Here is a 72,089-nt window from a genome sequence, read left to right on the forward strand (position 1 = left end):
TTGAACTTGAAGTGAGCCGGATCTCTGGGATCCGTTCGTTTCAAAGAGCCGTTCAAAAGACTAATTACTTGTCACTTTGCAGATTTTGATTATAATCACAAATCACTTCAACCCTATACATTTCAGCCATACATTTCAGCCTTTTGAAAATAGCTGATCTACAGTACAAGCTCACAATGCATTTTTTTTGCTTGTAGATCTGCTATTTTCAAATGTTTTCTTTTTCTTTTTCTTTTTTTTCGACATTTTATTCAATGGAAAACTTGTGAAATGGGACATTTTGCATAATGAGTACTTTTTGCTATTGGTACATTAAGTGCATTTTGATACCAATACTTTTGTACTTTTAAAAGTACATTTTATTTCCAAACTTCTACTTGTGGCAGAGTATTTCTACGTTGCAGTATTGATAATTTTACATAAGTAAAGAATGTTTGTCCTTTTTCCACATGCTGCTGCTGTTCATTCAGAAAGGAACAGCTCCCTACTGCGAACCGGATCCCATCGTTCATTTCAAAGAGCCGTTCAAAAGACTTGATTCGTTCGTGAACATCCCATCTCTAGAGAGAAACTGGGAGGGATAGAGCGTTCCATTACGTCCTCCCAGTGAAACTGCTTATTGTCAAGTGAAAGGATTTTTGGGGGCTTTTATTTTCTTGCACGGTGTTGTTTGTGTTGTTGGTTTCGTTTCATGTTATATGTGAAAAAAGGAATGTTTGAATGCACACTTGTTATGTTGCCGAAACAAATTCCTATGTGTTCTACACAATGGTAAATAAAGGAATCTGAATCTGAATCTGAATCTGCCTTAAAGGTGATACACAATGAAATTTCACTTTTCCTATTTTAAAACCTTTTTTTGGGGTCCCACTAGCACCTTCTATCCTCACAAAGTCCCATTTCTGACCGTTGTGTCTTTCTCTGGTTTTGGGAAGGCGGAAGTTAAAAGCATCCTACGGGTTCTCAAAACAGGCTGTCCAGATTTGCTGCCGTCGCTGATGTCATCGATGGCCGTTTTTGAAGAAAAACATCTTTTTTTTGACATGCAGTAAAGATTGTCGGGAACAGGACTCGAACCCCGCAATCCATTGCCAGGCTTCTTTAGAGACTAATTGACCGCTAGGCCAGCGTCTGGCGACTTTAAGTGTGTGGGAGTAAACATGATTGACTAATACACACCACTGGTTCTGTGTTCAAATATGGAACCCTTATGGATATGAAACTCTGACACTCTCAGAGAGTTGTACACAGTCAATTAAAGCCATACTGTGTAAGATGCCCAACTAGTGGTCATTAGCCCTATAGCAAACCGCGGTCGCGTCCGCGTCTTTCGGACGTTTTTCGTACCTTCAGACCCCCGCGTCTGCCTCCACCTCGCTGAGATCTATCTTTTAAGGGGTCCCTTGTTCCTGTGCGTTCAGTAATTCCAGAGATACGGACTCCTTCACCCTGCCTGGTAGGCGAAATTACCTAGAGAAGGGATGGTACAAACGGGCGACAACAAATATGGCTGCCATAGCGACCCCACTTCAAGATGCGCTGTGATTGGCCGGCAGTTGTATAACCCTCGCTGTGATTGGCCGGTAGTGTGATGACGCAATTTTGGCGCGAGATCCGGTCCACGGCAAGGATCTCAGTTTACATACAGAGAAGGCTTTACAGGCTGAAATTCACGGCGCGGATCTTCTAAAACTTTTGTGATTTAATAGTTAGGAGAATTTTAAGATTTGTTTTATAAAAAAAGTTACATAGTACAACTTTAACATTGACAGCGTCAATTAGGGTACCAGAGATTTTAAAAAAGAAGAAAAAAAAGAAAAGAAAAATAGAGAAAGTGGTATCAAATGAAATGGGGCTCCATGGCCAAATGCACATCAAACTTGGGGTCCTTGGAAATCTAAACGGTTCAGAATCATTGATCTACATCCTCCCAAGTGACAAAAGGCTATAATACACATAATTTGGTCTTGACCTTCACAGAACATGACATTGTGTCTCTGACATTATAAACATGCGTGGGCAAAGTGTCGAAGACCTGCACCTGTTCTCATAAAAGTCACCGGCAAGAGCAACGATCACTTTTCCTGATGATGGCTTGTGAAAGTATAGTGAAAACTCGTGTAGCAGGTCTCTCAACCACTTCCACCTGGGTGGGTGACGATAACCACAGAAACCATTTTCTCAGCACCGTCAGCTGGAGGCGTTTACAGTTTGCGGAGCCCATTTCACTTAAAACCCATTTAGGCATAGAATTGTTGAATGCTTTAACCAGTGAAAAATAGCAGATATACAAGCTCACAGCGCGGCACCGAGTGCCGCGCTGCGAGCTTGTAGATCTGCTATTTTTGAAAAAGTCGTGAAAATGTGTGCAAATCTTTGAATATATGTATTTTCAAAGCGAACGATTGTAACTCAATTTTTTTGCTTCTGGGTGGTCCCTGGAACTAAATATTTTGAGATGGGGGTCCGTGGCCAAATACATATCATTTTGGGGGTCCTTCACATGAAAAGGTTTGAGAACCACTCAAGAACAGACTAACTGAGCTCCAGTTAAGTGAAAAGGACCTTTTCTTTGACGATGGCTAGCCAGATTGCTGACATAGAAACATCGTTTTTTTCCCAAAAACCTTAAGAAGGATTCAAAAGACACTTATAGAATCGGGTCAAAATTCAAATTTCCATGATTTTTCAAAAATAGCAGATCTACAAGCTCGCAGCCCGGCACTCGGTGCACGCACGCACGCACGCACGCACGCACGCACGCACGCACGCACGCACGCACGCACGCACACACACACACACACACACACACACACACACACACACACACACACACACACACACACACACACACACACACACACACACACACACACACACACACATCCTTGATGAATGTGTGTTTCAATAGGCATAGATCACTGACCTCTTTTCTGTCTCTATTAGCAACTGTGTGGTAATGCTGTGCATGGCTGCTTGGGTGACTCCGGGGGATTAGCAGAGGAAAATCATTGATTTGTACATGATTGTCTCATTAATGGTTTCTAAAGCCAGGTTCATCTGTGCGGCTCATAATTATGTTGAACAAATCTCAGTCACGCTAAATGAAAATCCTGTCGGCAGCTTGGGGGATCAGATCTCTATGACCTTTGCCAAGGAGATAGAGAGTGTTTTTGCTGTAATTGCACAGGCCTTAAAATAACTTGATTATAGTGAATCATATGTCATGCTTATACTGTAGGTTTTCAAAGTTTTTCAGGACATTTCTTTATTCAGTGCAGAAGATTATTGTGCCAGTTTAACTACTTTCAACCTTCTGTCACTCGTCATAATAAAAATTCTAAAATAATTCAAAACAAAAAAATAGACGATCTACAATTAGGCTCACAATGCATCACATTCTGATGAATCGAGAGCTTGTAAAATACCGTGGCTATTTTCACAAGTTCCAGTTTTTTTTTAAGACATTTTACAATAGGGAGGCTGCAGACAAGAGACTATTTTGGGTTCCTGGTGTGTAAAGGTTTGGGAACACCTGGTATACAGTATGTCACGGTGTGTCAAGGGAAACCGGAGTGACCAAGGAGGAAGAGAGCAAGAATCCAGACAGAGAATGTAAGGAAACTAGAGGTTCGGCCCGCTCACATCTAGAGTCCACGCCCGCTAAAAAAAAAAAAAAAAAAAGTTAAAAAAAAAAAAAAAAAAAATGGGGGGGGGGGGGGGGGGGGGGGGGGGGACTATTGTGGCGGAACTATTGTGCCGCAGCGCACGTTTCCGGTTGGACATATTTGACCGCCGGACGCACTGGAGAGAAGTGACTGTTAAGCCTCTGCTATTTCTCTGCAGCAGGCACATGCAAACACAGTGGTGTCAAATTTCACTCTCTCTCTCTCTCGCTTGCCCGCACCCCCTCCCCTGTTGCCTCCTCTCTCTCGTGCTTAGCGAATGAGCGGACGGCATAGGGTTAGGGGCGGTACTCCTTACGTCCTAGACGACTACCTATGTGTTGAAGTCGATGTAAAGGGGGCGTGAAGTGGGATGCGGCTCTTAGAGGAATGTATATATAAGATGCCAAACGGACAGCAAGGCTTACAGGATGGTGGAACAGGCGGAGGCCATAACTGAAAAGAGAGAGAGAGAAAAAAAAAGGGGGGCCACAGAGAAAACAAATCCAAAAGGGGAGCAGGCGAGTCTGTCCAGGGACACTGGGAAAGGTACACACGGTCAACAAAGGGGTAAACAGGGACGTGCTGGCCATTGGGAAAAGCCGGGCACAACTCCCGAACGGCCGGTTCATTCCTGGCCGGACGAAAAAAGAAGAAAAAATGTTCCATTTTGGGGGCTGGACGGCCAACAAAGTAAATCGTCACTGTCGGGCAGAAACCTCGTATCTCCAAGTTTCAAATGTATAAATCTTTTCGCAAAGCAAAGCCCTGCTTCATCATACAAGGCTGTTGCACAAAAGTAGTGAAAACAGCAGATCTACAAGCACACAACGCCTCGCGGTGCGAGGCGTTGTGTGCTTGTAGATCGGCTGTTTTCACTAGTTTAAATCATTTTTAAAATGATGAATACAAAACAAACGGTTTTGGACATACAAGGTTTCCAGCCGACAACGACGAAATATAACTCATGTATTTTGTCACTTTGTCACAAATCTTTGAGTAGCAGCAGCGCTATCTCTCTCTATAGCGCGCAATGAGGGCCTCTTCAACTCTTTTTCCCGGGCTGAATCAGGGGCCCAGCACGTCCCTGGGGGTAAAGCAGAAGAGAGCCTCAGGTGGGACTCAGTCAGTTTAAGACCTTTCTAAAGAACAAACTATACATTGGCCAAATTTTCAGATAATATAAGAAAGAGGGGACAATTGTGGAAATAGCTAATCTATTTTCACAATATTTAACTGTGGAAACGAGTCAAATTAAATATACGAGCCTCAACTCCTACAATTCCAAGTGCTTGTCAGGGTGGCTGGTCCCCAGTTCACATAATGATTATTCTGGGGGGTCATGGCCTGAAAGGGTTGGGAACTTCAACCACAACCACTGATATACGGTATAGATAGCTATATTTTAGGCCTCTTGCCTCAGATGAATAATGGTAACAAGGTTTAGGATATTGATTCAGGTTTATAATCTACTCTGAAGTTGAAATTCATTCTGATACAGCAGCTTGCCCAACCGTATGCTCCCTCTAGGCACTACATACAATTTATTCAGCTATGAGTGGAAAGAGAATGGTCAACACCATCACCATCTAACAACAAGAATAACAACTCAGCCACACAGGTCTGACTCCAAGTGAACGTTGTATTCTTTGTAAAAGTTAAATGGGTGTCCCCATTTACTAGGAAACATCATTACAACAATAATAACCTTTTCTGTAGTACATCATTGCACATACCGTGCACAGAGCTTTCAAAGTGCTTTACAGAGACAGACACAAAAAGCCTTGCAGGTAATGGAAGGCAGACCCTTTAAACAACAATACGTTAAATAGATATTGATCAGCAGCAATCTAAAATGGGTTTTCTTTTTCTATAATGTAGACCTTGAGATTACTGTCTGGCACCGGTATGCTTTGTAAGAATTTTTTCACAGCTCATCTATCTTCTACGATCATCAGATTTGGCCCGAAGCCGTATAAAGTATGTTGCCGTGTGATGATATTTTTCTCGCTATGAGACTCAGAGAGATTCGCACCACTGTATCTGCTTGCTGATCATCAAATACAATCAGGCCTTACAGGTCGTCACTTCTCAAGTCTCGGGAGAACGATGCAATGTAATTCGTTTTCTCAAAACACCGCAACACCTTTCGTAGCTCATGAAATAACGGGAAAAGAGAGGATTTCGATGAAATACCCAATGTTTATCCGCAAATCAGCAACTAGCTGTAAGTATTTTATAGATGTAAACCATCTTACTTTACAGGCCACATTACCTAGAATTACGCAGCCTTGATTTTATTGCACAGAGCTAGAGTTTGATGTGAAAGTGAACTTGACGATTTGCAACCACACGAAGACGTGTACCATGCATTGCACAAATGACTGCTGAGAGCCAGAGTTAAAACATTTATTGCTTCCCAGCGCAGCCTTGCATGGTCCTGTTACAGGTCCACTTGCAGCTGGGAACGGCCATCAAGCCAGCGATCCATGAAAGTAAACAGCTGTTCTGTGCCCTCAGACAGCATGTTGGCCCATCCAGAGAGCACTGTGGAAGGTCACTGAACAGAACGGGCAGCAGATGCTATACTGCTAGCATACCTATCTCTCTCCTTGAGCTAAAGTGAGAAGATGCATGGACGGAATGGCGTCAAACCATGTGGCAATCAGGTGAATTAACCACGTGAACGCTTAGCAGGTCTACAAGCTCTCATGAGCGGAAAAGGGTGCAGACATAGAGCCCTGTGGAGTAAACAATTATTTTGTTTACTCCACAGTGCCCTACAGATCTCGTCAATATTACCATTGACCATTATCTGTAGAGGGCACTGTGGAGTAACCAAAACAATTTATGTCTGGCGGACACATTTTATCTTCTGCCCAAAAAGTGTATTTTACAGAGAAGGTGGGGTGCTGAGAGGCTTCCCACCCGGGAGAATAGACTTTCATCAACGCGAAACTACCTTTGTTTAGGTGAGTAGCGAAGTAGCTTTGTTTATTTTTTACTGAAGTCAAGCCCTCGCAGGGCAGCGGAATTCCTTGTCCTGTATCAGAGCTGAGCGCCTGGCAGAGAACTCGCCTACACTCTGGACCAGGGCTATGGTGGACCCTAATAAACTATTAGGCGTTAAGCAAACCTAGAATAGTTCAATCTTTGTCATGTGACCCCAAATGTATGTACTTTCATTACCGTGGACTCTCATTTCACATGATTAAGTAGTTATCCTAATATGGTTTAAATTAAATTGATATATGGTACATCATGAAAAAGTGATTTCTAAACCTATAACCCGAACATATTGAAACATGCTGTCCCTCACTGCATTTAATCTGTAACGGGCAAAGTACTCAACCCCAGAGACTTGAGTCACAGTAATCAATCAATCAATCAATCAATCAATCAATCAATCAATCAATCAATCAATCAATAGTGACATCACAATTATGTGTAAAAGTGGGTGAAATTCTTGTTTGTGTAGGCTTTCAGTGTTGCAGTTAAATGAAAAAAAGAAAAGTAGGGTGAAGCTTATACTGTAACCAATTTTCTATGTATAACTACAGTAGCCCACTAAAGTGGGCTATAATTAGCTACCTCATAATTACCTTGAACGAGATGGGAACAAGCACTAATTCATCTTGCAGCCTGCATACCTGGTGCTAACCCCATAGGGAACAGGTGGGGTATAAGCATCCATCTATATTGTTGCCAATGAAAAGGAAATTAGCTGGTCAGGTACTAAATGCACTAATCCCCACATTGCTGTAGCCTATCTGCAATTATTTTATGAGTGTTCCATAGTAAAATAAAAGGCACCGTAATTAATTTATAAGTCTCTCATGAGTACCAAATTGTTAGCCCTTTATTCCCAGACATATTGTTTTGATCCCCTGTAACTACATTATCGTAAGCCAATAATTAATAATACCCACCGTCACTTATAAAATAATTGGTGAGCTATAATTGAGAACATTACCACTAGACAAACAGAAAGGATAACATAATGACTAGCTAGGCATAGGCCTACAGTATATAGCACTGGTGGCTCCACAGGATGGCATTGGGGGGGCAATGCCCACACAAATTAGACTTTCAAGTTTAAAACGATACTAAATATTTTTTTAAGTGTCCAAATAAATTCCAAATATTATCAAATGATCTTGCGGCACCCCTGGACTGCCATCACGGCACCCCAGGGTGCCCCGTTACCCACTTTGAAAACCTCTGCCCTATCCCACCATTATTTTAAGATGTTTTTACAGGTGTTAATTATACGGTATGTTCTTTTTATCTTTGTGATTATTATTATTATTCGTTTAATGAAAATTCAATAATAAAAGATAGCCTACACTGGCGCTGCACCGAGTTGGTTTTGTTTCGACACGGGAAATTCAAATCGTTTCAGTGAGAAAACTTGTAATAACGTTAGTTTCGCTCAAAATGCAGCAAAAAAATAACAAAAACAGCTTGCTATATATAGGGGTGTGTTGACAAATGAAATGCCCCCTTTGGAAAATTGAAGGCCCCCCTGCTTATTATTCCCTGGGGCCGCCACTGGTATACTGTATAGGCCTACAGTACAGTAGCCACAAAAGGAGAAGCGAGGAGAGATGAAAGACAGACGATAGTCAGATGTCAGACATTCAGACAGACTCACAGAATGTGAACATCATTTTGAAGTGAAAGTGAGATGTCCTAGACTATAGCGTAGAAGGAACCGAGGCTCCACAAGCAAGTGAGCGATATTTGCGTGGCTGACAGTCATGTGCGCTCTGAGAATGAAGACTTCATGAATCACACGCTGTCAGTGGCTGCGACGGAAGCAACATGAGCACTGGGGTCCCTCCCTGGGATGGGTCTTTGATTAAAGTGTTATCATTGTTAAATCATTGACACGCTAATCCATTTCGAAGCCCCGCGTGGAGCCCCCAGCTGACTTGCTGCCGGTGTTCAACTCAATGAAATATGTGTCAATTCTATGAGGGGAGGGGGGGCTACCGCTTTTGTGCTCCCCGGAACTGTCATGTGGTATGGGGAAAACCAAACCATTTTTAAACACGCACTGACACGATCCCTCGCGTCTTTCCCTGCGATGTACAGTGCAATCCACAGAGCTAATTTGACTCACTGACAGCGTTGGCCGTGCAGTGGGGATACTTCTTCTCTCTGAGCTTGCGTGTCCAAACCCTCCCGAGGAAGTGAGCTAACAGCCTCGTGTCTCCCTTATCCTGTGCAGACCGATCGCTACAGTAGTGTGCAGTGTGTGTCATTCTATCGCAGGCACTGTCAGCTCGGGTAATTGACTCTTACAGTCTCCTCCGCGCATTCCGGCTGCAACGCTTCCCGGGCTCCACATGCAATTATGGGGCTGGAACTCCCCTGTGGGCACAGGTGTGGGGCCAAGGGGGGACAGGAGGAGGGCTGGACTGCGAAGTCTCAATGTCAGTTATTAAGAGTTTGACGGGGGGTGCAGATAAGGACTCATATTTTCTAGTTGAGTAAAAGTAGCAATACCACAATGTAGAAATACTTACAAGGCCTGTATTCAAAATGTATGAGTATTTATTACGTCAAAGTAAAATAGTATAGAATGGTATAGAATGTCCCATGTTTTGTATTTATTCAGTCAAAAGTGGAGTATACGTGTAGATGTAATTGTAGCACCTTTAAAGGACAACTTTAGTTTTTTACAACAAGGGTTCATATTTTAGATTGTAATTAAAGAATATAAAATAGAGTGTTAAAAGAGTGTTAAAATTATTTCATTTACTTCTTTCTATTGTTTTAGAGATTCTTATTTCAGTGGTTGGGGGCATGCGTACAAGTGGCTAAATATGTCATTTTACACATAAGCCCATTCCCAAGATACAACGCCTTTCATGGTTGGATGTGACTTATGGGGCTAGAAGTGTTACTGTAAATAGCAATGAAGAAACTGCTGGCTTATTGTGTCTAAAAATACATATTTAGCCACTTGTACACATGCCCCCATGCGTACGCATGCCCCACATTTTAGCACGGTAAACGCGATAAAACAATAGAACGAAGCAAATGAAAACATTTTAACACTCACTTTTTCTTTTCTCTAATTACAATCTAAAATATGAACCCTTGTTGTAAAAAAACAAAGTTGTCCTTTAAGCAGGTGGTGTTGAGCGGGAACAATAGGACGTCCTCCCGGTGGGGTTTCCTCATTAGCAGGTGAGCCAATGGGATGCAACAGCAGTCAGCAGTGACAACACAGAAATAGAGACACACGGGCGCCTACAAATATGGCCGCCCTATTGTGATAGCGACCCCACTTCGGGTAAGGATGAACGGTGAACTGCAGCTGCCAATGCAATCCCAATGAGAGGCATTGTGAAATATCATAATTTCAGTGGTTGACTACTGAGTCCATAGCGTTTTTTTTTGTGTTCTAATAAAGTGTCCCATGAGTTTAATGTTGCCTTTTTAAAGTGGCATATCTGTCATCTTGATACACTACCTACAATATACTTTAATATACTTCATCTGTGAGTCAAAAGTGCTAGCATTGGAAATCTTAAGTTTAGGTGGTCGCATGGTACATACGTCATGAACGCATCCCTTGAGGGTTTCAATACACAGATATGCTTGTCTCTCATGTATAATTAGGCTGTATATTTTTGGAAAATGATCGCATCTCGCTTCTTCCAAACGGAGTCTTGCAGGTTATTTTTGGATTAATACTAACCTGGAGAATCCACTCTGTAGTTGAAAAGGTCGGGATCTTCAAAGTCGGCGCTCTTAAACGCACAGCAGTAAAGACAGTGATGTCACTGAAAAGCGACAGGTTTTCTCTCTGCCGTTTCTCCTCTTCTCTGTTAACATTATGGATAACCCATTCAAGTGGCAAATTAAACGTGACTCACATCATGTATTTAGCAAACAAGAAGATATGTTATCAGGGTCAGGCCATACATTTGAAAACACATTTTTATTTAAATCAATATAGTCTTCAGTTTGTGTATGATTATTTTAATATTAGGCTAACCAAGGGTGAATTGCAATGACTTTCTATGGGCTGGCTTGCAGTGCACCTTCTCCCTTACCCGAAGCGGGGCCGCTGTTTCAATTGTGGGTGTGAATTTGTAGGAGCCCGTCTGTCTCTATGCCCGTGGGGAGAAATTCATTCATTAGCATAACGACTTAATTGGGGAGGAAAAGGCACGCAGGCGCTAGGGCATTAACGATTTGTGCAAGTCGATTCGACTCTGTAAAAAGTTGAGTTGAAGTCGACTTTATCGTTTGATGACGTCATCACATCACACACGACCCCCGAATTATTTTGGGGGGTCCCCAGATGATTAACTTTATGTGCAACATTGTTTTCTCTCTCAACTGTAAACAAACCAACATAAAGTTTAAGTGTATAGAGGGTATCTGCACATTTCTAAAGTGACAATTTAAGGACTTTTTAATACCTCTAAAATGACAAATTAAACATTGTCCAAATTGTCAAATATATAGAGGCAGAAATTGTGAAAATAGCCGATCTACATGCTCACAACGCCTCGCGACGCGAGGCGTTGTGAGCATGTAGATCTGCTATTTTCACAAGAGAAAGTTTTTTTCTCTGGTGGGAGTCGACATGTGTGATGAAGTCGTCTGAGTCGACTTGTCGACTTTTTTGTTAATGCCCTAGCAGGCGTGCACAAACGCTTGCGCTCACGCAACCTAAACACCCCTCAGTGAAGTTGCTCGCTCATTGCCGTGTTATTTGGAATCGCACATCAGTTCTAGGCAAACCCGGCCTGCGGAAGCTTCTGATTGGCTGAACTGGAGCTAGGGAGCGCTCCTTTGTGTTCCCCTGACCGCGCAGAGCTGCCAAAAGTCAGGGGGGATGAAGATGTACTATTCTGGCCCCCTGGTTTACAACTACTAACTTAAAGGAGTAGTTCACCCCCAAAATGACTTTTTTTCTATATCGATTACTCACACCATGGAGACTTGAGTTCAATAATATTACTTTGTTTTTGTTGCATTCCTAAGCCAATAATTTGATTATAATAAATGTACCCCCATTGATTCCGGATGGAGACCCAAATGCATTTGGGTCCCCATCCGGAAACAATGGGCCTACAAGGATCGGGCCTCAAATGATTGGCTTAAGAATTTGACAAAAACTAAACAATATCATTGAACTCAAGTCTCCGTGTGGTGAGTAATCAATAGAGAAAAAGTCATTTTGGGGGTGAACTACTCCTTTAAGTTAGTAGTTCGCAACGCTCGACACGGCGACTCGCTCGCTGCCGCTCGCTCGCGTCGGCGGTGTCTCACGTGGATCAAGGTCGCCTGAGACCGCGTGCCTCCATCATGGTCAACAGAAAACGAGCGGGTGTGCCTAGAACCGATCTGCGATTCCAAATCAAGCCTCATTGACGGCACCTGGACATCTAGGCCTGCAGGATCTGACACATTCCATCGTTAAAGCCAGGAATCGATGTTGACATTCAGTCAGTCGAGTCAATTAGTCGACCGCATGTCGTACAAGTGCCAAACATGAACAAGGTGACACCATCTGACCCTTTCTCATTTTTTCCACACTGTAGCGTAGCCAGTCATGCTGCAAGTGGGACTGCTCACTCACTCACTCACTGTACGTGCCTCGAGTGAAGCACAATTCAGACTTTGCAGAGCGGAGATAATCGCAGAGAACTGCCGATTTACAAGCTCTTTTTTCACATTAATATCACCATTAAATCCTATTGTTTAGTATTACAATGTCATTGGCCAGGATATTTGCATATAAATACCCCCCACAGAGACTGACATTCACACCTCCCAGAGAAGTTGAAATTCCTGCGTCTGGACGAACAACATCTCACTTTTTAACTGAAGCTATTCCTCACTACTTTTTTTCGTGATCATTAGAATGTCTAGAACACGTGCATATGTTAATATTGTGAAAAGTAAATTTACTTAGTTACTTTACACCACTGCTTGAGGGTCAATGTTCTCTGGCACCAGTGTTCTGCTGACACTAAAGGTTAGCTTAGTTTACTAACTGTGTGTGTGCGTGCGTGCGTGCGTGCGTGCGTGCGTGCGTGCGTGCGTGCGTGCTTGTGTGTTTCGCTTGGCCACTTCCAATAAACCCACTGCAGTCTTGAGGCCGTGCAACGCCTAGCTTGGCTTTACTTCACGTCACCCCCCCCCCCCCCCCCCCCCCCAATCGCCTCTTCATCCACCTCCAATCACCACCCGCCGACACAGGAAATAAAAAGAAAACACTCCAGAGTATTTGGACCATAAGATTAAACAGCCAGTCATTTCTCTCTCCCGGCCGGCGTGTGAGAGAGCGCAGATTGAACCGGGCCTTATTGCATTGGCTTGGATATATCTGACCATCCATCGGCCACCCGGGGAGAGACAAAGAGAGCGAGGGAAGAAGGGTGGAAAAGCCAAAAGAGATTGAGAGGATGACGGGGATGGAGGGAGTGACAGAGACAGGGAAAGAAATGAAGACAGAGGGGAGAAATAGCCTCTCTCTGTGCACTAGTGTCGCGAGGCCTAATGATCCGTCACAGGCGAGCACAAACCAATTAGCCTGGCTGACCCCCACGCTGGCACGCTGTCATTCTGTAAGGGGTCGGGGGTCCCGATGGGGGCTGGCGTGAGGCCTCGGACGAAGGTCCTTATCTTTGCCTGCCTGTCAGGGTGGGGGCGGCCACCTTTGGGCATCGACCGGAGGGAAGGGGTTTGGAAGAGGCGGAAGATCAGAGGGAGACAGAATGATGGGGGGGACGATGCTATCTGGCAGGCCGAGGGCAGAGAGGTGGGGTCACCACTGACAGCGCGTCCCCCCTGTGACAGCGCCAGCAGAGTTGATGCCTGCCTAGTAAAGGAAATCACTATCCTTCCTTTGTTTCTGTCACGCTGTGGCTCAGTGGGAGACGTTTCAAGAAAGAAATCTCTATACTTACTCGCATTTGCTCAGTCGTGCTTTCTACACTCCTGTATGCGTGTCCATCCGTATGTATGGCCAAGCTTCACGGGTCGTGTTGAGTCTATTGTTAGCTGTGCCGTAGTCATAACTTTATGTATATATTCTTTTTTATCTATCTATCTATCTATCTATCTATCTATCTATCTATCTATCTATCTATCTATCTATCTATTCTGTTTTTGCTTGCTCCAGGCTTCTGTAGTTGAATTAGAGCAAATACACCTATTGTGTCAATGAAGAAGGGGTTTATCGTGCTCTGACTGTAGGTAACTCCAGTGCTCCTAGAGTAGATCAATCTGGACTTGAGTAGATACTTATGTGTGTTTTTATTAGTGTGGCATAGTCCTGGGGAAACTTTATGTTGGTGTCCTCTCTTGTTTAAGCCCGTAGCCCAATCAGGGACCAGCATCTCTGGTACCGTGGATTAAAGTATTGCCTGGGCCAATCAGATTCTCTAATGGGTCCCCAGTGAAACCGGTTTTGCGGACCTGCGAATGGGGTAGAGCCCACCTGATCGAATGGGGTAGAGCCCACCTGATGGAGCGGTGCTGACCACTCCTACGTCTGGCTTTGTGTGTAGGTCACATGCAAAACTAGAGGTGAAAACACTCTTGATCTACTGTATGCTAATGTCAGGAATGCATACAGCTGTGTCCCCCTCCCCCCTGTTGAGGGCTCTGATCATTCCATGGTGAAACTGGTCCCGTCCTAGCAGAGCGGGCGACACTGCCAACCTCAACAAACTGGCGAGGAAGGCAGGCTCTGTCATTGGGTCCTCCTTACAGGAGGTGGAGGAAGTAGCCAGGGTGCGTACAGCTAGGAAGCTGGTCGCCCCTCTACCCTGAGATCTTTGGTTACTGGAGTAAGAGAGGAAACAGCCGTTTCCGCTACCCAGGACGGAGGTGCGAGAGACTTGGAAAGTCCTTTGTGCCGGTTGCTCTCAAGCAATACAACAAGACTCATAACGGTCGCTTGCCAAGGCCTAACAGGATAACCTATGAGAACTGTTACCTTGCACTACTGGAAAAGTTGTACTGACTCTGACCTCTAAAGTACATTTCCCTGAGAGGGTTGCTGTGGCGTCTTGCTGTGGCTCCCTTTATTGCTTAAAAGAATTCGGTATTGATATGGCGGTGTGATACTTGTGTTGCATTGACTAGCATTGACTGTTATGTACACTTTTAGTTTGGCACTGTTTGTTAAAGGGCCAGTTCACCTCTGGGACAACCAGATCTTATTTTATTGTTGTTTGGGACAAGATCAACACAATCCTGAGTTATTTTTTGTGTTCAATCTGTGTTTTGAGATATTTTAGTATTTCAGCATGAATGATGATGCATTTTGCATCATATTAGATGCTGCATCATATGATGCAAAATGCATCATCATTCATGCTGAAATACTAAAATATCTCAAAACACAGATTGAACACAAAAAATAACTCAGGATTGTGTTGATCGTGTCCCAAACAACAATAAAATAAGATCTGGTTGCCCCAGAGGTGAACTGGCCCTTTAAGTTGTGCTTTGAGTATAGCTTTTTTTGTGTGTGACGTGTCACTTATAGCGCTGAATGTTTCGTGGTCACTTTATGTATATATTCTTATTTTTTTTGCAATAGCTTTTCGACATTTTATGTTTATATTCTTATTTTTTTTGTGCCTTGCTCTTTGGACTGTACACTCCAGTACTCTTTTTCTTTTTCTTACTTTTTTGTAACTTTCTTTCTTTGTAACCTCTGGGCAACTGATTTCCCCCCGTGGGATAATAAAGTTATCTATCTAGGTCCCTATGTCTGTATGAGTGTCAGTATGAGCACGAGACTAACGTCATAGAAAGTACGCAGAGACCGACATCACCACAGCTGATGTCACGGACAGAACGACCCATACAAGGAGATCTGCACATGTGACCTGTTTTTATTTTGTTTATAATTATCTGCTCTAGGTCCCGTATAGAAAGCCCATTCATTCAGCCCATAGAGATTTCCGAAAATATAAATATTCATTATTTTAAGCCTGGAAACAAGCCATCCAAGTCTCCTGGTGAATCCTCACCATAAAACCTTTGATTCTGTGGCAAAACATGAAATCTACAACAAAAAACAAAAATCACACCCAATGTGAAGTGAGCGGTGGTTGTGATTGCATAACGTCTTCAAAAGGCTGGGATGTACAGGCTATGCTACACACACACGTTTTGCTATGGCAAAACGCTGAGGAAAAAGGCTTCAGACATACGACATATGACATCACTAGACAAACATGATGCTACGTACACAGATTTTGCTATGGCAAAATGCTGAGGAAAAAGGCTACAGACACACGCACAGCCACGTATAGGAGCGGTCTACCACCCCTCAAAAAAGAAATCTGGCGGGTGAGCCAACCTTGTCACACTGTTTACAGTGTAAAGGTTATTCTCCTGTGTGGAGACGACGCCAGTGTGCCTTAAAGCTACCCAACTGACTGAAACTTGTGTCACACAGTTTACAACGGTAAGGTTTCTCTCCAGTGTGGACACGCAGGTGTATTGTTAGATCGCTTATCTGATTGAAACCCTTGTCGCATTCCTTACAGCGGAAAGGCTTTAACCCGGTGCAGTGGTGGATACGCTCATGTGTCTTCAAGCTATACCTGACGAACAGAAACTCTTGTCACACTTTGTACAATAGAAAGGTTTCTCTCCTGTGTGGATGCGCTGGTGTGTCTTTAGATTACTTATCTGATGGAAACTCTTTCCACACTGTTTACAGAGGTAAGGTTTCTCTCCAGTGTGGAGACGCTGGTGTCTTTTTAGATCACCTAGCTGACTGAAACTCTTGCCACACTCTTTACAGTGGTAAGGTCTTTCTCCTGTGTGGACGCGCTGGTGGATCTTCAGGTTATCTAACTGACTGAATCCCCTGGAACACTGGTCACAGATGAAAGGTCTTTCCAAGGTGTGGACGTTCCTCTGGTGTATCTTTAAGTTACCTAACTGACTGAAGCCCTTGTCACACTGGTCACAGATGAAAGGTCTTTCCAAGGTGTGGACGTTCCTCTGGTGTATTTTTAAGTTACCTAACTGACTGAAACCCTTGTCACACTGGTCACAGAAGAAAGGCTTTTCCCCAGTGTGGACAAGCAGGTGCCTCTTCAAATCAACCGATTGAATGAAACTCTTGCCACATTGTTTACAGAGGAAGGTTTTTCCTTCAGAGTGGACACGCTGGTGTCTCCTCATGTTGCGCAAATTGTATTCCCAAATGTCCTAGGATTGTTGAGATTTTATGAGTAACAGATAATTCTCACATTTGTATATTTTGATTTACAATGTGCATCAATGTATGAGATGCCTAAGATGGAGCCTGTCTGCCTCAGAACTTGTCTTTCTAGACTTCGGCCCAGGCCTATTTTTAGATGTCTGATTCTGCAGTAGTTCTGCTCCTGTGTTTTCATTCTCACTGCTGTTGCTATGGCACAACACACCTGAATCAATCAATACGCTTGATCTAATTTTATCTTAAATTGTTTTATGTTGTGCTGTCTCCCTTCCACCAGTCAAAGGAAGTTTCTTTTAACCATAGCAATAAGATGTTATCTGATTCAGAATGTTCTCATCTGGACCATATGGCACAATGTGATGCACAGAGCTTATATGGCGGCACAGTGAGACAAGAACAAATGATGCTACTAGCCTGTGTGTTTACATAATGTCAGTCTTGACTATAGTTGAAGAGACGGCGCGATGGTGGACCGTGGATCTGAGATCTAAGACCCATCACTTAATGTGAAGAATATTCACCATGGCAGCGTGCACAAGAAGTCTGGCACTGATGATGGATGACTTTGGTAAAGGATAGACTAATCATTGAGAAGTCCCTCTGTGCCCATCTTTGGAAATGGTTGCAATGGGAGCACATTCAGACAGAATAATGAACAGAAATGAAGTGTGTCAGTTCAGGTGTCAGTAAATGTGCAATATCAATGTCCAGACCAGACCCATATAGAGTTACGCCGACTCCCATTGTAAGCGTGGAAAGCGGACGTGACGTCACTATCTAGCATACTGGAGTCTGGTTTTATTTTTAAAAAGCATCTGCTGCTCCTCTTCAGCCTCGTCCACCTCCATTGTAACCGAGGCATTTTCACTCGCTGGTAAATAGACTAAATCTGCTATTTTTCCCCCTTTTAACGCATTCACAGGCCTCTCCAAGTTAGCCAACATTATTATTTCACGTAATTGGCTGTAGTTAATGTTTCTCGTAAGAATATTGACTTCATGGACTTTAAAATTGACTTAAATTTACTTGGAGAGGCCCATGAATGCGTTAAAAGGGGGGGAAAATACCTGATTTAGTCTACTTATCAGCGAGTGAAAACGCCTCGCTTACAATGGAGGCGGGCGGGGCTGAAGTGGAGCAGAGGCTTGTTAAGAATAAAACCAGACTCCAGCGACGCCGGTATGCGGCGAGATCAAAGCGTGACGCTACTCTCCTCTTGAAATACTCTGTCAATACCAATGCCACAGAAAACAAAAACAAACAAAAAACACTCTATGGTATGTTACTGTATGGTACAAAGAATAAAACCTACTGAATGTTGACGTACACACAGGGGAGGCAGGCAACATTTCTAAAACAGAACAAGACTAAAAGCTTTTCTCCTTGTTCTGCCCTTCACCTTTGTTTTGTAGCATAGCAGCAAAAGAATATAAATTGTTATTAGAGAGAAGCAGAGGGAAAGGGAGAGAGACCGATGGATGGGAAAGAGGCTGACAGAATGGCATACAAAATAATACTGTCCCTCTTTATTTTATTTTTTATTTTACAGGTATATTTAGAATACACCCGTCTGATACAACTAAGAGCTCATCTCCAGTGTGGGAGGAAATATTTATTGTTTGAAGTGGCAGTTGGACACTCATTTTAATTCATTTACTACAATGTTATTTTGACCAATAGAGTAGGCCTATGTTAATACAATGTAATTGGTACAATTGCAGTGGTTGAATGGTTTTAATTCCCTCCTCACACACGTGTATACTGGTTGATTAGTACCACTGCCTGAAGCTCGTATACCCAATATCTCGCCTGGTCAAGTGGGGATTCCCTCTTGAGCCGCTGATGTTTGGTCTCCTATACGGTAAAAACCCAGATTCAAACCTCTGGTGTTACAGTTGCAGTTACCCTCCAGTAGGGGCGACCCTCCCTCTTACTTTTCTCTATCGGGAGAGGACATAAAAAGTATGGCTTGCAGCTTTGACAAACGTATGGAGTACCGCTTGCAATGTGTACACGTCCTGCACACAAGCTGGACTTCAAAAAGGGTTTGCATGGTTATTTCAGTAGCTGCAGTGCAACAGTAAGACTCCTCAAAGTGACACATGTTCTTTGTCTCCCCTTATTCTTCTCCTCCACAGAAAATACAAATATCAATTTCCACACAGTGTGACTGAGTTACTATTGAGCAATACGTAGAACACAACACTAATGACTGTCTGGCCCTTAACACCCACCCACGCAAAAGGCAGGGGTACAGTATGTGGCTTTTCATTATTCTGAGGAAAACAATCCATCAAAAGTATGCATACTGTACACATACATTAATTGTGGATTCTACACAGACTTCCATACAGACCATTACAGCCCCAGGTCTTTCCAGCAAACCTGGATGTCATCTGGCGATCTCCTTTTGAAGCCAACAACCTTCATACAGAGCTGTGACGTCCCCCCCCTGTTCCTTTCTTCTCCCATTACCAGGGGGTCCCTGTGTGGACCCCTCGTCTATGGGGCTTCTTCAGGGACGTGCTGGGCCCCTGATTCAGCCCGGGAAAAAGAGTTGGAGAGGCCCTCATTGCGCGCTATAGAGAGAGATCTCTCTATAGCGCTGCTGCTACTCAAAGATTTGCCATTTCAGATCATGACAAGTGACAAGCCAGTGGGCCAATTACATGAGTTATATTTCGTCGTTGTCGGGTGGAAACTATGTATGTCCAAAACCGTTCGTTTTGTATTTATCATTTTAAAAATGATTTAAACTAGTGAAAACAGCCGATCTACAAAGGTGCGAGGCGTTGTGTGCTTGTAGATCGGCTGTTTTCACTATTCACTTTTTTCACTTTTGTGCGACGGCCTTGTATGATGAAGCAGGGCTTTGCTTTGCGAAAAAAATCTACAAATTTGAAACTTGGAGATACGAGAATGGAACGAAGGCCGACATTTTATTTTTAATTTTTTCCTAATGGCCGGCCGGGAATGAACCGGCCGTTCGGGAGTTGTCCCGCTTTTCCTAATGGCCAGCACGTCCCTGGGCTTCTTTACTCCTTGATGGTGAACGCTGTCAGAGGTAGGAAGAAGATAGATCATTATTAGGAGGTGTGTGTTGACGACTCGTCTTCTCCGTCCCGGCCATCGGCACCTGATGGATCACCACCGCCAGCATCTTTCTGAGGACCCCTTCGTGGCTGAATCCATGAACACCAAGCCAACAGCAGTGGGACGTTATGATCATTAATAACACACTGTCACACAATCAAGGGCACCCACTGCTATCTTCAAGTGTCTTGTGTAGTCGATGTTTCAAAGCCACCAAAGGGTGAAAGCAAATTCTATGTTGTCTTACTGTCTTTGATGTGTGTTGCCTTTTAAGTGGAAATATAGGCCTATATCACTATGGCCCTATGGTAGGATAGAGCCATATCATCATTCTTTGGAGTTGTTATACTGTAGGTACCCTGTATGTGAGAATGTTGTCGCACAATTCTTCTGTACTAGTGCAAAAAAATAAACAACATATCAACAAGATTTACAACTCAGGCTTAGTGATGCAGTACTGATAAAGTAAAGTCACATAATGTTTTGCCCATTAATTGATTAATATTTTAAGAAACTTCAATGCAATTATAGTCAGAGCGTTTCAGGCAAAAATCGTGCACTTTATGAAAGAAGCATGACATTTGGCACACAGTTAGAACATGCCATAATGGAACATTTTTGGCTATAGGGCCATCGCAGATTTGTCTTGGGAAACTTGTGGGAGCCAATCAAAGTTAGGCTCTCATAGACTTTACTATACAGTAAAATAATACACAAAATAAATATGCTTTAAGTAGCATGTAAGGGGTCAAACTAGGTGTTTTTCGGGATTCAGAATCCAAAGCAAGCATTTGTTTTGCACAAAAAACGTTCCTTTCCGAGAAACGGCCGCCACAAAACTGAAAAGTGATGACTCATCACTAAACCATAGTTGTATGGGGTCCGTTTTTAGCCCAAGGAATGTTTTTCCTGCAAAACAAATGTTTGCATTGGATTCAGAATAATTAAAAACCCCTAGTTTGACCCCTTACATGCTACTTAAAGCATATTTATTTCTGGTATTATTTTACTGTATAGTAAAGTCTATGAGCCCAACTTTGATTGGCTCCCACAGGTTTCCCAAGACAAATCTGCGATGCCCCTATAGCCAGAAAATGTTCCATATGGCATGTTCTAACTGTGTGCCAAATTTCATGCTTCTTTCATAAAGTGCACAATTCCATCAAAATACTGCCCGAAACGCCTGGACTATTAGGTAAGGGAACCAAATATGACCAGACACAGAGACTTACCCCTACCCGATGTAGCAAGCATGAAACATTTATTTTATTTCTAACATCTTCTTGATGTGCTATTTTGTGTTTAGTGATGTGATATTGTGTGCTGATGAGGCAATGCTGTAGAAGGTGCAAGACAGAAATGTGTCACTAGGGGGCAAAGTTGTTCCAGCCTCTCTCGTAGTGAATGACCTCACACCAACTCTGAGTCACACTGTGGTTGGCGAGTACAGCAGTCCTTGACGAAGGCTTCCCAGAGCCCAGACCTCCTGGTGCCTCAACTGGAACAATAAAAACACCTTATATTCCTAGACTCAAACGTCTCCATTAAATAGAATCATCACATGCAACATAACTTTATCATTCTGTAGTTTGCAGCTATGTCAGTGTGTTTGGTCCCAGCGCTTACATAGGATGTATTCATTCTCTCAAGCCTGCGAGCATGTAGATCTGCTATTTTCACAGAATGTTAATGTCCCACTTAAAGGGATTCTGGGATTCTTGTGGTTAATGAGGCAACTACAAAAATCACGTGTTCATGATTTTGACTTGATTCTTGCTAATCACTCATCTCCAGGGCCTCTGGCACCACCCTACTACCCTGTGCACCATGTTTCACTTTTATCAATGTGTCTTATTTAAAGCTGCACTACAGCTGTACTGTGCTGTCTGTTTCTGAAACGCTGCGAGGTACTCTGCCGCCTTCCAAAAACGACCTTCTGGCTAGAGTTACCGATCATTTCAGTTTTTTTCCCCTGCGGCATTGAAGCACTGAACAAGCCGATTCCCCCCATTGACACCTGGGATTAGCTGCCCCTCCCATCACACATACCTCACCGGTCCAGGACCACTTGAACAGTCTTTCCCCTCAGGCTATGTGGGTCGTTAATAAGACCCTATAGCCTGTCCCCATGGACAAATCCCCCAGGCCCAGGCCAGAGGTCAGAATATTACATAATAACTCGAATGGAATACAAGAACGCTAGCCCCAAAACACAAGCCTCGTAAACCATACTTCTCCTTGAATTCGAATCAGAAGGCAGGAGGAGCCTGGTTTACGCTTGCCCTGGGTCAAATCCGGCGACCTCGGAAACGGTCCCCACCAAGGTATTCCTAAACGTAACCTCATCAAAACTATGCCTAAACCTAACCGTATTCCTACATTTAACCCCAGTATAACTATGCTTAACCCTGTATGTATTCCTAGCCTTAATCTCAGTAAAATGAATACAAAAACCGCTGGGCTTGAGCGTGTTTTGGTGCAAGCATTTTGGTTACCCTACGCCAGGGGTGGGCAACTTTGATGATGGTGAGGGCCACTATATTTCCACCTTCACTCCAGAGGGCCACATTTGTCATTATAGTATTGCATACAATAGAAGCAAAAATAGCAGATCTAAAAGCTCAAAACGCTTGAGCTTGTAGATCGGCAATTTTAGCTTCTTTTGAATTGGAATCCTGAATAATTTTTTGTTATCTTTTAATTGGAATCCTGAAATGTATAACATTTTGATTTAATTTCAAACCCATTTAGTTATATACTCATGTTAACTTTATGAACCTAAATACAAATACATTGGACATAAAAAAATACATTTTAGTACTACTAATACTAGTCATTAAGCTACTAATATTGACTGACGGAATTAAAGCAGTTCATGTTTGGAATTGTAACAGCTGAAATCAATAATAATATCAGTAACCTGCGGGCCGCAGTAAGTGAAGGTGGGGGCCGCATGTGCCCCCCAGGCCGCCAGTTGCCCATGTATGCCCTACGCATATGCTGCCATGAGAATGTGTAGCCGCGGCCGGGAGGCGAACCCGGGACCCCGTTATCCCAGGCATCCAAACAAGTCAGCCAAAGTGCCAGGCACATTGGAAAAAGCAAACACACAGTGTATATATAGCCTACAAATGTACATACTGCTACGATCACGTGAGTACACTTGATGTGTACTCAGTTCAATCAGTGCCATAGTAAATCAGCTGTGTACACCTTGACACGTGCAATACCCTATATTTATTTATCTACTTACACTACTATAGGCTGTTTTTGCATTAACCTGATTCATTCTAATTGTATTCTAAAATTACATTTGCGTGGGAATGCCTTGGCATAATTTCCTAGAAATCCAGCTTTGATTCCATTGAAATGAAAGTCCCAACAGGTTACCAAAGCACTGCATGGTGAATACGTGCAAAGATTAAAACCTGACTAAAAGACTTGTATAATGGATTGATCCCTGTGTAATCTTGTTCAGAAAATGTGTTTTTGTTTAAAGCACGCAGTGAATAATCTTTCACATATTTTGAGTCTTAAACAAGAAAAGGTATCATTATGATGCATGATGATATCACTTGGCCTCTGAAAACACAGTAAAAGAGAATTGGAAGTAAGATTCATTCAAAATTATAATATGTTCTATCAGCGCAAAGCAGCTTCAAACCACCCCAATTGCAACCTATTTATTACTCATGTAGACTCTCCCATCAAGTTCTCCATGTGGACTACTTAGAACTTACTTAGAACTTTTCAGTTGTCTGTGAGGGCCTAGGGCCATCATCAAAGCAGCGCATGAGTAATGTAGGCCTAGTAATGACACAGTAAAGACTTCTAATCATTTAGATGAATGGATGTCTGCCATGACCTCCTTTTCCTTCCATGAAAAATCAAGAGCTTTTTTAATCAGATCATCTTTTGCTGAATACAGTCTAGCAAATATTCCAGTGAATTTGTGTCCCCGCCTCCACCCTTGTGCTTATGGTTTAAATATCACACGCACACGATAACTAGGCTATAAATTAAATATAACTCTATAAATGTTGTAGAAATCGTTCTAACTGAAGTGGATTACCACACCACAACTATAGCAATATCAGTGTGAATGCTCACATGATTATTGCTATAGTTATCTTGGAGATACCGTGGAGATTGTGTTTCTGGCCCTATGTGTGTGTGTGTGTGTGTGTGTGTGTGTGTGTGTGTGTGTGTGTGTGTGTGTGTGTGTGTGTGTGTGTGTGTGTGTGTGTGTGTGCGTGCGTGCGTGCGTGCGTGCGTGCGTGCGTGCGTGCGTGCGTGCGTGCGTGCGTGCGTGCGTGCGTGCGTGCGTGCGTGCGTGCGTGCGTGCTTGCATGTCTACGTTCGTTTGTTTGTGTGTGTGTGTGTGCGTCTTGAGCAAATCTCGCAAACAGCAGGACCGATTGGCACCAACCTTTTGTGCCCACAGCCACAAGGCCAAGGAAGGCGCTATTCTAGGCCTTGAACCGTCGTAAAAGAAATACAAAAATTAAATGAAAATTGGCTTCCAAAATGTGTGGGAGGGGTCTATTTCTTACGAACAATGTCATACATCATGAACACAACATCCAATCATCCACAACTTGGAATCACATGTAGAGGGGTCTTGAATAGAGCACACTGTCAAAAGCTTTGACTTCTGCCCTTAGGGGAGGGAGGGCGGGCGGGTGCCACGAATGTGAAAAGTTGAACCATGCTTTATGTCATAGAACAGCTACGTATTTCCCCCGCAGCCTCCTCAGGTCCTGACGACCTACACACAGCCCTGGGTATGCCACCTAGCCTGTTGGAGATATGCACTCTGTCCTTTTCTAATTAGAGTTATTTATCATGTTGGTGTGGACAGCCCTTAACTGTGGGCCATGGCTCATAATGGCCATTATCCATTCCCTCAACAGTACAGTAATTTATGTACACATGGCTGCACTTTTACAAGCGACCCTTTTAGACACATGTCAGTTAAAACACACGCTCAGACTCGGACTCGCACTGGCACTCGCACTCATACTCATACTCATACTCACACAGACACACACACACACACACACACACACACACACACACACACACACACACACACACACACACACACACACACACACACACACACACACACACACACACACACACCATATTGTTTTGGATTCAGAGTTTCTGGCTTATGGAAGACACTTAAACAGCCTGTATTTTGTGGGGAAATGGCAGGTCATTGGCAGACGTTGAATATAATCTCTCTGGGAAGCTAATCTCCTATGATGTGCTCACTAATCCATAATAACAAAAGTTTGCACAGGATATTACTTGGCATATTCTGACCCGGGATATTTGACATCATTCTACCGAATGTCAACTGACGCAGCCATTTGTGGCATCGATTCTGGAGGTTTTAAGTCGGCATTCGTCAGCCCGTCTCGGCCCGGGGAAGAGTGATGCGATGTGGATCACCTGGATTTGTACGCGCCATCTCTCAATCAATACCCTCGTGAGCATTTAGCTGTAGCTGTGAGGAAGAGATGGCATCGCCAATCAGTACTCAGTAGAGAGCAGATTTCAAACATGTCAGTAGATGTGAATTGCTGCCATAACATGAGTACTAAGATGTTGTATGACAGCTGATAGCGAGCAGATCTGACAACAATGCTATAGCCTACTGCAACGATATATTATTATCTTAGCCATCTTAGATTCTATCGATAACTTTTTTTGATTAACCCTTAAGTTCTGTTCGGATCATTTTGACCCGTTTTACATTTACATTTGAAAGAAAAAGGTAGAAATTTATATTTTTTCCAACTGAAACTCACTGGCCTTAAAGATTCTTCTGTGATAAACATGTAAAAAATATATTTTTGCACTACACCCATGCTACACCCCCCTCATTTTATTGACCCTCTAATGCTGTTCGCGGGTCATTTTAACCCGGGGGATATTTGGTATAAAAAAACAATACTAATATAATTTTTTACTTAACAAATCATCTTCATACATTGACTTTGTCTCAATTCCAAACAATCCAAATGATAGAAATGGTAAAATAAACAGTGAACTTAGAGTTGAAGCATCTGGCAAGAGAAAGCGCTGTTCATTGTATCCTAAAACAGCAGACAGGAAGACTGACTGCTTGCAGGAGGTGCAAGAAGCTCATAATGTGCCTCACATGCAGTCTGCGTTTGTGAAGCATGTGCTTCCTATAGTGTATTATGTACAAGTCTACATTCATATGTGACATTAATTTGTGTTCCCATGTTCATATGTGTTCAGCTCTTATTATACATGAATTTCAGCTATCAGTAAAAACGCCTAGCTCTTTCAGTGTTTAATGTGATATAGCAAAGCATAAATGCAAACATTTACCATATATATCATATGAATTGTTTGGAATTGAGACAAAGTCAATGTATGATGACGATTTGTTAAGTTAAAATTTATATTAGTGTTGTTTTTTTAAACCAAATATCCCCCGGGTGGGAGGGGGGACTGTGTTCCAATGGATGCAATGTACTTTTTATTTAATACTTTTCATTTGTTAAATCGTTGTGAGAGAGAAGGCATGGTATTGGAAAGCATCCAGTTCTTTGATGAGTGGGGAATTGTTTAATCTTCCTTCATTGTCTTACTGTACAGTATCTCCAGGTACAGTATGCAAAAGTGTTACACAAGTTAACTGCTCAAATGTAACAATGTATGACTTCTCTAAACTAGTTGTCAGAGCTATTAGCAGTGGACTGTAGTGAAATGACAAACAAACGTTTTGACTTGAGCACTGTGTTATTAATGGGCAGAATCTTACAGACGACTACTGGGTACGGGAACCGTGTAGGAAACAAGGTATAATACGGTATAAAAGGTATAATTACCGTTTGGAGATACAAGGTTTCTGCCTGACACCAACGATAGATTTATGTTGTTTTTCTGACACAACAGGAAGCCATGATTACTCATGCTAATGTGTGATATCAGGCTAATGAGGCTAAGAGGATCCTCACAGCATAAGTTGTCAGAGCTAATCACGTACATGAATGCAGAATCAAAAGCTTGTCTACACAGTGTCAAAGCTGAGGTTCAGCAATGCTCTCGTAACTAGACGGAAAACAAAGCTTGATGCAGAGTGTATGACAAAACACGCACAAGATATTATAATATATTAGTGGTATGATTTTAATTAGTTTACTAACAAGTCTAACCAGACAAGCAGCATCATTCATTCCCATTGGAGACTGACAAAGCCTATACAAGATGCTGGACTATGTTGTGACTTACTGTACTTACTGTATGATAACACCATCAGGCTTTTCATTTTTTAATGCATGGTTCTTCCTCTAATTTGCCTATATTTTAGCCACATGAATCCTTCATGAGAGGATATTCTATAAAAAATAGACAAATATTCTTTGAACATTCAGCAAAAATAGCCAATCTACAAGCTCAGTGTGTTGCAAATGCTCATTCCCAGGACCACTTCCTCCATCGCATAACTCATTTAGTCGTTCCCCTATCAAGATAGAAGAATAGACACCAGCATATTTTCTTTCCAAGTGAAGCATTATACGTTTTAAGTGGTTAAAGGGGCGTGGCTCTGTACTAACTCGTCTACTTGAATGTTCATGTTCTTTATTATAGGAGGCTTGTGTGAAGTTGCCCTGGTGTGTACACGTTCTACGCAATCACATTTCAGACCCCCTGATGGTTGCATGAAGAACGGGCTCCATGGAAAGCAGCTGGAGTCTGATTCGGTTGCATTTTAATGGCTAACATCCTGTGCTGCTGGAGCCCAAGCAGAAATAGTACGAGAGATGTGGCCAGTAACTACTGCCATAATCAGCTAGCGGGCACCAGTGGATACCCAGGGGCTTGATCTAAAAATAAACTGCAAATGGGGAAAATGGATCAGTCCGGGTCTCATTCAGTGAGGATTCTTGCAAGGTCTGAACCCCATGACACCTACTGCAGGTTCAGTAGTTTGTAGAGCCCGACCGATGCCAGCTGTTTAGGTCCTAGAACACCAGATCACGATATTTTTGACAGATATTTTATTAAAAAGGTGCTACATTTACTAATCAATTTGCTCAACTTGATTTGATTAAAGCTTCCATCTGAGAGCATAGCACGCATGATGAGCAAACACATTATTGTTGATAGATACAAAATAAATTGAAAATTAACTGAACTTTATTTTATATAATCAATTATGCCTTATTGTGGGCTCGCCTATAAGGCGAGCACACTTTAGATATTGTCATTGTGGGCTCGCCTATAGGCGAGCACACTTTAGTTATTGTCATTATTTCTATACTATACTATACTATACTATACTAGAGCAAGTTCTCCTTCAAACTTCGGTTTCCTATAACTCCTACATACGTAGTGAGAAAATGAAAATAAAAACATCAATGTGTTCAGTTTACTGTGGCGAAGTGTGCTATTACTTTTTACAGCAATCGGCCAAATGGTGGCGCTGTAGGAAGCCTTCGAAAGTGCGATCTTTGAACAGGTATAGCTCATGCTGTGTTATACATACAGCCATGAGACCTGTATACACTTATGCGTCTCCTCATGCCGAACAACTTTTACCCTCTAACTTTTGACCTCTGACCTTTAGGTCTCCCACAATTCTGAATAATATGAAAAACAGTAAAAATCTATCTCCTCCTGGGTTTTTTTCGTTACGCGCACGAAACCTTTTTCACATGAACTTTGGACCAATACGGTCAAACTGTCTGGTCGGATTTCTTTTAAAGTGAAATATAAATTTTTAATAATTCAATCAATATTGCGGTTTTATGCAAATTATTCTTCGGCCTCTAAATCATACATGCAAAGTTACACGTTCATGGCATTTGGCAAAGATGTGGAGGGTTAGTCAAAGTATCACTGAAACCAATTTTATTCCAATCGGCCAAAGGGGGGCGCTATACGAAGCGTTTGAAAATTCAAACTTCAAACGGGCATAAGTCATGACTCGTTTCGTTTGAAGACATGCAACTTGTTACACGCGTGCTTTGACTCGAGCGGAAGACATCTGTGTCGTTGTTAAGTAAGCTCCGCCCTTCGATTTTCCGCCATTTTGAGCAGTTTGTAAAACGCGTAAACCCGCTTTTATTCTGGAATTTTCGCTCCACGTGCACAAAACTTTTTTTACGTGAACTTTGGACCGATATCTAAAGATCTGTCGGATCGGATTTCTTTAAAATTGAAACATGCTTTTTAAAATAAATTCAATGAATATTGCAGTTTTATGCAAATTATTCTTCTGCCTCTAAATCATACATGCAAAGTAACATGTTCATGGCATTTGGCAAAGATGTAGAGTGTTAGTCCAAATATCACTAAAACCAATCTTACCCCAATTGGCCAAAGGGGGGCGCTATATCATTTTGAGCAGTTTGTGAAACGCTTAAACCCGTTAGGATTTTTTTTGCAATTTGCATGAAACATTCTACACACAATCTAAGGACCTTTATCTAATATGCCTATGAAGTGCATACACACAAAAAAAATAAAAATAATAATGAATATAGCTGCAAGCAGCGATAAAGTGGCCAAAGCCAAAAACACCTCAAATCATGAACACAGCCTGCAATGTGCGTGAAATCTTGCAAGCACATTCCCAATAGGTCAAGGAACAGATACCACCCTTCTTACATTGGCCTGTTATAGCGCCACCAGCGGGTCAACTTTTCCACAACACATTTTTGGAACAATATGGACCGATCTTTGACGTCGGTAACGTCAAAGAGAGCACTGCCTGCGATCTTGACATTTTGTACTTTTATAGCGATTGTTTTCTGGCTTGAAGCGAGCCCACAATTGTTTCGAAGGAACAATATTTTCTAGTTATTTATCTATCAGGCAGGCAATCAGTAGACGGGATCTTCGGTTCCTTTCTACTCCTACATACTTAGTGAGAAAATGAAAATAAAAACATCAATGTGTTCAGTTTACAGTGGCGAAGTGTGCTATTATTTTTTATAGCAATCGGCCAAATGGTGGCGCTGTAGGAAGCCTTCGAAAGTGCGATCTTTGAACAGGTATAGCTCATGCTGTGTTATACATACAGCCATGAAACCTGTATACACTTATGCGTCTCCTCATGCCGAACAACTTTTACCCTCTAACTTTTGACCTCTGACCTTTAGGTCTCCCACAATTCGGAATTATATGAAAAACAGTAAAAATCTATCTCCTCCTGGGATTTTCGCGTCAAGTGCACAAAACTTTTTTCACATGATCTTTGGACCAATACGGTCAAACTGTCTGGTTGGATTTCTTTTAAAGTGAAATATAATTTTTTAATAATTCAATATATATTGCGGTTTTATGCAAATTATTCTTCGGCCTCTAAATCATACATGCAAAGTTACACGTTCATGGCATTTGGCAAAGATGTGGAGGGTTAGTCAAAGTATCACTGAAACCAATTTTATTCCAATCGGCCAAAGGGGGGCACTATACGAAGCGTCTGAAAATTCAAACTTCAAACGGGCATAAGTCATGACTCGTTTCGTTTGAAGACATGCAACTTGTTACACGCGTGCTTTGACTCAAGCGGAAGACATCTGTGTCGTTGTTAAGTAAGCTCCGCCCTTCGATTTTCCGCCACTTTGAGCAGTTTGTAAAACGTGTAAACCCGCTTTTATTCTGGAATTTTCGCGTCACGTGCACAAAACTTTTTTTACGTGAACTTTGGACCGATATCTAAAGATCTGTCAGATCGGATTTCTTTAACATTGAAACATGCTTTTTTAAATAATTCAAACAATATTGCATTTTTATGCAAATTATTCTTCTGCCTCTAAAACATACAAGCAAAGTCACATTTTCATGACAAAATAGTGTAGAGAGTTAGTTCAAATATCACTGAAACCAATCTTACCCCAAATGGCCAAAGGGGGGCGCTATATAATTTTGAGCAGTTTGTAAAACGCTTAAACCCGTTTTTATTCTAGGATTTTTTTTGCAATTTGCATGAAACATTCTACACACAATCTAAGGACCTTTATCTAACATGCCTATGAAGTGCACACAAAAAAATTATAAAATAATAATAATAAATATAGCTGCAAGCAGCGATAAAGTGTCCAAAGCCAAAAACACCTCAAATCATGAACACAGCCTGGGATGTGCGTGAAATCTTGCAAGCACATTCCCAATAGGTCAAGGAACAGATACCAACCTTCTCACATTGGCCTGTTATAGCGCCACCAGCGGGTCAACTTTTGCACAACACATTTTTGGAACAAAATGGACCAATCTTTGACGTCAGTAACGTCAAAGAGAGCACTGCCTGCGATCTTGACATTTTGTACTTTTATAGCCATTGTTTTCTGGCTTGAAGCGAGCCCACAATTGTTTCGAAGGAACAATATTTTTCTAGTTCAAAAAACATATAGTAAAACAAAAATAGGCGATCTACAAGCACACAAACAAAATAACAGATCGTGTAGAAGTGTTGGCTGGTTTTTGCCTACAATTTATCGGTGGGCCTCTAGTAGCTTGAGTACAGGACACAACATGTTTTGCCAAGCATCTCTGCATAGTGCAGTGCCCATTTATTCTTGGATGTGGCTATTGCTGCTGCCTGTTGGAAAGGGTCAAAGGAGACATCTGGAGGTGGATGAAATGACATCAATTCCTCCGCCAGCCACACATGGGTCCAGCCAACATGATGGACCAATGCTCTTTGTAAGTCCATATGGGATGGAGAGGCTGCCCAGTTGGCCCACCATGGCTGTGTGCTGCAGCCCACAGGCGGGCAGAAAATGGGCAAGAAAGAGATGACCACGAACAAACACACTGCATTTTCAGAAAGCCCTCATTTGAGGGTTCAAATGAAAAAACAAAAAACAAAACAGCTGGCTGACATTGTCTTAACCACTTAAGCCCTAACTACTTATCTGTAACATAGACTGTAAAAAAATATGGACGAAGCGAAGCCATTGGTTTCTATGCTGCGAAAATGACGTTTTTTTGTCCCTTGTATGGGTGTCGCCATCATTGTTTGAATGGTACCCCAGGAATCACAAGGCATGCTATTGGCTGCCAACGGTCACGTGGAACCGCAGGGATACATGGGAGAATGTGGTCGGAGCATCCCGAAATAAAGCACACGAAGAAGAACACAGCCGGCTGGTATCAGTTTAGTTGGCCACGCCCCCCGCAACTTTATCATCAATTTTAACATAAATGGGACCATATTTGCACAAAACGCATATCATGGTGATTGAAAGGGATTTTTTCACTAGCGACAGGAACCATAAAGTATGTATGACAACGTGTATTAAGGTTAGAAAATCAAAGGGGAAAACGAATGGGGTCCAAAGTAGACAAATTCTTTTTGGTACCTCGCGGGGGGAAAACAGCGCAACTAGCGGCCAAACATAGGAAGTTTTAGTTCCGTATTGGATTCGTTTTAAATCGGCGGAACTATGCCCCTGATCTGTAATTGTACACATAGTGACATTTTTTTTAATCGATTACGCACCCCATTGAGGTTTTTGTCATATTCCTAAGCCAATAATTTGATGACCAGTGGTTCCCTTCCTGAGCACTGAGACACAAAATGCCTCGTTTCAAATATGGACTTACTGTTATTCGTCTCAGGTACTCAATGTTGCTCTGATACACTGCAAGAAGTAAAACAAAAAAAGTGAGTATAGCTTATGGTTTAGCATTGATAAGCTGTGAGGGAAAATGTCATAGATGTAACATTCTGATATGACAAGTGCTCCACAGATTTTTATACAGGATTGCTCATCATCTTTAAAAAAGTGAAAGCTGAAAAGCTGAAGGAGTTATAGCAACCGTTTTCTTTTTTTTTTTGTCTTCCTTTCCCCCACCCCAATTTAATTCAGTTTCTCGTGGAATGTAGAGAACTGTTTGCAGACTTTGCACTGTTGCTAAAAAATGGCAAGCTATTTTTGGTTTTTCACTGGTACTGCAAAAGTGGGATAGCATTGCCTACAGCCACAAAAAAAAAAACATGTTTCTGGAATAATCAGCAAATGTCAGAGCACTGTATAACATTTCCAAAAAAAAAAAAAAAGAGAAAGGTTTACTGAATCTAGTCTGCTGATGTAAGAATAGGGATGAGCAACAAACATTGAGGCGCTCAATGCCAAACGCCATGCCTAATTATTCAAAAGTGTTATATTGATTATCACCAATGCCAGGATTTAAGTAAAAATATAATCAAATATTATAATAAAATAAATAAATACAGAGCAATACAAGTGGCGAGACAAAAAGAGTTAGGTGCCTTTTTGCACTGCCCTACTTGTGCAAGCAACATCTGCCAGACTGCATTCAATCTTGTGAGAAGGTTTTCCACAGAACCTGAATACAGCGCAAGAGTTCCAGTTGGAGAGGAGGCAATTTTATCCATCTAGTGGATTATAACAATTTTACATGCCAGGCAATTGACTTTTTTTTATTATCAATAAACTTTCTGTAGCACATATGGCATATGAGCATACTGTTGCTTTGTTGCACAGTATGCTGTGAAAGCCTTCAATTTGGGACAACTATAACTACTCAAAGGTTATGATGATACACTTCAATGCCTTTAATAATAATTATGATAGTATTATCAAAATAACCATTTGTATAGCGCCCTTTATTTGGAGAGCAAATAATAAACCAAACATACAGTAGTACATTGGACATACATTATACACAATGTGTAGTAATTGAGTGTGTGTGTGCGTACATGCGGTTGCAGGTCTTTCAAGATTCAAGATTCAAGATTCATTTATTTTGTCCCGAAGGAAATTTGTCTTGGACATGCAGGCTGCTACATAACATACAACAGGACAAGACAGACAGAAAGTAAATTACAACGAATAGTGCACAACACACAGTGCTGACATACAGGTCAAGTGCATACATTACACTACATTACACCAGAGTCATCACCCCTACTAACGGCCTGAGTTCATCAGATTAACAGATATGGGAATGAATGAGTATTTGTATCTGTTCAGATGTCTTTTCTTGTTTTTAACTGGGACTCTATAACGTCTACCCGAGGGTAGCAGTTCATATTCTGAATGCAGAACATGAGAGGGGTCAGCAATTATTCTCTTAGCTTTCTTAACTACACTTTCCTCAAATATTGCTTGAAGGGTGGGGTGCTCCCTCACACCCATCACCTTCAATGCAATCTGAGCTAGTCTATTAATCTGTGCTTTTGACCTCACAGTCAAATTACCAAACCACACACAAATTGTATAACGGAAAATACTCTCGATCACAGCATGATAGAAAAGCAACATCACTCTCTGCTGGACACCAAACACCCTGAGCCTACGCAGAAAGTGAAGTCTTTCAGTCCGAGTGTATCAAAAAGGCAACTGGGTTAAGGCAGCGGAAGCTTGTGATTGGCTGCGTGGAGGTGCCGAAAGTCGGGTTGACGGTGATACACCTAAACCTAACCTTAACCCTAACCTCAGTAAAACTATGCCTATACCGAACCCTAAAACCTAACCCTAACCCTTAGTCGAAACAATGAAATGTAGAAATATTGAGATTTCCCCATTACTCTGACGTTGCGTTGGTCCGACTCGCACCATTATTAAACCGATATCCCCTATCCCTAACCCTATCCCTAACCGCACGTGTAGCCACGTAGTCAGACTATTGAGATGTCGGACTTAAGAGTAGACTGTGTGCCTGGCACACTGTTATGGAACCTCTGGTTTAGTGATTAGTTTGCTTCCAATTACATACTACTGTCTGTTGTGCTCAGGAAGCATCGTCGTATGCCTGCCCACTTGCCTGCTAACCCGCTTGCCTGCTTATCTGCCTGCCCACGCCATTCACCATCGCTCCTCATCTCCCAGCCGCTCGCTACTCAGAGACCTTCTTAAACATCGACTTACAGTATCTCCCGTGTCAGTGCTCCGTGTTTAGGTTGTTCAGTAACAGTTTCAAGAGCAGGGCATCATCATGGCGCGATCACAAACCGAGGCTTTAAGACTGATATCAAGTTGTCGCCGGCTACAACCCAGATGGATTAAGTGGGAAATAAAGCATAACCCTGGATAACATCTCTGGAAACATTTGAAAAATGTTGTGGGTGGTCAAATTGCTCCTGGGTGAACCACTTTGGATGGTCCTGTCATAAAGGATAAGTTTAAAGCGCACAAAACACTAAATACATTTAAGCCCAATCCATTTCATACATGCCAGGGCAGGGCTGTGGAAAGACATGGCAGGAGAAGAATAATATGAGCTTGACAACACTGTGGGCCTGTAAGTCTCTCTCTAGGTCGTCCTCAGACGAGCCCTCCATCGTTGTTTCCAGTCATCTCGGTTCTCCATACATCTGGCCAGCTCATTGGTGTTCTGTGTCCCTACGTCTTCCTTGAGTACGTCCACGTATGTTTTTGTGGGACGTCCTCGCGACCGGTGCCCATGTGTTGGCTCCCACAGTACCAATTTGCTGGCTGGAAGCTCCTGGTGTCTTTGGCAGTGTCCTGCTAGTCTCATTCTTCTGGTGGCAATTTTCTCGCTTACCCTTGGTATTCCCTCATACAGGCTCCTGTTGGTAACATGTGCACTCCTGTTGATGTTGAGTACTGCACGCAACATTCTAGTGTAGCACCCAGAGAAGTCTGAGAGTGTACAAATGGAACCAAATGGACCAGGGGCGCAGATGACTTTTATAAAGTGGGGGGTCCACACAACTTACACTTCGCGCATGCAGCACGTAATTTTTTTTAAAGAAATTAGATTCGATTTTTTATTTTCTTTTTGTCAGAGGGCTCATTGTTGAAGTTTGAACCTCTCCCTAATAGGGGTGTAGCGATACATTGTAACAGCGATACGATACGCATCACGATACATGGTTAACGATACGATACATGGACGATATTGGTTCATTCATGGCGATACGATACGATTTGATTCAGTGATTTAAAATCAATATAGTAACTATTTAACAAAGAAATTAAATCTGTGTAAAACATCTATTATTATGGAAGTAAACACTGTGATTCTCTAGCAAATACATGGACATTATATTTCAACACATATGGACAAACCCACCTTGACATGAACACAGAGATTACACACATTCATCGATAGACCAAGAGTAGCTATATGGAATGGAAAGGTAATATTAGACCCTTCTTTTTAATTTTCCCTCTTAAAATTGCCAAATACAAGGCACAAATACTTAGTTTCCATACAATCAATTATTTGCATTGCAAAACGATTCGATAACGATTACCGCATTTCAAAACGATACGATACGATACAAAGCCAAAACGGTACAATATTTTGGTTTTGAAAACGATATAGTAGATCATTGCAAATTAAAATCGATCTTTTGATTCAGTTACTATATCGTTACACCCCTACTCCCTAACCCTTCACTTCTTTTGTGTATCTTTGCCCTTGATGATTGGGTGTGCAACCTGCAACTACAATATTCACCCTGTAAAGCCAGCCTCACACTTGAGAGCCCACGCTGGTTTAAAGTGCATCGGGTTAGGAGCATAGCCTATAACATTATTTGCGATGCAATGTATTGCGCAGTAAAGCAGAGATAACATCCTCAGTATAAGTATCGAGATATCATTACAAAGTGCTACCGCAAGCTTTGTTCAAGTTAACTTTGCAAACCTGGAGAATGCCCTTTCAGTTTGCTCTCTACTGAAATCACAGACTCACACAGTTTGTTTGTTTCTCAAACAACAAAATACATGCAAAGGGACTCTTCTGAATGGGTAGAGAGGCTGGGAAACAAAAGGTCCCAGGTTGGATTACTGGCCCCGGCAATGTGTCGAGGTGTCCCTCAGCAAGATGCTTAAAGGACAACTTTAGTTTTTTACAACAAGGGTTCATATTTTAGATTGTAATTAGAGAAAAGAGAATATGAGTGTTGAAATGTTTTCATTTACCACTTTCTATTGTTTTAGCGTTTTTAGTATTTTGATTTCAGTGGGTGGGGGCATGCGTACAAGTGGCTAAATATGTATTCTTAGACACAATAAGCCGGCAATTTTTTTGTCACTATTTACACCAGCCCCCATAAGTCACATCTGCCCTTGAAAGATTGCAGTGCATCTTGGGAATGGGCTTCATAATCAGAAGCCCCAACCTGGGGCATCTGATTATGAAGCCAACCTCGGGGCATGCATGCAAATCAAAATCATTACAACGCTAGAAAGAAGTAAATGAAAACATTTTAACATTCATCTTTTCTTTTCTCTAATGATTATCTATGAACCCTTGAAACAAAGTTGTCCTTTAACCCCTAACTGCTCTCAAGTCTGAGAGCAAGCTGCAGGGTGAAGGCTGAAATGAGCCCCACGTGGGATCAAATATGTCTAATTAACTTGATCGTTAACATAACATACTGTTGTTGTACTGTTTCTGTTTTTTTTTATTTTTTATTATGTTTGTAATGTAAATGTATTGTTTTCTACCCTGTGGGCCCTGAGCCTGTAATAAAGTTTATATATATAACAGAATTGCTTCCTGTGCTGATCTGTGTGTCCAATAAAAAAATAAAATATGACTTAGGTTCACTGTTACTCGTAATTGCAACTAATATTCTGCACCCTATCTTGGGTTTCCTTTGAAGGTCTATACTGAACCAGGGATGTCCGATATTGGCTTTTTTAATCTTTCCAACTCTAATTTCCGATACCGTAATCAACCGATACCGATATATGCGTCATCAAAAATCAACTAATTGTCAGATCTAATAAATATTAAAAAAATCTAATATAATACAGTGATGTTGTTAGGTTTTTCAATAAAGTGAGTCCCAGACTCACTGGTGGTCATTTGATGTTGGCCTACTTGACAGTGCGGAAGCATAATTGCCTTGATGGATATAACATTAACAAGCGTCAACAAGCATCAGTTGACACGCGCACGCACGCACGCACGCACGCACGCACGCACATACACACACACACACACACACACACACACACACACACACACACACCCCTCTGCAGTGAAACATTGCATGACAGGCTGAGTCAAGTTTTAATTGCAATATGTATCCTGTAATAGGTTTGGTCTGCCAGCTGAATTGTTTGTAATCCACAGAGAATTGCATTTCAAGTTAGAATGAGTCTAAGCTACTTTACAAACAGACAGCAGAATATAAACCCATGAGATTGAGATATTAAAGGAGTGCTCCTTTGTCAACTTTGTGGATGTTTGTAACCTTAATTGTCAGTCAGTTGATTCGAAAAAAAAAAAAAAAAAAGAAGTTTCAATTATATGCAATACCCACTTTGAAAATGCAATTTACCTGCTTTGACAATAAAGAGGGCATTGACAGACTTATCACCATGTATTGATCATTTTTCCCTACTGATTAAGTCACAGAGATACGATTTTTGTAACACATTTTCTTCACCCAATGTCAATTGCCTAATGTAATCCACTCCCTGGGGAGAGCAACGGACTGACCGCATGCTTCCTTCAATGCATGGGGGTCCAAGTCGCTTCTTTTCACCTGACAGGGTGGAGTTTCTCCGGCTGGACGTAACGTGTGGAAGGAACACGTTATTCCAACCAGTTCCTTTCCCCTCCATCATGCGCGCCGGCTGGCCAGGGAGAGGGCAGTATAGAGATCAGAATTACTGCTTTTTTTTTTTCTTTTTTTTTTTTTTTTGCGCGGGTACCTACTTTACCCTAGGCGACACGGGGAGAACATGCAAACTCCACGCAGAAAGGCCCCTTTGCCAACTCCAATCTCACAGAGATAATGTAGAAAACTGCAGATTATTCCTTCAACGACACTGTGATCTCTAATTGGTAGCGTGGGATCACCAAATGCTTCTTGTAAACTTGTTCACTGTACTGACGTTGGCTGAGTAAGAGAGAATGAGAGGTCAGCTAAGGCTTCGCACACAATTCTGTCTCTCCTCATAAAAAAAACAAAGTAATACTAGGCCTACAGTACTTCAAAGAATACAGTAGAGCTGACGGAGAACAAAGAGGATTGAACATGGCCTGATTAAAAGACAGGGAAGACTTATGACCATGGATGCTCCACCTGCCCTGGTGGATTCTACACCCCACCCCTTGCTCTTTAACTCCTATCAGCTGAGATTGTACGTTGGGCAATCTCATTAAGGCTGTGTTTGCTGGAGGGGGTTGGTGAGTCAAAGAATGGACTCCCAGGAGAAAGAAAAATGTCAATGTTTGTGTGTGTGTGTGTGTGTGTGTGTGCGTGCGTGCGTGCGTGCGTGCGTGCGTGCGTGCGTGCGTGCGTGCGTTTGTTTTATTGTGCACCTGCGTATGGATGATTCGCTGTGTACTTGTGTATGTGTGTGGGAGGCTGGGTATTATTGCGTGCAGGTGCCTGTCATTTCAAAGGATATTATGCAAGGTTTGTATACAGTATGTGAACTGTATATTATTTCCATGCGACAAGTTGGAATCTAAAGCTCATGACTGCACTCATTATGACAAGGGTAAAACCTAGTATAACTGAACCATGTATGAGACGCCTGGGGGGGCCTTCATTTGAAACCATGGTTTCAGGAAGCGGCGACACTAGGCAGGCGTACTTTCAAGGGAGAGTGTTTTTTGCAGGTCTTTCAGTCCGGGTGTATCAAAAAAGCAACTCGGTTCAGGCAGCGGAAGCTTGTGATTGGCTGCGCTGAGATGCCGAAAGTCGGGGGGACCGAGATTCAACTAAACCTAACCTTAAAGGAGTAGTTCACCCACAAAATGACTTTTTTCTATTGATTATTCACGCCATGGAGACTTGAGTTCAATAATGTGTTTTGTTATTTGTCGTATTCCCAGTATTAAAAAATTGATTACAATAGATTTACCCCCATTGCATTTGGGTCCCCATCCGGAATCAATGGGAGTACATTTACTATAATCACATTTTTGTCTTAGGAACGCGACTAACACAAACAAATCTTATTGAACTCAAGTCTCCATGGCATGAGTAATCAATAGAAAAAAAGTCATTTTGGGGGTGAACTACTCCTTTAACCCTAACCTCAGTAAAACTAATGCTGGTGAATGCTAACCTGGTGAAATGCTAACCTGCCGACGCTGGTGAAAGTTAAACTGGTCGGACCAACGGTGCTCAACCAAGGTGCTTTTTAGATACACTCGGGCTGAAAGACCTGCAAAAAACACTCTCTCGTACTTTCAATGGTGCAATGGAGTTTGGAGAACAAAACATTTTACTTTGGAAAGATTACGGTAGGTTATAATCACCAGTAAGACTCCCTAATCGGGAGATAAGCGACCGTAGGTCACTTATCTCCACAAATAGGGCAAAAATGTGTTTTGCCAAAATCTTCCTGATCCATGTTGATGACATGAGTGTAGACATACTGTGTAGTGATTTTCGTGTTTTTAGGGCAAAATCTGTAGGAGCAGTGTCCAAAAATGTGTTTTTAAAAATCGGCCTGGAGGTGGCGCTATATGGGAGAGATTCATGTTGATGGGATGAGTGTAGACATACTGTGTACCGATTTGCGTGATTTTAGGGCAGAAATTGTAGGAACAGTGTCCAAAAATGTGTTTTGCAAGAATCGGCCTCATGGTGGCGCTAGAAGAGGGGCATGTGAGAAATGAGGGGTGGGGTCTCCGCGTTGCCTTGACGGACGAATAGGTACCGGCCCCGGCTCTCCCGGACGCTCCTAGCCCGAGTTAGGGCATTTTATGTGAGCTGCAGTGGAGGGGGTCCTCCACTGGGGGCGCCACCACTTTTGCATCCGTTCTGGAGCACCAGGAGTCGGTGGTCCCCGGGAATTCCCCGTGAGCAGCCCCGTTGGGGTGGTCATTTGGTCATTTTTGCACATTTGGTCATTTTTTACATCTGGGGGTCCCCCAGGGACCTGGGGGTCCCTGGAGCTCCGGGGGTCCTTGGAGGTTGTAGTTTGGCAGGTAAGGAGTGTGTGTGCAAAATTTGGCATGGATCGGGGCAACGGTTGCGGAGATATGAGCAGGGCAAGAGTGTGACGTGTGAGGTGTGACAGACAGACTGACTGACTGACGGACTTACACTTTGTGCAGGGTTTGATAGTAAATGCGACCTACGGTCGCAATTACCTGCAAACTGTGCTTCTAAATACTTTTCCCACTACTGTACATATCTATTTTTAGGGGCAAATACAAATGAAATACTCGCACCTATAGATCCTACTATGGCAAGACAATTAGCGCCAACCCCCGGTTATTATGATCCCATAGCCTGGATGGACGGTTGCTCTGCAGTTGGCTAGTTGGTTGTGGCCAACTGCACTGACCAATGGTGACATTTTATAAATCAGTGACTCAGTCCGTCAGACGCATTAGCATTCACGGTGCAGGCCTGCTGTTGTGGTCCATCAAATGATAAAGGGGGGAAAAAAAGAAAACTTATGACAGCTTAATCTGTTAACATGCTGAGGTGTAACATATGCAATTGCGGTGCGTGTGAAGGGATAGTGAAATGCACAATGGAGAGTTACAACTCTGTCGTGCAGTAATGGTCACAATTCGACTCCTTTTCCCATCCCCTTTCCCCCCCTCATGAAGTCTAATATACTCTGGAGCCCAAATACTGCAGAGCCTGCTCAAAGTTTAATCTCTGTGTGTAATGCTATTCAGCCTCCCCGAGAATTATGCACATTCACCTTGTCCAGACGTTGAAAAATCTGCCTAGGTTAGGTCTGAATGGCCTCCAGCTTTAATAATAACTCTGCCAGCACCCCCCCCCCCAGCCCTTTCCCCCTAACGTAGGATGATTCAGCAGTGTGTGGAGGGATTGGGCTTCGCAGGCGTGGGAGTGTGGGTGGTGCCAACAGGGAAATCCCTGCGTATATCTGCGTAACATCCTCAATCACCTCTCTACGAAGACATGGTCTCAGCTACCGCAACGCCCAGGGACGGAGAGAGAGAGGAAGAAAGGAGGGGGAAAAAATGAAGTGGCGAATGAGAGATAGAGAGACAGTGAGTGGGGAAAATGAGAAAGGACGGTATAAGAAAGAGAACAGATGGAGCAATGGAACTGAAAAAAAAGAACATAGCTCAATTGGGAAGAAAGTGATTACACTTGGCAAAGCGCATATACATGAAATCAACCCTCACTGGTCCTGGTGACATCTCGCCCAGGACCTTTCAGTTCTGCCTGGAGCACCTGAGCCAGCGCCAGCGGCTGCTCTTTTTCTTGTCTTCCATCTCGGACTCCCCCATTACACTGCGAGAGGCAACACGAGACTCCCAAAGCTGCTAAACCAGCCAGAAGGCATGTAGCAAGCCAGCTAACCAGCCAACGAGCCAGCCAGCCATAGAGCCAGGCCCTGATCATTAGTCCTGCCCTCGGGTCTCCATTACTTCTCGCAGCCACTTTCTTCATTCCAAAACCCCTGGTCTTCACTTTCCCTGCCTGCCCCAACTACCCCCTACAATTGATACCTCACTCAAACAATTAATAAATAGATAACTCCTTAACCATGGTATTGTGGGCACTGTCAGCCCGAAGCTTTGGCCAGTTTCATTGGCAAGGCTGATTCTACCCAGCCAGTGCTCTATCTTTAGTAGAAATGCTGCTTGAGTTTCAGAGGCTTTCAGAGGCTTGTACATCTCTATATTCAGTGGCTACCCCTTGTCTCCAATGAACCAAGGAGCGGACTGATCAAATCACTTTGAAACCGAGGACAGAGAAGGGTAAGGGCAGGTGATATGACAGTCCATATGAGGAATCTCCCAGTGAAGGCAGATAAAAGGGCTCTGGAGGCACTTTGGGCTAATTGCATTCGACAAACAAGTCCATCCATGTTTGGCGTGCTTCTCCTCTGAGGTTGCACCGTGTAAGGCAGAACAAAGGCAAGGATTGGGTGCAGGCAAACAGAGGGACTCTTTAAACTTCACACTTAGAAAAGAGAGCATCTTATGCAGCTTTGATCGCTGTTGCATCTTCAGCCAACGCCCCTCTGAGGAGGCTGGAGGACATTGAATAATTGAGGACAGGGGTGTCGCACCAAATTCTGGGCCCTGGGTACAAGGATTCACTGCGGGCCCCCCATTGGGAACACATTATTACACATGCAGTATTTTGTGCTTTAACCATTTTTGAAAAATCGTGAAAATGTCTTTGAATATTTCAAATCTTTCTAAGGTTCTTTGAAAACCCCATGTTTCTATGTCAGTAGTGCTCAAACTTCTTCATGTGAAGGACCCCCAAAATGATATGTATTTGGCCACGAACCCCCATCTCAAAATATTTAGTTCCAGGGACCCCCAGAAGCAAAATTTGAGTTACAAATGTTCGCTTACAAAATACATATATTCTAAGATCTGAACAAATTTTCGCAACTTTTCAAAAATAGCAGATCTACAAGCTCGCAGCGCGGCACCGATAGCTAAAATAATTAAGGCCCCCCCCCCCCCCCCTTGTGACGCCCCTGATTGAGGACTGGGTGGGGTGGAGCCGTGGCAGTCACAATGGGTAATGCCTGTAATGCCTGCTAGACACGTTACATTGTTGTCCTTAGTAATGTAAACTGTCGTGTCTTACAGCCCTTGTCAGTGTTCTGCATTAATTATCTACTCATTAAGATTCCATGGCATGAAACAAGTTGACTTACAGTTTCCTGTGTCACAGGGAACACGTTAATAAAAGATAATAAGTGAATGTGGTGCCAAGGTGTGAATTTTAGTCCCATGTCTTTATTTATCTTTAAATAGATTTGTATGACTTCATGTAAAACACTTGTGTATAAATGTGCTTTACAAGTATATGTGTCTTCCCTACTCTATGTTAGAAGAATGGTAATGACACCCATACCGGGTATCAGGTGCGGTAACATACACCCTATAAGATGCTTCTATGCTTACATGCTAAAGTACCGTATACTAAAGACAGTACAATTTACAATTTACGCCCTGAGATTGGTTTGATTCCTCGGCCAGGTCATACCAAAGATTATAAAAATGGGACACAATACCTTTCTGCTTGGCATCAATGGTTTGATTAGGATCTCTTTGACATACTAGGGTCACGTCCAGGGTGTGTACTTGCACATCATTTGTACATTAAGCCTGCACCTCACGCTACAGAAACAGGAGGTACAGCAGGCTCCTGCCCGCTTAGGCTGACGGTTTTGAGAAACAACTTCACATAACACACAGACAGCACATGGGAGTTGCTGACAGTGGCATGGCCCAATTAAGGCTTCAAGTAAGTGAGTAGGACAGAGGGTCGGGGCACATCGATCTTCCAGGGGCCGTTCCCGCTCGAGATGTGACGACTAACGACTCTTAATTGAATATAATTTCTATAACCGCATTTTCATGACGCGCCAGGCACATATTTCATACGCCCACTTAAATATTCACATGCCACATTGGTAATGGCTTATATGTTCCAACCCAGGCACTTTCAACAGCTACGCCTATTAACCCTCAAATACCGGGAACGTGCCCGAGTCACGTTAGATTTGAACCACTTTAACCATTATTCTTTGCTTTAACTATTGAAAAATAGCAGATATACAAGCTCACAGCGAGCTTGTAGATCTGCTATTTTTGAAAAATTGTGAAAATGTGTGCAAGTCTTTGAATATCTTTGACTCGATCTTTGACCCAACCTCTAAATCCTTCCTCTAAATCAGTGGTTCTCAAACCTTTTCATGTTAAGGACCCCCAAAATTAAATTTCTTTGGCCGCAGACCCCATCTCAAAATATGTTGTTCCAGGGACCCCCAGAAGCAGAGATCTGAGTTACAAAAGTTTGCTTTGAAAAATATATATTGAAAAATGTGCACACATTTTCATGATTTAAAGAAAATAGCGGATCTACAAGCTCGCAGCGCGGCACCAAGCTTGTATATCTGCTATTCATGGGTTGCATTTGTAGCCCTAAACCGGCCATATTCAGGATAAACACAGGTGTTCATTTTGTCTGATTGGCATAGAACCAATGTTCTACGTTAATCAAAACACCTGTGTTGGTCCTCAAAATGGCTGGTGTAGGACTACAAATGCAACCCATGAATTTTTCAACAGTTAAAGCATTCAATAATTCTAGGCCTAAATGGCTTAAGGTCTAGCTTGGTTCAAGGGAGAGGGAGAGGGAGAGAGAGAGGAGGGAGAGAGAGGACATTACAGGGATAGAATTAAAAGGGGGAAATGGTGAGAGAGAAACAGATGATTAATTTAACGTTCTCCAACACGCTTGTGCCTTAAATCAATACAAAACTTTTAATGGCTCCGTGTGAAATAGGGGGTTTGGCTGGTAAATGCACACGTCTTTGCTGTGTGGTCTGTTGCCATTTTCCCCTACCATTGCGTCACCTTTATCCGCGTAAACATTTTATTGCACTGAACGTTCATGTGGTGATCTATCTGCATGTTGCAATGATATTGGCACCCAGGGACGTGCTGGCCATTTGGAAACGGCCTGTTCAAAATTAAAATAAAATGTCGGCCTTTGTTCCATTTTGGGGGCTGGGCGGCCAACAAAGTAAATCGTCACTGTCGGGCAGAAACCTTGTATCTCCAAGTTTCAAATTTGTAATTTTTTTCGCAAAGCAAAGCCCTGCTTCATCATACAAGGCCGTCGCACAAAAGTAGTGAAAACAGCAGATCTAGCAGAAAACAGCAGATCAGCAGAAAACAGCAGATCAGCAGAAAACAGCAGATCTACAAGCACTTGTAGATCGTCTGTTTTCACTAGTTTAAAGACAAAACAAACGGTTTTGGACATACAAGGTTTCCACCCGACAATGACGAAATATAACTCATGTAATTGGCCCACTGGCTTGTCACTTTGTCACAAATCTTTGAGTAGCAGCAGCGCTATAGAGAGAGATCTCTCTCTATAGCGCACAATGAGGGCCTCTCCAACTCTTTTTCCCGGGCTGAATCAGGGGCCCAGCACGTCCCTGTTGGCACCCATGCCTGGACAGCTGGACACTGCCATTACCCGGACATCCCCACTAGTCCCTGTTTTGGAGCAACGATGCTTCCAGTTTGCACAGAGTCATTTTCAGAAGAAAATTAGTGGAACTCCCTCAAGCTAGACAGACGTGCCAGAGCAGACAGTAAATGAAAGTGTGCGAGGCTCCGTTCCTCATGGAGCCCATGCCTTGGGACATAATATGAATGCCTAATGCTGTTGTTTTTACCAGTGCAATTGGAATCTGCATGACGCCTAATTGCTCAGTGAGTGAGAGAGTCAGTCAGTCAGTCATGTTAGGCTACTCAATTTTCTTTATTATATCTACGCTTTCGGGCCCAAATCTCGGCTTGTATCATCGTTTTTCATCAATTTCGTTTAGTTTTTTTCATAGTTAATTATTTCAAAATGAGTATATTTTGTCGCATGACGACTAGTAGTCTCCAGCTTTGTGTACGGATGTTAACCATGCAGCGAAAATAGCAGATCTACAAGCTGCGACTGTAGATCGGCTATTTTTGGTGAAGAGATTTGATGTAGAGTGACCAAAGGAGGGGGCCTACTATACTATAGCTTGTAGGCTATAGTATATGCTACTAGTAAGACGTCTCAGGGCGACAAGCGACCTCGCCCCAAAGGGCAAGGTCGCGCCACAGTGATGTGGGATCTCCATATATGGGCATAAAAGGGATTTGTTCCCCCTGGCATCACAGGGATCTCTCTAAGAGGGCATCATTAATATTGATGACATCAGGGAACTCCATATATGGGCATAAAAGGGATTATGTTAGTGTGACATCACAGTGAAGCCAGTGCATGATGTCAGAGTGGCAAAACCTTTCTGTTGGAGTGGTTCCCCTGACATCACAGTGACATCAGACAGAGCATGATGTCAGAGCGGCAAACCCATAGACCGTAACAATGTGTACACGTCTACACAGACGGAGACGGACGCGGACAAGCTGTGACGTTTCTCGTAGTAAACTGAGACCTTCGGTCGCAATAACTGCAGGACCCCGGTCAGCTAAATATATCGGTGTTAGAGGTTAAGACACTCACAGCTGAAACCGTACGCAGCCTCAGGATAGGCCTATAGTCGTTTGAAAATAAGTAGAGGATAGTGGATACTACACAATACATACAACGTCAGACAACACTAGAAAATATTGTTCCTTCGAAACAATTGTGGGCTCGCTTCAAGACAGAAAACAATGGCTATAAAAGTACAAAATGTCAAGATCGCAGGCATTGCTCTCTTTGACGTTACTGACGCAATCGGACGCTGCATGCATGATTTGAGGCATTTTGTTCCAAAAATGTGTTATGCAAAAGTTGACCCGCTGGTGGCGCTATAACAGGCCAATGTGAGAAGGGTGGCATCTGTTCCTTGACCTAGTGGGAATGTGCTTGCAAGATTTCACGCACATTGCAGGCTGTGCTCATGATTTGAGGTGTTTTTGGCCACTTTATCGCTGCTTGCAGCTATAATTATTCTTTTTTTGTGCACTTCATAGTCATGTTAGATAAAGGTCCTTAGATTGTGTGTAGAATGTTTCATGCAAATTGCAAAATAAAATCCTAGAATAAAAACGGGTTTAAGCGTTTCACAAACTGCTCAAAATGATATAGCGCCCCCCTTTGGCCAATTGGAGTAAGAATGGTTTTAGTGAAATTTGGACTAACACTCTACATCTTTGCCAAATGCCATGAACATGTGACTTTGCATGTATGATTTAGAGGCAGAAGAATAATTTGCATAAAACTGCAATATTCATTGAATTATTAAAAAAGCATGTTTCAATTTAAAAAGAAAATCCGATCTGACAGATCTTTAGATATTGGTCCAAAGTTCATGTAATGTGATTCCAGAATAAAAGCGGGTTTAAGCGTTTTACAAACTGCTCGCCTTACAGGCGAGCCCACAATAATGACAATATCTAGAGTGTGCTCGCCTTACAGGCGAGCCCACAATAAACTAGAGATACTGTTCCTACGAAACAGTGTGGGCTCGCTCGTGACTATATTCACCAACGTACCAACGTGACTGTCTCAACCAATACTCCAGCTACCACCACTCCCAGACTTTCCACATCTTGATTGCACCTCATTGGCTTAAGGGCCCTGCCTTTGTACTGTCTGCGACTGAACTCACTCTATAAATAATGAAGGTAACAGTGTTCTCGCTTTCAGTGAGCCCACAATAAATGAATATATTATTTACGAGGGCTTGGAGCGCAAAGGGCCTAAGTGACATTTTCTTTTTTTTTCACAGGACAGTTTTTCATTGATTGTAATAATTAAACTACAAACAACATTAAAAAAGTATAATTTAAAATACATTCATTGAAGCCTAATCTGTATTAAAGTATAGATTGATTAAACATATTTCTTTTTATTATTACATAATTACAATCAATGGAAAGCTGTCCTGTGAAAAAAACGAAAATGTCACTTAGGCCCTTTGCGCTCCAAGCTCTCACTCTCCTGAACTTGAATGCAGCATCTTCTGTTGAAAGAATTGCCGTCCCTGTGAAGAAATCCATGCTGTCTCCAGTATTGACTTGATTATGCTTAGTTCAGTGTGGTAATCAAGCGCCGAAAATAGCCGACCTCCAAGCTCACAACGCGTCGCAGCGCGATGTTGTGAGCTTGGAGGTCTGCTATTTGCAACATTTTCACCGAAAGGCCCTTTTAGAAATGTCAGACCCTGCCTCTCTAACATTCTCTGTACGTCCCTGGTGCAGTTGGGTTATCATTCAGTACTCACAGGTTTCTTATTGGACAACAGCAGGTCCATGAGGAAGGACATCCTCACGATGTTGGGGGTCGGCACCATGATGTCAGCGTAGTTCATGTCAGGGGTGATGAGCCCACTTTTGGCGTCCTTCATCCAACAGACCCACTGGACCTGTAGAATACATTACAGGTCCTGTAACACTGTAATTTACAGAAAAGTACAGTGTTACAGGTTGTATTTTTGCCAGACCCATGAAATGGGTAGGCCTACATAAGCAAATGTCGGTCTGTCTGTCTGTCCTGGTTTTCTATATAAAGGGTATATATGATGATGACATGATGATGACATGCCTACAAAAGGCATGATGTCATAAATGATGATGACAGACAGGGGGTCTGGCACAACCAGGTTGACCTGGTCTAGTTTTTTTAAACGCACCCGTGCGAAGTGAGCGGTGCAAACACGACGGCAGATGTCATTTTACGTGGTTAATGAGGAGGAGGAGTATGACAAGTATGACATCACTGTCAATATAGGAAATTAATATAAAACTAGACCAGGTCAACCTGGTTGTGCCAGACCACCTGTCTGTCATCATCATTTATGACATCATGCCTTTTGTAGGCATGTCATCATCATGTCATCATCATATATACCCTTTATATAGAAAACCAGGACAGACAGACAGACCGACATTTGCTTATGTAGGCCTACCCATTTCATGGGTCTGGCAACTAAAGATAGTAATGACAAGTATGACATCACTGTCAGTATTATTTTCTCTGCTTATGGGTGATATTCATTAAATACAATTTTGAAATTCAAATTCATTGGTCTGTTCAGTTTGGTCAATTCATTATCAAGTAAGCATTTGATTGGACACCATGTTTATTTTCTCCGGCCTAAAGGGTGAACCAATCGGGTGCCTCCGTGTCTATGACATCATTTCTTATGACGTATTTTCTCTGGCCTAAACGCGTTCTAAATCAGGGTGAACCAATCGGGTGCCTCTGTGCCTATGACATCATGGACATATCAAGTGTTTCATTGGTCTAGCTAACTCATGTCATCATCATTAGTGACATCATAATTATGGTAAAAATGCGGGACATACTGTAGGAGCGCGCTCAAAGAAAAAAACTATTCAAAGAAGGAATGTCTGTCCATTTGTCACCCTCAGCCAATCAGGGACCATCAACAAGTGTGCCCTACAAGGCTTAAGTGGGCCCTGTATTTTAGAGGTAAGACTGATAAAACCATCAGACTGGCCAACATTTTCATAGCAGCGATCAAGCGGTTTGGACCTCAAGACGAGAACGAAGTATTTTGTCGTCATTTCACAACGACTGACTTGAGGTGTAAAGTCTCCACTTCTGATCCGCAGTCTGTCCCGTGTCCTCCCTCAGCGGAGGACCCCAATGATGAAGACAAAGAGCGGTCAACCGCGGTTCTACGCATGTTGTACATGCCGATGGCTCCGATCACCATGGCAGCACCACACAAAAACTGAAGGTCTATGCGGAAACCGAACAGGTATACCGACATCACCACGGAAACCACAATGGAGAAGGACGTGGCGAACCCTTTGAGGATGTTGTCAGCGTACCTCACCACCACGGCCACCAGGAGGCCCCCGAACCCCTGATTGAGAACGGTCATCCACACCATCGGAGTGTAACCGGAGAAGAGACCGCGAGCGGAGACCTGCGCTCCGTCTTTCCACCAAAGTCCCAGCGCGCCGAGGGCCGTGCCAAAGAGTCCCATCTGAACGTTCCGGACCCAAAGTGAGGCGGGGGTTCCTTTGAGGATCTTCTCAAAGTAGACGCCCGCAAATCCCGATGACAGACAGCAGAGTAACACGGCGGCCAATCCCACAACTTGGTTCTGTCCGGACGAATCAAAGGCCAGTTCCTTCTGGCCTTCCTGGCTTACCTGTACAACGGCCACCCCGGCGAACAAGAGCAGCAGAGAAACCAACTGGATTCTGGACAGAGACCTCTTCAACATCGTCACGCTGAACAACGCTGTGGTCAGGATCTTGAGCTGAAGTGTTACCTGGAAGCTGGCAGCAGGCAGGTTGGATAGGGCGACATACTGCAGGTTGTTTTGTATCGTGTAGATGAGGGAAGGGACGGCCATCTTCAGCGTGTCTCTGTACTGGACAAACACGCTGTCATACAGGAAGAGCACTGTTCGCTTTAGATTACATCTCTTCTGCAGGAGGATGATGAGCAGACAGGCCAGGACTTTGAGGATCTCTGTCGTGACCACGGCCGAGGTGGAGAGGAAACGATCGCCGGGCTGCATGCAGACGTATCGCATGCTGAGGACGAGACATGCACTCTGGACCACCACCAGCATCACCAGGCTGATGTATTTCAACTTCCTGCTGTTGGTTTCCTCGTGGCGCTTGCAGCCTGCCGTCTTCTCTTCTTCCCCCGCCTGACTTGCCATGTGGGCAACAGCGGTCTGGAAAATGCTACTCAGATAAGGGTTGCCTGGTTGTCTGGAACCAAGAGAAGGTCGTCCAATGTAACTTGAAAGCAGAGATGCTGAAATTGTACATGGGAAAAGGGCCTGGAAGACACTGGGGTATCTGGGTTGTAGGATCCAGATAAGGATAGTTCACGAGGGGCTGAACCTCTCTCCTAATGAGAGTTTGAGTTGGTCGAGGGTCTTGAGGTTATAATAGCCAAGAGATCTGTATCAAAGAGTCTAATCCTAGACAATCAAAAACACTGGCTACAATATATACCTTTATTGCTGTTAAATGCTTGTGTCATCATGATGAGGTATGTCCCACCACGTCAGCCATGCCCAAATAGAGTCTCCAGATGTCATACCTAAGCCAGCTCCATATCAAGTTCTAAAGTTGGACCCCAAATATGTATGTATGTATGTATATATATATACACTAGAAAATATTGTTCCTTCGAAACAATTGTGGGCTCGCTTCAAGCCAGAAAACAATGGCTATAAAAGTACAAAATGTCAAGATCGCAGGCAGTGCTCTCTTTGACGTTACTGACGTCAAAGATTGGTCCATTTTGTTCCAAAAATGTGTCGTGCAAAAGTTGACCCGCTGGTGGCGCTATAACAGGCCAATGTGAGAAGGGTGGTATCTGTTCCTTGACCTATTGGGAATGTGCTTGCAAGATTTCATGCACATTGCAGGCTGTGTTCATGATTTGAGGTGTTTTTGGCTTTGGCCACTTTATCACTGCTTGCAGCTATATTTATTATTATTATTATTATTTTTTGTGTGTGCACTTCATAGGCATATTAGATAAAGGTCCTTAGATTGTGTGTAGAATGTTTCATGCAAATTGCTAAAAAAAATCCTAACGGGTTTAAGCGTTTCACAAACTGCTCAAAATGATATAGCGCCCCCCTTTGGCCAATTGGAGTAAGATTGGTTTTAGTGATATTTGGACTAACACTCTACATCTTTGCCAAATGCCATGAACATGTTACTTTGCATGTATGATTTAGAGGCAGAAGAATAATTTGCATACAACTGCAATATTCATTGAATTATTAAAAAAGCATGTTTCAATTTAAAAAAGAAATCCGATCTGACAGATCTTTAGATATTGGTCCAAAGTTCATGTAAAAAAAGTTTTGTGGACGTGACGCGAAGATTCCAGAATAAAAGCGGGTTTAAGCGTTTTACAAACTGCTCAAAATGGCGGAAAATCTAAGGGTGGAGCTTACTTAACAAAGACACAGATGTCTTCCGCTTGAGTCAAAGCACGCGTGTAAGCAAGTTGCATGTCTTCAAACGAAACAAGTCATGACTTATGCCCGTTTGAAGTTTGAATTTTCAAACGCTTTGTATAGCGCCCCCCTTTGGCCGATTGGAATAAAATTGGTTTCAGTGATACTTTGACTAACCCTCTACATCTTTGCCAAATGCCATGAACGTGTAACTTTGCATGTATGATTTAGAGGCAGAAGAATAATTTGCATAAAACCGCAATATACATTGAATTATTAAAAAAAAAACATTATTTAACGTACAAACTTCTCACCACATAGCCTGTGTAGATATAGGTTCAAATTTCAATCATGTAAAAAAAGGTTTTGTGCGCGTAACGCAAAAATCCCAGGAGGAGATAGATTTTTACTATGTTTCATATAATTCAAAATGGTGGGAGACTTAAAGGTCAGAGGTCAAAAGTTAGAGCGTAAAAGTTGTTCGGCATGAGGAGACGCATACGTGTATACAGGTTTCATGGCTGTACCTAAAACACAGCATGAGCTCTAACTGTTCAAAGTTCGCACTTTTGAAGGCTTCCTACAGCGCCACCATTTGGCCGATTGCTGTAAAAAATTAAAAATAATAGCACACGTCGTCACATAAGCTGAACACATTGATGTTTTTATTTTCATTTTCTGATTAAGTATGTAGGAGTAGAAAGGTGCCAAAGTATTGAGGAGAACTCGATGGTTGTCTCTTCCCTTTTGATTGTGTGGGTTTGTGTCACATCGGTGCAATTGTAACTAGCACTGTGCCTGCCACTATATATATAAGGCCTGCCACTAATTCGAACTCCGGGGATCATCCCCGGAGTTTCTTTTCTGTCTCCCACTCCACAGTTCCAGTTCCTGGAAATTCGACAACCTAAAAACCTAAAACTCGACAACTCAGCTGCTGGGATTGCTACTAAAACTCGACTACTCAGCTGCAGACCAAGAGTGTGACTCCGGACCGGGCCTCCATGAAGCACGCCTGTGGACCTGCCTGGATCTCTCTGTCTATCTCTTGCTCTCTCTTTGTTCCTTACTGTCCCCCCGACTCGGTCGAGGCAGCACAGCTGTTCACCCCAGAGTCAGGATCTGCCTGACGTTTCCTCCTCCTTAAGAGGGGGTTTTTCGTTACCATTGTCGCAAATTGCTTGCTCAGGGTGGGGGCCTCAGACCTGTGAGGTATCCGCTCGGGTTCTCTCGAGGGGGTACCTCACGGGTACAGGTTCTGCTCGGTTTCTCTCTCTCCTCCCCCCACCCCCCCTACCCTTACCTCCCCCCTTTCCCTCCCCTTCCCCTCCCCCCTACACACGCATGCGCATGCAGCGCCTGTGTGTGTGTGTGTGTGTGTGTGTGTGTGTGTGTGTGTGTGTGTGTGAGTGTGCCTTCGTTCGTTGCTTCGTTCGTTGCTTCGTTCGTTCTTGTACATACGCATGTGGGACCTGTGCATGTGTGTGCGTGTGCCCCTTGTCTGTCTTTCCCTTGTCTCTCCCCTGTCTCTCCCTCTCTCCTCTCTCTCTCTCATGGCTCTTTAGCCTTTGTAAAGTGTCTTGAGATAACTTGTTATGATTTGACACTTTAATAAAATTGAATTGAATTGAATTGAATTGATGACTAGTATAGACTGATAGATAAATAATGACAATATCTATCAGTATCTATCATCTTACAGGCGAGCCCACAATGACAATATCTAAAGTGTGCTCGCCTTACAGACGAGCCCACAATAATGACAATAATATCTAAAGTGTGCTCGCCTTACAGGCGAGCCCACAATGACAATATCTAAAGTGTGCTCGCCTTTCAGGCGAGCCCACAATTATTCATAATAGCAACACTGTAGTTACCACCCGGCCATGCTGGCCAGTTAAATGCTTAACCTGGCATGGTCACATCACACAACATACTACTGTGCTCTGTGAAAGACCATCCGACATGGCACAGTTAGAGGGCAGGTGAAGAAAATGCACACACAGAGACAGCTTCTGACTGGACAACCTGAAGGAATGGACTGCAGCTGCAGCTTCCCAACCCTGCTTTACACTGCAGAAGATTCATTAAGAGCGATTGTAATCTGTGCTAGGACTAATTGCTCAGTCAGTTATCTAGTCATCCACTCAGTGGGAGTTACGGTATTCTCTCTCTTACTACTATAACTGGAATCATTTGCTCACTCGCTTGCTGCACTCACTCACTCACTCACTCACTCACTCACTCACTCACACCCTCACTCACACTCACTCACTCACTCACTCACTCACTCACTCACTCAATTCAATTCAAAGGAGCTTTATTGGCATGAGAAAACATATGTTTACATTGCCAAAGCAAGTATCACAAATACAATAAAAACAGTTGAAAATGGGGAATATATATACAGTTGGAGGGGGTACAGCACTGAGTCACTCACTCACTCACTCACTCACTCACTCACTCACTCACTCACTCACTCACTCACTCACAGGGACGTGCAGAGAATGTTAGAGAGGCAGGGGCTGACATTTCTAAAAGGAGATTTTGGTGAAAATATAGAGAATAGCAGACCTCCAAGCTCACAACGCGTCGCAGCGAGACGCGTTGTGAGCTTTGAGGTCGGCTATTTCCGGTGCTTGATACCACACTGAACTAAGCATATTCAAGTCAATACTGGAGATGTGGCGTAACAGCATGGATTTCTACACAGAGAGGACAATTATTTCAACATAGCATGCTGCTGCATTCAAGTTCAGGAGAGGTTGGACAAGGCAATGCTCTTGAACGAAGCCTTCAGGTAAGGCATGGAAAGAGGGCATTTTCATTTCTTTCACCATAGTAACTAGACCAGGTCAACCTGGTTGTGCCAGACCCCCTGTCTGTCATCATCATTTATGACATCATGCCTTTTGTAGGCATGTCATCATCATGTCATCATCATATATACCCTTTATATAGAAAAGGGACAGACCGACATTTGCTTATGTAGGCCTACCCATTTCATGGGTCTGGCAAAAATCAAACCTCGGTTCGAAGTGAAGCGGTGAACTTTTATTCTATGTGTTCTAGAGTTATGAACTCTGTGATCTATACATTCTTTATATTCTGAATGAATTAATGATTTTATCTGGAGGGCCGAATTGTCATGTGAAGCTTGACCAATCCTCAAGGTATCCAATCATCAGACCGGGACAGACACTACACACATACGTACGGACGCTACACACATACGTACGTACGGACGTACGTACGGACGTACGTACGGACGGACGGACGGACGGACGGACGGACGGACGGACGGACGGATGGGACAGGACAGGACAGGACAGGACAGGACAGGACAGGACAGGACAGGACAGATAAAACCTGTTCATTCTGGACTGATATGACCATATATGGACATGGGACACACATTTCGTTTTTGAAAAACCCTATTCATTCTGGACTGATATTCTGGACGTACGGGACAGATAAAACCTGTTCATTCTGGACTGGAATGACCATATATGGACATGAGGTGACAGACATTTTGTTTTTGATAAAACCTGTTCATTCTGGACTGGGATGACCATATATGGACATGAAACACACATTTTGTTTTTGAAAAAACCTGTTCATTCTGGACTGAAATGACCATATATGGGCATGGGACACACAAAGCCACTCATTGGAAGCGGCTTTCACCGCGCCTTCCTTCCTCAGCAGGACAACATACCCTCACATGGCTCATGTGAAAATTACTTCTTCTCAAATTATAGTTTAAATTGATCGTACAGAACCTATTTCCTCTGAATGCGTAATGGATTGGTCATGTCAGAAATATCATGCTCCGGAATGGCTCCCTTGGCGGGCAAATTTCCCCGTTGCTCTCAAAAACTGTCACACGGTCGCACATCAATACGCTCATAGGGAGATGACAACCCATCAGGCCCTGCCTGTCAGCGTGTGCGCGCACGCGTGCGTGTATATGCATGCGAGTGTGCACGTGGATGGTCGCTATCATATCTGTTAACTTTGGTGTGTGCCTGCATAACCACAACAGTGGTGGAAAACGTACTCACATATTTTACTTGACTATAAAGTGTATCAATACTGCGTCTGCAATACAGAATTAATCTGTTGCAAGTAAAAGTCCGGAATTCAAAATGTACTTGAGTAAAAGTATGAAGGTGAAATATACTTTAAGTAGCAAAAGTAAAATTACAAAACGTTTGAAAATAGCCGATCTACATACAAGCTCAGAACGCGTTGCATTGCGACGCATTGTGAGCTTGAGCAAGATCGGGTTAAAGTGGTTTATGTATGTTTTATAATATTAATATTTATATCTGCAAAGAAACTTGTATTAAACTAAAATGTTCAAATAATTGTAGTGGAGTAAAAGTACAATATTTGGATCCGAGATGTAATGGAGTAGAAGTAAAAGTATTCAAAACTGGAAATACTCAAGTAGCGTTAGGATTAGGGTAAGTAAAAAAACCTCAAAACTGTACTTAAGTACATGTGTACATGTGTGTGTGGCTGAATGTGACACATTCAGGGGCAGGGCAGCCGTGCATGCGTGCACGCGCATGTGTGTGAGCGTGTGCTTGTGTGTATAGCATGTATAAATGGAAACACAAGATGTTGGCAGATCTCTTCTCACAGCGTAGGGGCACACAGCGGGATAGCAGCTCTGACAAGGGGGTTGATTCAAAGGCTGTCATCCAGATCATGCTCCCTCGGCGCGCTGTCGCCTCTGTTGTCAATTCCATCAAACAGGACTTGTCTGCTGCCACGGTTTGACCACTACTGGAACTCACACAAAGAAAAGCATCACAGCCACAACTGATATGACCTCCCTCGCATCATCATCTCTCTGCACCGCCACCGTGTCCATCAGACCGAGGTGTTGTTTCAGAAATAAATGACCTACACTGTATTTAAAATAGCTGATCCTCACTCACACACTGGGCTGTTTGCGTTCCATTCATTCAGATTACAGGGCTAAATATTTCCCCTGGAAATTAATTTATATTGATGAAATCACACAATTAGGCTACGCCAGATATCCTTCTATGCCTCCAAGGCAAGTTCTCAATTCTGGCACAGCTTAATAAGCAAAAACAAATAGACAGATATTGAGTCTACGGTATTTGTGATGATCTGAGTGCAGCAGGCGTTGGCCTTTGCTAGCAGGATAGACTGAAATGAAGTCTGGAGCCATCGGAGGCCTTTACGTCAGGGACCCTTTTTGCGGCGAATCAATTGATCTCTCTAATGAGGCCAAGATTAATAAGCCCTTTGATTAGTTTCACATCCAATTATTATTTGTTTGATCTTACTGATTGGATCAGACATCAAAAGCACAAAACTGCTGGAGTGTGCAGGCCCCTTTTTTAATGAAAGACACTTTTATAGCTTACAATTGAAACGATTCAGGTTGGGGTTATAGGCATTTAGAGGTTAGGTTTAGCGGTTAGGGTTTAAGTTATGCATGGTTTATGCTTTAGTTTGGGGCCGGTGTTGCATGCACACCTACGAGCTCACAGCACATCACAGCACTGGTATTGTGAGCTTGTAGATCTGCTATTTTCGGTTTGTGTGTCAAGGACAACTTAGGCTTTAGGGTTGAAAATGCCAATTCCCCAAAAAATTAAAACAAAAAAGGAGAATGTTAAAACGTCTGACCTAAACCTTTTTTGCGTGCGTGTGTTTCTGTGTGAATGAAATACTGTGCAGTATATTCACACAGTCTTCGACTCAATGACATCCGCGAGGGACCAAATAAAAACCCATTTCCGTCTGCATGTGTGTGTGTAGTCCACTTGGGGGAGAGTCATTAGGCTGACAATGATCAACGCCTTCATTAGAAATGCCGAATGGCCTCCATATTTGAGGGATTTTCAGAGCGTACAGACTGTGCTCCCCAACCATCCACTGAGTAATCGATTAGAGACGCCGGGCCATAAAGCAAAGTCATTTCTCCCTAAGTCCCCACAGACGCCCATGACACAGGCTGAATGTTTTATAAGATGCGCAGCTGCTTTGTGCCAGTGAGCAAGTGCTATCTGGTGGGACTTCATGTAGATTTAAAAGTAGATTTTTTTTTAATCTACTTTATAGACTTTATAACGTTCAATAAATACACAGTGGGAGCTTTTATGATGGTGTGCAGAGTTTTATTGTGCATATCAAGAGTGAAAATGTTTAAAAGGGATGAAATGGTTCATCTTTTTTATTTTTTAAGTCTGAAAGAGCTGATCCCTGCCCCCCCCCGCCCAACCCCCGACTGTGACTGCACCATTAGGATAAAATCTTTACTGTCAGTCTGGGTAAATGTGTTTCAGTCTATATTTAATTGGGACACGTCGTGCCACCGAAAGATAAGTCAACATCAGTTTAAAAATATTAATTATCGCACTGAAGTGGAGATAGAAAATCAATGCCGTTTCACTTTGAGTCCTGTTTCATCTTCCGAGATCGCTAAAGAAAATAATCAATATGGTTTCAGCCGTGTGCACTAGGACAGCAGAAATAAACAGAAGCAAGATGAAACTCGTTGTATGCTTGTAATGTAGCTCTGCTTGGGAATCCAGTAAGTGTTTGAACCATACACCGTAAACATGAAAGTACAAAGTGGTGCCATTGGTTCTACAGACTGTACAGTAAATGATGCCTATTTTTTTTTATATCCGGTTTGGAATGTTAAAGGAAATGAATGCCATTGACAGCAAATGCAGCGAGGGCGGGACTTCACTTGGCAGAACCAGTAGAAACCCTAGAAACATACTGTCGCGTCGTTGTCGGGTGGAAACCTTGTATGTCCAAGAACGTTCGTTTCGTATTTATCATTTTAAAAATGAACTAATTAACTAGTGAAAATAGCAGATCTACAAGCACACAATGCCTCACACCGCGAAGCGTTGTGTGCTTGTAGATCGGCTGTTTACTCGTATTGAGATTATAATGTAATGAATGAAGAAATAGCGACTTCTGTTGGGACATTAATAGGAACAGCAGGTTGAGCAAGAACACAGAAGTGAGCTTCAATTCCAGCGAAGCTGGTGTACCCGTTGGTTAAAACAGTGCAAAATAATGAATGAAAATTCGAATAGAATTAAAAGCATACGTACTGTCGCACATTTATTAATCAGAAACCTCAGTAAAAAGAGGTGGCAAACAAAAAAGTTTTCATCTTTATTTTAAAACAGCTGAGAGTTGTGCAGTAGAAAACCTGCAGTTTTCTGGGAGTTTGTTCCAGATAAAGTGGCACATATAAATGAATGCTGCTTCTCCAGGCTTGGTTTGGATTCTGGGGACAGAAGGGTGAGAAGCAGACCTCTCCCAGATAACCCGAAGAAGGCTGGATGGTTCATAATGTAGCAGAAGATCAGAAATGCATTTTGGTCCTAAACCATCCAATGCTGAATAAACCAACAGTAGTACAGTATTTTGAAATAAATCCTTTTACCGACAGGGAGCCAGTGTAAAGATCTGAGAACTGGGGTGATATGATCCACTTTCTTGGGCTTATAGGAATGCAGCCTTCCTTCTGAATTGATTGATTGATTGATTGATTGATTGATTGATTGAAGTTTTTATAGGAAAGGTTACAGTTCTTTCATGACAGTACAGTTCACTGGTACAAGGTCAACTAAAAGGACACCTCAAAAAAGCTTTTGGACTTGTTTCAAGTGTGGTCCTTTTTTTTTTTTTTTACTCATAACAAATGAACGGCTGATCATTTTTTTTAAGGAGACCCGTAAAGACTTGACATTTTGGCAAGCAGATAAAAAATTCACACAGGAATTGCTTGTGTTTCCAGTATAATAAATAGATGAGAACAATTCAAAACAATTCAAAACATGCAGTATGCTGTGCTCAGGAATAAAACGCCTTGGTGGACCACTTAAGGTGACAGTAGGCAGACATGGGCTTTCAAATTCAGGTCTGATCCATGACTACACCAAGATTACTGGCTTGGGTTGGGGTTTTTAACACTACCGATTTGAGCACTGACTAATTCTTCCTCAGCTCCAAAACCAATGACATTGTCTTTGATTCATTGAAAGAAAGGAATTTATTTATTTATGTATGTATTTATTACTTGTACAATGCTACTCACTTTCACACAAGAGAGTTTGGAGGAACATTTTGATCAGACTTTGGAAGCCAATTACAGCCATCTGGAATTAAATATGACAAATCTGAATGTTTATCACATGGCTCTCCAGAGATAATATGTAGTAATTTGTGTGAGTCCAAATCTGTAAGAGTAGTAGAAAAAAAGTATATTTGGAAGAAAATGCAAAATGTTGGAAAATATAGTAAAAAAAAATGTTTTACACAACTTCATAAGCTGGCAGCATGCATGCAATGGTCGACTCTGATCCGTCCAGCTGTGCACGCACGCACGCACGCACGCACGCACGCACGCACGCACGCACGCACGCCCTCCGCAGCCACTCCCATGGGCATGGGTTGCCGATAGGTTACATCACGAGTACATCTTAGTGCCTTAAGCTTAATCAAGCACCTAGCCACAGAAGTTGCAATGTAAAATCGGCACATACATTAATGCTCATTGTCAGACGCACGCACGCACGCACGCACGCACGCGCGCACACACACACACACACACACACACACACACACACACACACATACACACACACACACACACACACACACACACACACACACACACACACACACACACACACACACACACACACACACACACACACACACACACACACACACACGACACACACACACACACAGGGTCGAATACAATCTCTTCCTCCTGGTTATCCGGCCTAGTGGAGATAATTACATGAATACCAAATGTGTCTGAAAAGGGAAAAAATATATATAAAAATAAGAAAAAGGGGAGTAGGCCTATTGACTTTTTCCACCAGACCGCCACTGGAATCAATAAGTCCTCATAAAGTCAAGAGATGCACCTGCTGATCAGACATTATAAACAGAGTACAGAAATCTCTAGGCAACAGTTACAGACTATTTGGATTTGTAATTCTAACTGTTGACAAGGCATTTCATGAAAGCTGGATTTTGAATACATTATACAGCCAGGAGAATAAAAGGAAAGAGACTTCTTTAACAGAGTCTAGTCTTGTGCGATGAAGAACACACTTCATTAGGTGTTAAAACTGATCAAATGTACTGTCCAGAACCATCAGCGGAGAGGAACATGAAATATTGCATTGTTGAACTGTCACATTAAAGTAATATCATATCTAACCATGTGACAGATGACAACCCATGATGAATATTACATACGGTATTTAAATAGTGAATACATGTAAACAAATATTTAATGAAATGCAAAACAAAAAATATGTTTTAGTATTCAAGTTTAGAGATGGCAGGCATAAATGAGCCACTTTACGTGCAAATTTCATGCATATGCATTTCATTGATGAGGGCCAACCGTATAACGCAGAAACTGCAACCGCGACATCACCGGTCTAGTTTTCACAAACTTAATTCAAAAGTGGATTATGTCACCTTTAAAAATGATTGATGAGACCCCACCATCAGTCAGGCAAATCTATTTAATCCTTGTTATTGATTCCTCTTAGCATGTCCCTCACATTCAGCTAGACAAGAGATTCAAAATGAGACTGTTAGCGTTACTTCCCTTTGTGTTGCTAGCGTGACAAATGTAGCGACTCCACTTCTGGTTAAAGTGAAATTAGTTTTCAGACAGGCTTATGAATCAAACAGGCTCTGCCATATTGCACTGACTAATGGCACTCATCAGGTGTTGTAAGCTACTTGGTGTACTATTGTCTGTGTGTTCAACTGGAGGATAAGTGCATTTGCGAGTGCCAACTAAGTGAAGAGCCCGTGATATAAAATGGTGGAACCGTCAGTTGCTGGATATCAAACTCACAACTTGCTCTCTTTCTCTGTCGATTCGTCCTACTCTTAAATTCTTACAGTCAGAGAGGAAGTGAAGGAGAGAGCATTCAGGGCAGGGATATTTCTGCCGCAGATCGAGGCTTCAAGGGTAATCATATTTTCTTTAGTTTTACGGTGCCAGGGAATGTTTTATCACACCATAACTTTTTAGTAGTCTCTTAGGAGTGCCATCATATCTCACCTTCGAAAAACTTTGTTCCGCCTCCACTGCTGGCTGTGAAAGATGTACAGTATGCATTTGTGTTTCTCCAACAATAAGACTGTTATTGTCTTTTCCCCCAGCAGTTTGTTAAAATGACTGATCACTGAGCGGAGACTCTCCGGGCTTTTGAGGGTAAAACAAAATAACAAACAGACCTGCCATTGTGCTGTCACTGTGAGTATTGTTGTGTCTTGGTGATCGGTATTCACTTGCGGGAGATGGTGGTGGGAGACTTGGCGCTGGGTGGTAACAGTTGGTATACAGCATGTGCTGCTACTCCTTCTGTAACTGAAAGAGTTAGAAAGAAAATAATTATTTCGTTTTCCTCCCATCTAACCTGCAGTGATATGGCTCCATACCTCCACAGCCACCTGCCGAGTGACTAGCGTTTAACCAATTACAAGTAAACACAACACACATCAAGGCCTGCCTTCATGAACAGAGATTACAGTGCAGATATTGAGATAGTAGGGGTGTAACGATATAGTAATTGAATCGAAAAAATCGATTTTAATTTGCAATGGTCTACTCCAGGGGTGCCCACACTTTTTTGTCGTGAGAGCTACTTTTAAAATGACTAGCTCAACATGATCTACCCATCCACAATGTTTTAGCTGTGGGCCTGAGGGGGGGCTTTGGAATAGCAGCACTGGCGTTACATTTTAGACAAACACACTTACTGTAAGGGGGAAATAAATGGGAAATACTGGGGGAAATGTCTTCATCCCATTCTGTATGGAAGTGGTAGGTTTTGGGGTTCTTTGTAATGCTACTGACTCTTGAACAAAGTATTGCATTGGAGGTTTGCATACTTTAGAAGCCATGAAGGGAGCTGACAGGCCCAATTCTTGATGTATTGACATATTCTTTTTATATTTCAATTATATATTTGTCATGTCATGTGGTCTACCTGCACACCCTTGGTGATCTACTGGTAGATCACGATCTACCTTTTGGGCACCCCTGGTCTACTCTATCGTTTGCAAAAGCAAAATATTGTACCGTTTTGGCTTTGTATCGTATCGTTTTAAAATGCAGTAATCGGTATCGAATCGTTTTGCAATACAAATAATTTATTGTATGGAATCTAAGTATGTGTGCCTTGTATTTGGCAATTTTAAGAGGGGTCTTATTACCTTTCCATTCCATATAGCTACTCTTGGTCTATCAATAAATGTGTGTAATCTCTGTGTTCATGTCAAGGTGGGTTTGTCCATATGTGTTGAAATATAATGTCCATGTATTTGCTAGATAATCACAGCGTTTACTTCCATAATAATATGTTTTTACACATTTTACACAGATTTAATTTCTTTAGTTACTACTATCATTGAATCGAATCGTATCGTATCGTCATGAATGAACCAATATCGTCCATGTATCGTATCGTTAACCATGTATCGTGATGCGTATCGTATCGCTGTTAAAATGTATCGTTAGAGATAGGCAAGCAGACAGACAGGCAGACAAGCAGACAGGCAGGCAGGCAGGCAGACAGACAGACAGACAGACAGACAGACAGACAGACAGACAGACAGACAGACAGACAGACAGACAGACAGGTGTTACGCCGGCAGGCTCACAGACAGACAAGGGGACGGGCAGGCTGACACAGACATCAAGCTGATCGAGACACACAGCGTGACACAGACAGACAGAGAATATCGTGGTCGCACACAGCCACCCGTGCTCACACCAGCTGCTCGCGCCCGCTCTGTCACACCCCAACAGCTTTCGGGTCATACGTACAATGACAGCGTTTCTCTCCCTCATCCTCCATATTGATACTGATAGGTTCCCACCGGTGCAGAAGTTATCCCAAGTTCATCACCAACTCTACAAGGGAAAAGAGTGACAGGCTGTGCTCAGATTGAGTCACGCTGCTATGAATAAGAGATCTGCAGGCCACGGAGAGCCAAAATGTTCCCGCTAAGGTCATTGGCCAGGTGAGCCATAACTATCTCCTGCATTATGTTTCATTTATGAGCACCAGTAAATTGTTGAAGTTGAGGGGGGAAAGGTGACTTTATAAATAGAAATGTCAGATCATTATGAAGGTTATGTCATATTTAACACAGTACACTGTGGCTGAAAATGGTATAATGACATTTTGACGGATTTATTTTATTCCAATGACATGCAAAGAAGGTACTGTTCGATTTTGGTAAAGGGGGCGTGATCGTGCTTATATGTTGATACTGTAACAAACAGTGTGTACACTTTTGTTTCTTAAAGGACAACTTCAGCCATTTTCAACCTATCTTCATATCCTCATTAATACTCATTATAAGCACCGCGTCTGTGTCTCAGTCTCTCAGAGGAGGGCTGTGGACAGTTCAGAAACCCGCCTACCTGTGACATCATCGATGGGGAATCCAAGCTAATGGGGCTGTTAACTCATTTAGTGCCACCCCTTTCACCACTAGAGGGCGCCCAGTGGCCATAGAAAATCCCATAGAGATATGCTGGTATATGCAGAAGCCCTGCAGCCATGACTTGCCTGAACACTTTCCTTTGTGCATGTACAGGAAGAGGATGAAGTTAGCTTGAAGTTAGCTATTGGCTACCAAGCATTTTAGAAGCCTTATTTTCGTCAACTTAGCCATGATTAAACCTTGCACACCTCATGCATGGGAAAAAAACAGAGAAGAATGAGCTCTAAAAAACAAACTGAACAGCTTTCAAACAAAAAAATCCGATTGGAAATCCGTTCAGGCATTCTTGAGATAATCGCCATTATGTTTTACATGTTATGTAAACAAACATGGCTGCTGTATGTTAGATGGGGTTGTATGGGGGTGGAACATGCAAAATCGCGATTGAAATCATGTTCACTAGATTTGATGGGGTCCAAAAAAAAAAAAAAAAAATTAAAAAAAAAAAAATTCAATTTTGTTTTGTTTTTTGTTTTTTTTTTAAAGCCGAACTTGTTCGGGATCGGCACTCTGCGATACGATAATAAAGCCGAACTAGTTCGGGATTGGCACTCAATGAGTTAAGTATATGACATCATTTTGTAGGCAGAGGAGAATTTCTGCCCCCAGTTTCCGTGAATCTTTTTACTATTTTTACTATTTACACATTTTTCTTCTCTTTGTTGTTGAAAGGAAAGTGTTAGAATTATACTTTAGTCGTTATTTTTTAGTCGTTGTTTTTTTAAATAGCGAGGGACAGAAAATGCTCTGGGGGCAGATTCTCCTCTGCCTACAAAATGATGTCACGGCTTAAAAGCCCCATAGAACCTGCAGGCTTTCAATTCCTTAGGTTAGCATGCTATAATGGAAGCCATTGTTCTTGCGTTAATAAAGAAAAACCTGCTAAGTTAATTATGTCGCTGGTAGGCAGGTTTCTGAACTGTCCACAGCTCTTCCTTCTATGAGACACAGTGGGCTGTATTTTGATTGTCTTAAGTACCAGCTCTTATGCCTTAACTTAAAGGCCTGTCCATACTATCATTTTGTAGTTGAACAGGACCTTTCCGATGAAAAGTTCGGTGGTTTGGAGACAGTATGAACAGGCCATTAAGTTAGCTAGGGCATAAGAGCTGGTACTTAAGACAATCAAAATAGTGCCCACAGACTGAGCAGAACAGAATGGCACCATTTTATCATGAGCATTAGAGAGGACCAGTTATATGAAGATCAAAATCAAACAGCAAAGCTGACCAAAGTGCTGGTGTCCTCAGAGTTAAGGTCTTTGCACACTGCTGCGTTTTTCGGGCCGAATATCGGAGTGAATTTCGGAGCGCGTGAATAAAAAAATCAACCTCACGTTATGTCAGTCACGTTTGCACACTGCCACCCGTTTCGCGCACCACTCGGTCCCTTGCTCCCTCTATCTCTCTCTCTCTCCTTGCCCTGAAAAATCACACCCGTGTGAACTGAGCGGTGGTTGTGTGTGTGTGTGTGTGTGTGTGTGTGTGTGTGCGTGCGTGCGTGCGTGTGTGTGTGTGTGTGTGTGTGTGTGTGTGTGAGAGAGAGAGAGAGAGAATATTGCAGTTGATGCTCAGACTAGACTCAAGAGCACCCTCTCTGGTCACTGAGTGGTAGTTCAGGCTACATACACACATACATACATACATACATACATACATACATACACGGATACACGGATACATACACGGATACACACACGGCCATGCTATGGAGCGGTCTAGCACCGCTCAAAAACGCATTTCGCAACAAAAAAACGCAGCAGTGTGCAACCAGCTTCACTACAGGGAGGCCGCCAAACCTTTGGGTGATAGGATCATGTTTTTTACATTAACCACTTGAACCCTAACATCTCTATTGTGAGTGGAACATTAGCCAAAAATAGCAGATCTACAAGCTTACAACGCCTCACGCTGCGAGGCGTTGTAAGCTTGTAGATTGGCTATTTTTGTCAAAGAGGTTTGCAAAGTATTTGACGGTTCAAGCGGTTAAATGTCTGAAAATACACATTACTCCAACATGATGACGGCGCTGTCAAACAAGTCTAAGCTGTCTAAGAATATATGAACATTTTCTAATCTGCGACACAATTGTATACAATATGTAGTGAGGGTCCCTGCTTCAACTCTCTCTCAGCTAAGGGGTCCTTGACCTGAAAACGTTGAAGGCGTTGCACACATTTCCACTTGTGTGAAAGACATATCACGCACGGGCTTGCAACAGGATAATAAAATGGAGAGGGGGTAGAATTGCATTTCAACTGTTCTTGTGCTCTCGACGGTGCACAGGCCGTGGATAGCAGGGACGTGCTGGGCCCCTGATTCAGACCGGGTAAAGAGTTGGAGAGGCCCTCATTGCGCGCTATAGAGAGAGATCTCTCTCTATAGCGCAGCTGCTACTCAAAGATTTGCCATTTCAGATCATGACAAGTGACAAGCCAGTGGGCCAACTACATGAGTTATATTTCGTCGTTGTCGGGTGGAAACCTTGTATGTCCAAAACCGTTTGTTTTGTATTTATCATTTTAAAAATGATTTAAACTAGTGAAAACAGCCGATCTACAAGCACACAACGCCTCGCACCGCGAGGCGTTGTGTGCTTGTAGATCTGCTGTTTTCACTACTTTTGTGCAAACAGTTTAATTTTTACTTTTGAGCAAACAGTTAAATTTTTTCCTAATGGCCGGCCTGGACCGGCCGGGAATGAACCGGCCGTTCGGGAGTTGTCCCGCTTTTCCCAATGGCCAGCACGTCCCTGGTGGATAGAAATGGCAAGCATCAGTAGCGGCGGCGGTGCTTGCGGTTGTTGTTGTGGGAAGGTGGAGTGGCTGATCCAACACAGTCAGGGGTGTCGCACCAAATTCTGGGCCCTGGGTACAAGGATTCACTCACATTGTGTGCTTTAACTATTGAAAAATAGCAGATGTACAAGCTCGGAGCTATGAGATCTGCTATTTTTTTTAAATCGTGAAAATCTGTGCGGAATCTGAATATTTCAAAGGTTTTTTGAGAAAGCTATGTTTCTATGTCAGTGGTGCTCAAACCTTACAAATACAATAATATGTATTTGGCCACGGACCCCCATCTCAAAATGTTTAGTTCCAGGGACCCCTCCAGAAGCAAGATTTGAGTTACAAATGTTTGCTTAAAAAGTACATAACATTCAAAGATTTGCACATATTTTCACGACTTCAAAAAAATAGCAGATCTACAAGCTCGCAGCGAGCTTGTAGATCTTTTCAATAGCTAAAGTATAAAATAATTCCAGGCCCCTCCACCTTGGGCCCTGGTAACTCAGTCCCACTCCCCCCCCTTGTGACGCCCCTGTATACAGCCCCGTCTCCCCCTCCCCTCCCGTTCTCAGAGGCAGCCTGACTGCCTGAGTGACTGATAAAAGGCTTTTCTGGCTGTGAAGAGCGCGGGACGCCGCTTCAAAACCCCCAGCCTTCCCCAGAGGACCCGCTGCCGTTTTTTGAAGTGGAGCACGTCGAGGCCGTCCACGTTGTCACATCCCATCTTCCCTCAGTCGCTCAACCCAGGTCGTTGTTTTCAACGGTGGTGGGAAAAAAAAGTACTCAAATGTTTTACTTAGAGATGGGGTGCCATGATTTCTTTCCACCCTAAAACATGATGATCAAAGAATGTTTACATAAAAAGTGCACAGAAAGTGTTAAAGTTAGGTTTTTATGTGTGGGAACACTTCACCTCTGGGACAACCAGATCTTATTTTATTGTTGTTTGGGACACGATCAACACAATCCTGAGTTATTTTTTTAGTTCAATATGTGTTTATAGATATTTTAGTATTTCAGCATGCTATCAACTGGTCATATGATGCAAAATGCATCATGTCCCAAACAACAATAAAATAAGATCTGGTTGTTCCAGAGGTGAAGTGGTTCTTTAAGTATGCCTGGTTGTCAGGTGACTGCCTGGTGACCCAGCTGTAGTTAGCCACACCCACAGTGTTGGGTGTATGGTAAAAGGGGAGGGGATGATTATATGATGTCATTTACTCAGTTGGGCCTTTTGACTCAGATGCTTTCAGTTTTCAGGAAGTAAACAAAAATACACAGGGAAGACATATTTGAATATTATAACCACACCTGGGGGTCTATTAGAGTAATGTTAACTCCATAGACACATACAAAACAGAAAAAAGTGTGAAACTATGGCACCACCTCTTAAAAAAAAGTATACTGCAAAGTAAAATACAAAAGTACCAAAAGTACTCTATTATGCAGAATGTCCCATTTCAGAAGTTTTCATATGTATAAAATCAGATGCCACGCATTGTGAGCTTGTAGATCGTCTATTTTCAAATAGTAGAAATGTATATAGGGCTGAAGTGATTAATATGTATGTTTTGTAACAATAATCAAAATCGACAAAGTAACTTGTAACTAAAGTTTTAAAATAGTTCTAGTGGAGTAAAAAGTACACTATTTACCTGAAATGTAAGGGGAGTAGAAGTACAGAGAATTGGAAATACTCCAGTAAAGTAAAAATACCTCAAAATTGTACTTAATTATAGTACTTGGGAAAATGTACTTTGTTATTTTACACCACTGGATTTGGATTGAGGACTCCATAACCGATCACTTTAACTTCATCTCCTTGCCTAATGTTATCATCGTTCAACAGCGAGATACGAAATCGTTCACGTTGGCACTTTAGGCTCTGGCGATTGTTCTGCTATAGCCAAGGGCTGATAAAAGTTATCAGTCCTAGGGCTGACATGGCTTATTACCCTCTCAGTCTTTTTTATAACTCTCCTCACCCAAGAAAACAAAATAATGTGTATATTATACCAGTAAGACGCCTAAGGACGAGGTCGCACCATCTGTCTTGATCATCTGTCTTGGCCATACAGTATATGGATTCTGTGTGTGTGTGGTTCCCCTATGGGCATCATCTGGGAATACTCATATATGGACTTTTATTTTTTTATGCTTTATTAATATATACTAGAAGCTGGGCCGCCCTTCGGGCGGCCCAGCGTCTAGTCGGCGACCTGGCCAACTCGGAACAATGTAAATAGGGAATGAATGCCCCGCCCTTTAATGCAAACCCCATTATACCTGTTTTCATAGGACCTGTTTTGACCATCTGTCTGCCTGTGTCCATTTATGCCCATATATGGAGATATCTGTATCTGTCTGTCTGTCGGCGTCCATTTTATGTCCATATAGAGATCACTGCAGTTATAGTTCTGGGTCCATTATATGCCCATATATGGAGATATCTGTCTATCTGCGTCCATTTTATGCCCATATATGGAGATCTCTGTATCTGTCTGTCTGTGTCCCTTTTATGCCCGTATATGGAGAACTTTGTGATTCTGCGTCCATTGTATGCCCATATATGCCATATATGGAGATATCTGTTTATCTGCGTCCATGTTATGCCCATATATGAGATCTCTGTCGCTTTTTCAAACAGATGGTCAAAACGGGTCCTATGACAATAGGTATAATGGGGTTTGCATTAAAGGGGGAACCGGCACTGTGTCTGCAACACAGTCGGAGGCACAGACAGATACAGAGATCTCCATAATGGGAATAAAGGGACACAGACAAACAGATGGAGGAGGAGACAAACTTAATGCAAACCCCATTATACCTGTTGTCATAGGACCCGTTTTGACCATCTGTTTGCCTGTGTCCATTTATGCCATATATGGAGATATCTGTATCTGTCTGTCTGCGTCCACTTTATGCCCATATATGGAGATCTTTGACCATCTGTTTGCCTGTGTCCATTTATGCCCATTTATGGAGATATCTGTATCTGTCTGTCTGCATCCATTTTATGCCCATATATGGAGATCTATGCAGACACAGTGTCAGTTCCGGAAAATCCTGATGTCAGACATCAGAATCCGAACCTTTCGTGCTGGTTACAGAAAATCGTGTATCGGGTCGGGTCGAGGCCGAGCACTGCACTACCTGCTGCGGTGGGGAACGCGCGTGCCGAATTTGAAATAGGGAATGAATGCCCCACCCTTTAATGCAAACCCCATGAATGCCCCACCCTTTAATGCAAACCCCAATATACCTGTTGTCATAGGACCCGTTTTGACCATCTGTTTGTCTTTGTCCACTTATGCCCATATATGAAGATCTCTGGACACACAGTACCGGTTGTGGAAAACTCTGATGTCAGACATCAGCTCCGCATACGGGCATTCATTTTATTCCCATATACGGAGAACGCGCGTGCCGGTGGGACGAACGGTTCTCGAGATACGCGGATTACATACATACATACACACTCACAGAGATTTTTTGTTGACTCATGTGGCGTACGTGATGTCAGAGCCTTTTATGAGGTGATGTCACAAATCTCACAATGAGTCAGCGCTTGCACCGATTTCAGTTCTCAGTCTTATGCCCATATACGGAGATATCTGTCGGGTCGAGGCAAGATGCCCATATATGGAGTTCTCAGTATACGGAGATATCTGTCGGGTCTAGGGTCTGTGTCCCTTTTATGCCTATATACGGAGATATCTGTCTATGTATGCCCATATACTGTATGGAGATCTCTGTATCTGCCCATATGCCCATATATGGAGTTCTCAGTCTTATGCACTGCAGTGATGTCACAATAACCGATTTTGCGCCGATTTCCTCCGGAACAGCCTGATGTCAACAATCAGCCCCGCATAAGGAGATTCCGAACGTTTCGCGCCGGTTAGGGAAAACCGCGCGTCGGGACGGGTCGAGGCCCGGCACTGCACTCCGTGCCGCGGCGGGGAGCGCGCGTGCCGAATCTGAAGCCGGTGGGACGAACGGTTCTCGAGATACACGGATTACAAACACACACGCAGAGACTTCTCGCATTTATAGATAGATATCCGACCAGTTACCCATATATGGAGATCCCTGATACCCATATACAGGTATATGGAGATCCATGTACAGTATATGGAGATATGCTGTGAGACCCCAGACATGCTTACTCAGTTACTCATTATGTAAATAACTTCTGGGAACTCAGATTACTCGTTATGTGAAAGTCCTATGACGTCTATGACGTCTGACATCATACATACAATCCCTTTTATGCCCATATATGGAGATCCCCGTCTGTAGAACCAGCCACACTGGTTAGACTGACATATATAGTCTATAGTTAGACTGACATATTGGCACTCACAGATACAGTATAGGCTTAATTGCAAATG

The 72,089-nt window shown here is 42.7% G+C and overlaps 1 protein-coding gene across 1 annotated transcript; it reads right to left on the bottom strand.

Moving 5' to 3' along the window:
- Positions 1-21,353: 21,353 nt before the first annotated feature.
- Positions 21,354-51,071, bottom strand: LOC308307644 (UDP-galactose translocator-like; the record flags this gene model as incomplete). Its single annotated transcript, XM_080752909.1, has 4 exons — positions 21,354-21,484; positions 42,070-42,178; positions 48,648-48,788; positions 50,061-51,071. The coding sequence occupies 4 exons, from the start codon at positions 51,069-51,071 to the stop codon at positions 21,354-21,356; spliced, it is 1,392 nt and encodes a 463-aa protein (XP_080609035.1).
- Positions 51,072-72,089: the final 21,018 nt, after the last annotated feature.

The sequence above is a fragment of the Nannobrachium achirus genome (assembly GCF_963921795.1).
Source record: "Nannobrachium achirus genome assembly, chromosome: 22".
Lineage (NCBI taxonomy): Eukaryota > Metazoa > Chordata > Actinopteri > Myctophiformes > Myctophidae > Nannobrachium > Nannobrachium achirus.